The sequence below is a fragment of the Ovis aries genome, chromosome X (assembly GCF_016772045.2).
Source record: "Ovis aries strain OAR_USU_Benz2616 breed Rambouillet chromosome X, ARS-UI_Ramb_v3.0, whole genome shotgun sequence".
NCBI lineage: Eukaryota > Metazoa > Chordata > Mammalia > Artiodactyla > Bovidae > Ovis > Ovis aries.
Window position 1 is genome coordinate 117,012,201 of NC_056080.1, and position 72,089 is coordinate 117,084,289.

The window sequence follows — 72,089 nt, forward strand, 5'->3', positions numbered from 1 at the left end:
GTTTTGATGGTAGCAGTTTTCTTTTCTTTTTTTTTGTAGTTGTTTCAGATAAGCATTTACTTATATAGATTAGACAATACAATAATTATTTGAGATATAACCATTACTGGATATAATTAGGGAATGAATTTCCCCTCTTCCTTGAGATCAGTATCTATTTATATTGATCAGACCCTATCAATACTTCTTCAAGGATTAAATATCATTGAGATTCATTTTGATGGTGACTGAGAGCCTTTGATTTCCCCTGAGCTCTCTCTTGTCAGTTTCTTGCTGAATCCCAACCTTCAGCCTTGCCCTTTTTCTAGTCTCTGTCCCTTCTTCCCCTTTATGCCTCCATTTTCCCATCCCCCTTCCCACAAGACTAGGTTCCTTTTTATTTGGTGTCCATAAATCGCATAACTATCTGGTTTAGGGAATGTCTGAGTCTTGAAAACTATCCTCTGTGGGCTGGACATACGGAGTTCATATTTTTAAAATATGGAAAAGGAGAAAGGAGAGGCAGAAAGGGAACACGATAACACAATGGAGTTGGTCTCAAAATGTGGCTTAAAAATTAGAACGAGCTGAAAGTGTCTCAGCTTTGAAAGAAGAGAGAAAGAAAATTAACATATAAAAGCAGTTGGCCCACCATATATTTAGAACCTTGAGGCTCATGATCATACATGATAATCAGTCTCTTTCCTTCCAGCGACAGCCTCTGCTAGGCTCTGCCTTCTGTGAAATGGCTCTTTTCCAAAAAGTTCTGTCCTCATTCTTCTGCCTTCAGAGAAGCACCTAAGGGTGCTTAGCTGAGTTCTCCTTTAACCAGTCACATTCTGACCCTGTCTTCTCTCTACCTACTCCATTTTGCTTCTTCCAGAATGTTCTGCCCCTGCTCTTGCAGAAATTTCCAGAGAGAGGAGTTCTACTCAGTTCTCCTTCAGTCATATTCTGAGCCCCTGGTATTTTCCTCAGACCACCCCATACAACCACTCCTGCTTGGACTTCTTCCACAGATCAAGTGATCTGGGTGCTCCTTCAAAGCCCTGAAGGAAGGGCATCCTCCCACATGCCCCTGAAGGAAGCCCACTTAGGGGCTACAGAAACACAGTGTACTCACAGTGTACATCAGACCTTCCACCATCTCTGCACTCAAGAGAGTGACAGAGATCATTCTGGCTCCAAAATGTTATAAGAGGCACAGAATTCTCTTTAAATTCAAGCACGTCCAACAGCTGGACATGCAGGACTTTGACTCTTAGGAAAAACACTGACTGAAACTGCCCACCATGGCCGGGCACCATAGTAACCATTTTGTGTGAGTTTACCAGGAGATCCTGATAAGAAACACAGAAATAACAAGCCACCACCAAGCAGAAGAATTCAGAAAAGGTCAAAAGAAGACATAAGACACCAGTCCATATGTCCTCCCAGAATCCTTCTCTCTGGCATCCATCTTGGCTGAGCAATGTACGCACCACTAGGAAGGGCCCAGAGGTAGAATGATTAGAATGATTGGCCAGAGACAACCTGGAAACTAATCCTATCACCATAAAACCTGAGACTGTGAGCCATGTGGCAGAGCAGTCCTCCTGGGTTCCTTTACCCTCCTGCTCTCTGCCCCAGGCACCCTTCCCAATAAAGTCTCTTGCTTTGTCAGCATGTGTGTCTCCTAGACAACTCATTTCCGAGTGTTAAACAAGAGCCCTCTTCCTGCAACATGATGACTCAACAGCATGAACACGAAGTAAACACCCTCAGAGTGATTGTTTATAAGGACGTAAGTTTGTTCGTGCACCACTGGCTGATGAGGGGTTGTTGTTGTTTAGTTGCTCAATTGTCTGACACTTTACCGACCCTATGGACTGTAACCTACCAGGCTTGTTTGTCCATGGGATTTTTCAGGCAAGAATACTGTACCTATTGCCAGAATTTTCAAACAATGCCTTTGCGCAGGCACTGTGATGAGGGAATTTAGCCATGAACTGGGCATTGGGAGATCTGGGCTGTAGTCCTGGCCCTGCTATTAACTTTCCCATTGTCTCCTATCCATGGAGTGAAGGGCTTGGATTGGAGAAATGAATTTCCAAAGTGAGTATTAAAATTTTTTCTTTCAATTAATTTTTTTTGACTGTGTATAACAAGTTTCCTAAAATAATACTCACCACTAATCATGAGTGACGGATTCTGATATTTTTCTGTCTTATAATTTTATGTTATTATTTTAATTGTTGTGATCTCAGAAACTGATTTTCTGACCCTGTAAGGAGAGATGACTGATGGTTTGAACACTGGGCTGGAGGGTCTTTAAGATCTTTTTTCTGCTTAATATTCTAAAAATCAAAATGGCTAAGTTGGAAACATGGAAAAATCAAATATGTAATCTGGCTGAATCACTCTCCTTGACCTTCCTCAGATTGTCAGCAACTATAAAAGTCAGATATTCTGTAGCTCCAGGAGACAAGGGCCCCTAGATCATGGCCCAGGCTTGATGGCCCTTCCCATGTACACAATAGGGGGTAACCCAGGCACTTAGGCTCTCTAAACCCAAGCATCCTCAGCTGTAAAGGGGGGATGATAATGTAGACCTTACAGGTTGTGATGAGAGTCAAATGAGGTCCTGGGTGTAAAGGTGCCCACAGGGGTCATGACCTGCAGGTCCCGTAGGTTGAACGTGACCTGAAGGTGTGATCTGTTTGTCATACACCAGGCATACCCTCCACTTTGCCACTGTCCCTACCACTTGTAGGGTCTGACACCCTCTGAAAGTGAAAAGTGAAAGTGAAAGTCGCTCAGTCGTGTCTGACTCTTTGCGACCCCAGGGACTGTAGCCCACCAGGCTCATCTGTTCATGGGATTCTCCAGGCAAGAATACTGGAGTGGGTTGTCATGCCCTTGTCCAGGGATCTTCCCAAGCCAGGGATCAAACTCAGGTCTCCTGCATTGTAGGCAGATTCTTTACCATCTGAGCCACCAAAGACACCCTCTATACCCATTAAATGACTTGCTGAACTTCTAAAGCCATTTGAGTTTACTGCTCTCGGCTTAGCAGAGGGCATGGGACAAATTTGGCATTTAATTCAGGTTCTTTATCTTCTCTGGTCCTGGCACTGTGGAAATCACAGTGCAACCTCATGCAGGTGGTTTAAACTCTTTAAGTCTCATGTTCTTCCCTAAAATGAAAATAGTATTGGCCCTGTTGACTTTTTGGAGGATCAATATTTTATTTAATTAAATTTAATTTCAGGACTGAGGTTGTGAATGGATATTACATATTTGGTTTTGCCATGTTTCCAACTTAACCCCTTTGATTTTTAAAACATTAAGCAGAAAAAGATTTTAAAGAATCCTCCAGTCCAGTGTTCTTCAAACCACCAGTCATCTCTCCTTACTGGGTCAGAAAATCAGTTTCTGAGGTCACAACAGACAATTAAAATAATAACAGAAAATCATGGCAGAAAAATATTGAGAGGATCAAACAAGATACAGTTCTCCATTGCTTCATTGATCACCATATGTCCAACAGCAGCCTTGCCCACTGCTTCTAAGAAGCCTCCAGTGTTGTCCCTTCCTGGGTCTGAAACTGGGCTCTTGTCTAACACTCAGAAATGAATTGTCCAAGGAGACACATGTGCTGACAAAGCAAGAGATTTTATTGGGAAGGGGCCCCCAGGGCAGAGAGCAGTAGGGTAAGGGAACCCAGGAGGACTGCTGCCACATGGCTTGCAGTCTCGAGTTTCATGGTCATGGGATTAGTTTCCAGGTCATCTTTAGCCAATCATTCTGAGTCAGAGTCCTTCCTGGTGGTGCAGGCCTTGTTCAGCCAAGATAGATGCCAGAGAGAAGGATTCTGGGAGGTGGTTGGTTATGTGGTATCTCCTTTTGACCTTTCCTGAACTCTTCTGGTTGGTGGTGGCTTATTAGTTCCCTGTTCCTTACCAGGACCTCCTGTCATAAAACAACTCACGCAAATGGTTATTATGGTGCCTGGCCAGGGTGGGCGGTTTCAGTCAGTGTGCTTCCCCTAACAGTGTCAGGAGGAAAACAGACCTGAAAAAAAGGTGCTGCACTAAAAATCGTGCCCAGAGCTGGAGACCCAGTAGAGGAAGAGCGAGTGGCTTGGAGTCAGGGGTAGGAAGTGACTGTCAGCAAGATGATTGAGCCTTGGAGTTATGCTGGGGTGGGGGCTGTATCTGAAGAGCATCATTTTTTTTTTTTGGCTGTGCTGTGCTGCTTATGGTATCTTAGTTCCCTGACAAGGGAACGAATCTGGGCCCTCTGTGAAAGGTTGTTGCTACTAGCCATGAACGACACTGGGATTCTTGGCCTTTGGAGAAGAGGAATTCAATCCGGGGCCAGTGACAAAGCTTGATCACTCAGAGCTTTTGTGTAATCAAGTTTTATTAAAGTATAAAAGAGATAGAGAAAGCTTCTGACATAGACTTCAGAAGGGGGCAGAAAGAGTGCCCCCCCCCCGGTTAATCTTTAGCAGATACCAAGTAGCAGGCTGCTAATTAGAGAAAGGAAATGTCTTAACCCTCAGAGAGTGGCACCAGGCTGCTCACCCACAACATGCGTCTTGAGATAACATTGGCACAAGGTGAGTCATCCTGGGCCATAAAACGACTGACATGAATCTTGAAGAAAGGCAGGTTTCCAAGCAAATACATAGCTTCATTAACATAGTTTAAGAAAAACATTTCCATAAAAAAAACAAAACACATTGGTTAGCTCAAGGTTTGAGAAAAGTTAAGTTCAGGTGGAACCAGGTATTGTTATGGCCACACAATTTTTTTTTTTTAAACTCCTTTTAATTTTGTATAGAAAAGGGGGGAAAAAATCTGACACTTGTGGTTTGTTTTCTCCTGCTGATTAAGAGAGAAAAGAAAAAAACATCTGATACTTGCAGCCTATTTCCTCCACTTGGGGACCCCTAGCCTTCCTGGCTGTTACCCTCTCACCTGCTTTGGGAACACAGAGTCTTAACCACTGGACTACCAGGGAAGTCCCCAGAAGAGCATAATTCTGATGCCAGAGATGATTAGTTGGTAGTGAATGTTACCAATGTGTGCTTTATGTGACTCTGTCACTGTAGCTTTTTATGGAGTCCAAAGCCTTTTCCTTTAGAGTCTGCCATTTTCCCTCCATCCTGTGCCCCAACTGCTGATATTTCAGAGACACTAGAAATTTGTCCAAGATCACTTTCCAGGCAGGTCTCTTCCCAGCTGCTTTCCATAGGCATGCATGTTCTGTTTTACGATGGGCACTGTATTTTATTAATATGATGGGAATATGATGTACCAAACAGTGGGGTGGCATATAGAGTGTTTATTGTCATTCATCATGCCCAACGTTCCCCAGCTTGAAGGTTCTGGTGCTTTGGGGTCTAACTGGCTTGAATGAACACTGCCTGGCCCTCTTAGAGTTATTACTTCCAGAGCTGTCCATGTAACACTCATATCGCTTCATGGCTTCTGACTGTACCCCTGTGTCCATGTGTTTAGCTTCACCACAGTACTCTGTCATAATTAAACTGGGCAAGATAACAACAAAGACTCATGATTAACAAATTAATCAGCCTCATGTTGTATGTACTGACAGTGTTTCTTATTACTCACGATGCATCACAAGGTAATTCTCCAAAGACACCTGAAGAGTAGTGAGTCTAATTTTGGCCAATGAATGATGACAAATTTGTCTTCATTTCATCTAGGGAATGGTCATAAATAAAAAGAACCCTGGTACTAACTGAGCAGTAAACATATGAGCCTGACCAGGATGCAAAAGAGGGCCCACTCCGTTAAGCTTTGAGATTTGGACTTCTCTCAAATTGTTAGGGGAAGTACACTGATTGAAACTGCCCACCCTGGCCAGGCGCCATAGTAGCCATTTGCATGAGTTTTATGACAGGAGGTCCTGGTAAGGAACACAGAACTAATAAGCCACCACCAACCAGAAGAGTTCAGGAAAGGTCAAAAAGTGACACCACATGTCCAACTATCTTGCAGAATCCTTCTCTCTGGCATCCATTTGGCTGAACAAGGCATGCACCACCAGGAAGGACTCTGACTCAGAATGATTGGCTAAAGACAACTGGGAAACTAATCCCATCACCATGAAACCCTGAGGCTGCAGCCAAATGGCAACAGTCCTCCTGGGTTCCCTTACCCTACTGCTCTCTGCCTGGGTGCCCCTTCCCAATAAAATCTCTTGGTATGTGAGCACATGTGTCTCCTTGGACAATTCATTTCTGAGTGTTAGACAAGAGCCCAGTTTCGGGTCCTGGAAGGGGTCCCCCTTCCTGCAACAAAATGACCTGAAATAGCTGAGAGACATTTAATAAAACAACTGATTGTGGACTTCCCTGATGGTCCAGTGGTTAAGACTCTGCACTTCCAATGCAGGGGGCGTGGGTTTGATCCTTGATTGGGGAACTAAGATCCCACAAGCTATGTGGCACAGCCAGAAAATAAAAACAAAAAAAACTTACAAAAAAAATACAGCTGACTAGTACTCATCCCAAGTGACAAGATGTTGAAAGACAGTGAAAGACTAAAGGTCTGTCACAGACTGGAAGGGACAAAAAAGGCACAATAGCGATTATAACCTAGGGCCTAGATGGGATCCTAGAACAGAAAAGGGACACCAGCGCAAGAAGCCTGGGGAAATTTCAAGAAGTTCAGTCTGTCGTTTAGTTAATAGCATTGTACTGATGTGATTTTTTTTGGTTTTGATAGTTTTACTAAGGTTATACAAGGTGCTAACATTAGGGGAAGCTGGGTAAAGGGTATGTAGGAACTCAGGACCATTTTTGCAACTTTTATGTAAATCAAAAATTATTTTAAAGGAAGTTAAAAAGTAACCTGAAATGTATAGGCATAATCTTTCTTTTTTTTTCCACACTGCAAGTTATACAAGATTGGTTCCCTGACCAGGATGGAACCCAGGCCCCACTGGACTTCCAGGAAAGTCTCTATAGGCATAATCTTACTAGACAACATGAAATGGATGAACTGGCCATCCAGGAGCTGAACCCATTACTTGCTTCAGGGCATTAGCCTGACCCATGTTTCTTCCTTGGCCTTATGAATTAGTCAGCTTTGTGTAGGCTTTAACACATACAGGTGGTGAGAAACTTAGTCCAGGCTGAAAGATGATTCTGAATAGATGAGTGTCATCATCAGACTGAGTGCTATGACCCTGGCATCTTTGTACCTCAGTTTTCTCATTTAGAAAAGGTGGGCTTGGACTCAATTTTTAAGAACCCTCGAAAGTGTTGCGACTCTATGGCGTTATGTGTAACACAACTGTTAGTGTTGAAGATAATGGACCTTGGAAGAAGCTGAAACAGGGATGTCGAAGAAAGGACGGCTTCTTTGGATGTAGGTAGCAGAACTTGGCAGACATTGTGGAGATACTGGTACCTGGTGAAAACCCTTTGCAAAAGAGCCACAGCTAGTCCTAAAGTATTACCACTCGATAGGAGTGGCATCTTGTTGGATGGTGGAGTCAGCTTACACTATTGGGAATGGTAATTGAGGATCTCTTCTCTGTATGGGTGTCATCTGCTCACAGAGTGCTTATGGACTTTTTTCACTCAAACCACCATTGTTGTCCAGGAAAGTTAAAAAAAAGTTTATTATAAGTTATAGTTTATTCTGCAATTATTTATCCATATATTGTTTTCAGTCTCAAGATGAGGAAATTACAGAGCAATATGTTCCTGTGGGGCTTCCCAGGTGGCATTCATGGTAAAGAACCCGCCCGTCAATGCAGGAGACATAAGAGATACGGGTTCTGTTCCTGGGTCAGGAAGATCTCCTGGAGGAGGGCACAGCAACCCACTCTAGCATTCTTGCCTGGAGAATCCCATGGACAGAGGAGGCTGGTGGGCTACAGTCCATAGGGTCACAAAGAGTCCGACATGACTGAAGCAACAGCAGGCATGTACACGCATGTTCCTGTGACTTTGCCAGAAACTGGAGAAATTCAGTGAAGTAGCTTCCTCCTCTGTTCCACGAGCTGAAAATAGTAGTCAACGTTTCAGTTACACATGATGAGTAAGTTCTGGGGATCTACTGTACAGCAATGTGATACCAGTGAACACTGTTGTATTGTATGCTTGAAATTTTGTGTTCTCACCACCAAGAAAGGAAGGAAATGACCACTCTGTGAGATAATGGATATGTTAAGCAGTTTAACTGTGATGATCATTTCCAGAGGTATATGTATATCAAAACATCAAATTGTACACTTTAAATATATGTATTTGTATTTGTCAATCATACCTCAATAAGGCTGGAGAAAAAAAAGCACATTCAAAACCATTGTTGTTTGGTTCCTTCTTGTCTACCCTGTATCCGTGAGGTGCATAAGGTAGATGAGACCACTGTACTGCATTTTACAAAGGAGGAAAATATGCTAGAAAACATTGATCCATGGAGCATACATGAACCTATATGCACAGGATCTCTATGAATTCTCCAAGGGAGAAAGCCTGGTGGCAATAGATATGTTTTGTATATTTCCCCTAATTGTTACTTTTGGCTGGGAGAAGGTTGTCTTTCAGGTCAGTTCAGTCGCCCAGTCGTGTCTGACTCTTGGTGACCCCATGAACTGAAGCATGCCAGGCTTCCCTTTCCTTCACTATCTTCCAGAGTTTGCTCAAACTCTTGTCCATTGAGTGAGTGATACCGTCCAGCCATCTTATCCTCTCTCAACTATTTGAATAGCGAATCGGTGGGAAAAGATCTTTACTTCTGAGTTTTGATTGCATTCCTGTGGCTAATTAGTCATCTTCAGGATGCGTGGAACTGCACGTATGCAAGTTAAAGTTTTGGTTGGAATTGCACTTTAGAAATGTTTCCTGATAAGGTAGCACCTCTTTTTTTGTAAAACACAAAGGAAGAAATGGCCTGGACCCAGTAGCTTTTTAAAAAAACATTTTTTTAAAACTGGAATATAATTGACATAGAAAATTGTGTAAGTTTAATGTGTACAATGTACTGATTTGATGCATTTACATACTGTAGTATGATTACCACCATAGTGTTAACTAACATCTCTGTCATGTCACATAATTATTTCTTTCCTGTGATGAGAATAATTAAGATCTAGTGTCTTAACAACTTTGAAGTTTATAATGCAGTATTACTGTCTATAATCACTATGCCAATAGCTCTTTAGAAAATTCAAGTGTCATAGCCATTATTAGAGAGTTACAGGAGATCACTGTGGTAGGCTGAATTCTAAGATGGCATCCCAAGATTTCCTCCTCCAATCCCTAGACTGTGGCTATCACAACATATCTGCAAACAAGATTTTGCAGGTTTCCTTATAAGTTGACCTTATGATAGGGACATCATCCAGATGGGACCATTCTAATCACAGGAGTCCTTTACAAGCAGAGTTTTCTCTGCTTGGTAGCCTAATAGGGATTTCACAGGGGTTTGAGGCATCAGAAAGATTTGATGCACTTTTGCTGGCTTTGATGATGGAGGGGAAGGAGAGGCCCATGCACAAGGAGCGGAATGCAGCCTCTAGAAACTGAGAGCAGCTCCGGCTGACAGCCAGCAAGCAAACAGGCAAGTGACTCTGAGAGTCACACAGAACTGGAATTTTGCCAACAACCTGATTAGGCCTGGAAGTCGAGTCTCCCCTAGAGCCTCCAGCTAGGAGCCTGATCTGGTGACAGTTTGATTTTGCCTTGAGAGGAGTGCTGGAGCATGGAACCCAGGTGAGCTTGTTGATGTCTGACCTCTAGAACCATGAGATAATACATGAATGCTGTTTAAGCCACCGTGTTTGGGGTAATTGTTAGGCAGCCATAGCAAACCAATGCACTATTCCTGGAAGTTGAAGGAATGAGGGCGATTTATTCTGGATAAAACAGTTGCTCAGCGATAAAAAATCCACTTGCAATGCAGGAGATGCAGGTTCGATCACAGGGCAGGAAGATTCCCCTGAAGGAGGAAATGGCAACCTACTCCAGGATTCTTCTCTGGGAAATCAGATGGACAGAGGAGCCTGGCAGGCTACAGTCCACGGGAGCACAAAAGAGTTGGACATGACCGAGCAAACAGTCTATAGTAAAGACCTACTGTATAACACAGGGAACTCTACTCAATATTCTGTAATGACCCATATGGGAAAAGAATCTAAAAAAGAGTGGATAGATGTATATGTGTAACTGGTTCACTTTATTGTACACCTGAAACTAACATAACATTGTTGATCAACAATTTCAATAACAATGGATTTAAAAAATGACTGAGGGGGAACATTTGGATAGCTTTTCATGTGGAAAAAGTACTAGACATTTTCTTTTGCTATAGAGCAGTACCATCCAATAAAAGTTTTCGATATGTTGAAAATCTTACATAACTTGATTGTTCAATACAGCAGCCACAAGCCACATTTGGCTATTGAGCACCTGGTATATGGCTGCTGCATCTGAGGCACTATTTAAATTTTTATTTAATACTATTGACTTTTGATTCAAATAGCCATATACAGTTACTGACTGGTGAATTGGACAGAACAGATTAAAAGGTTAAAGCAGGAACATGCACAGAAGCACCAGGACAGCAGATTTAATTCAACATAAAGGATGACCTTTCCCTAATTGGTTCTATTTACAAATAGAACAGCTGGCTTTTAAGCGGTAAGTTGCTAGTTACTGGAAATATTAAACAGAAGTTGGATGACCATGTATCAAGGAATATGATCTGGATGATGAAGTACAGGAAGGATTATTGCTTTGGGAAAGACGTTGCTTAGATGATCTCTATGGTCCTTTTAATTCTGAGATTCTGGGTTCTACAAAGTAGAAATCGCTTTATTGAACCCCTCCATGTGTTTGGAAATTGACTCCAAGTAGAACCTCTCCCTGCCCCGCCCCATATTTATTTTTTCAAAATGCATGGAAAAACTTTCATCTTTTTGAGGCAGAGGAAGTTTCTCATACATGAAAATGACATATTCACTTTCTTATTCCACTATGCAAGATAAGTTCTAGAGAACCAGTGTGCAGTGATATGAGTGTTCAGTTCAGTTCAGTTCAGTCGCTCAGTCATGTCCGACTCTTTGTGACCCCATGAATTGCAGCACACCAGGCCTCCCTGTCCATCACCATCTTCTGGAGTTCACTCAGATTCACGTCCATCGAGTCAGTGATGCCATCCAGCCATCTCATCCTCTGTCGTCCCCTTCTCCTCCTGCCCCCAATCCCTCCCAGCATCAGTGTCTTTTCCAATGAGTCAACTCTTCACATGAGGTGGCCAAAGTACTGGAGTTTAAGCTTTAGCATCATTTCTTCCAAAGAAATCCCAGGGTTGATCTCCTTCAGAATGGACTGGTTGAATTTCCTTGCAGTTGAAGGGACTCTCAAGAGTCTTCTCCAAAACCACAGTTCAAAAGCATCAATTTTCCGGTGCTCAGCCTTCTTCACAGTCCAACTCTCACATCCATACATGACCACTGGAAAAACCATAGCCTAGACTAGATGGACCTTAGTCGGCAAAGTAATGTCTCTGCTTTTGAATATGCTATCTAGGTTGATTATAACTTTCCTTCCAAGGAGTAAGCATCTTTTAATTTCATGGCTGCAGTCACCATGTGCAGTGATTTTGGAGCCCCCCAAAATAAAGTCTGACACTGTTTCCACTGTTTCCCCATTGTTGTTGGCAATATTGTAGTGTGTATTTGAAACTTGCTGAAAGGTTAGTTCTCTCCATAAAAATGTAAAATGGTAACTGTGTGGGGTGATTTGTGGTGAATATTTAACAATGTATACATATATTGGGTCACCAGGTTACATATGTTAAATTCAGTTGAAGCTTGAACAACTTGGGGGTTAGGGGCACTGGCTCTTCACAAAATCCCAGTATAACCTTAAAATTGGGCCCTCCACATCCAACCAACCGTGGATCATGTAGTGCTATAATACATACTTATCTAAAGAAAGCCATGTGTAGGTGGACATGCATGTAGAGTTCAAACATGTTCCAGGGTCAGCTATATATATGGATTGTTTTGGTCTTGCCATTAGTCATGTGGGATTGTAGTTCCCTGACCAGGGGTCAAATCTGAGCCCAGTGCAGTGAAAGCTCAGAGTCCTAACCTCTGAACCGCCAGGGAAGTCCCTGTATATATAGTTTTTGATTGTTCATTGTACCTCCATAAAGCTGGAAAAAATACTACCAAAAAATCCTTCTCAAATACAGGTGTTATTTTTACTGAGGTGAAATCCACATCACATGAAGTTAACCACTTAAAAGAGTATATAATGTCGTAGCATTTAGTACATGCACAATGTTGTGAATAGATATACCTACATGTCTATACATTTGAGGGTGGTAACCTGTTGAGAGGAGTATATTATTTGTAAGAACGATCAGAGAGGAGGTATTCTGGAGACAGTGTGAAGTTTCTTCTTAGCAATCTTTGTCTTCTGTCTTTGTCCCTAAGCTTGAGTTACTACTTCGCTTTAGATTATATAGAATTTGACCTCTAATACCAGGAATAAATATTAATAGCCAAAAATGTAGGTCCTGCAGACATATTAGCACTAATTCCTACTCATCACTCACTGGTTCTGTAACGTCAGGCAAGTTGCTTCATCTCTTTGAGCCTGTTTCTTTATTTGTAAAAGTAAGATGTCATGGTGGGGCTTCCTGGTGGCTCAGATGGTAAGGAATTTGCCTACAATGCAGGAGATGCAGGTTCTGTCCCTGGGTTGGGAAGATTCATTAGGAAAGAACTGGAGAAGGAAATGGCAACCTGCTCTAGCATTCTTGCCTGGAGAATCCCATAGACAGAGAAACCTGGCAGGCTATAGTCCATGGGATTGCAGAAGAGTCTGACATGACTTAGCAACTAAACAACAACAAAGATGTCATAGTATCTACCTCAGAGAGTGCTGTACACATTAAGTGAGCTCTTAGGAGCCCTTTGCACAGAGTAAAGTTCAATAAACATGATCTATTGTCATTGTGATCAGCAATATTATAACCTTCAGCATTAGCATCTGAAATAACATGTGATCTTTTTGCCTCTGAGGAGGAGAGCATTGTCTTTGGATGGGCATACAAGGCCTATCAACCGGGGAGGTGGAACAGGAAGGAAGCACTGTGTTGGCTACAGTCTTTTGTTTTTGTTTCTGTTTTTTTTTTTTTTGGTTTTACACAAAGAGGTGCTGCCTCAACAGGAAACAGTTCTAAAATTTAACTTAGTTAGGAGGTTGGAGAGTGTCAGTCTCTTGAACGATGGGCCTGGTCCTGGATCCCAGGGAAAGAAAATAAATCGTTTCTGTGAGAGTTTCTGTAAGTGTCATGCTGTAGAACATTCTCACACTCCACTGACCTCTTCACCTTGACCAAGCCTTTCAGATGCTGTCACTGGAACTTCCCCGGAGGTGAAATCTGGGCTTTATAGGACCATTTCCATTGAGCTTGTTATGCTGCGGGTTCCTTAGAGACCATTCGAGAAGCCTTGGTTCATTATTCCCCCCCAGCATGGTGTCATTAGGGAAAACCAGATCTGCCACTTAAGTGCTTCCAGGCCTTTGGAAGAAAGTGTCAAGTGAGATGACAAGTCTTGTCTGTCTGTACGGTGCTTCCGATTCTCCTCCACAGGAATCCTCACATTTGGCCCGCCTTTGGCCAGATCTGTGCTTTGTTGTTTCTGGGCATGCTAGAATTTTTCTGGCAATTGAACACATTTGTGGGGTTTAATGGTCTTTGGTTGACAAAGCCACTTGTTCCTTCCCTTTTTTTTTTTTCTTCAAATACGATTTTTTCTAAGGGTAAGAGGAGTTTTATTGTAGTCTGTTTAAATAGCCTCAGAGTAATGACTGTGTAATTGAATGCAGTCCAACTGTTGATAGCGTTTCAACTAACAACGTAAACTATTAGGAGAGACTGGAAATACGAGGCTTTCATATGTGCATGTGGCTACAACTGGATGAGGAAACATAGATCTCTTATTTAAGAAAAATACCCAGGGATGCTTTTGTAAGCAAAGACTCCTTTTTAATGCAATTAAATAGGTGGGACTCAGGCTCAGAAACAGGATGGAACAAAGAAGACTCCTTAAATATGAAGTCAGGGGTGCACAGGGGAAATTGGGGGCAGGTCAAGGGATCTGATTTTGTTTCTGGGTCCCTTCTAACTTCCTGTGTGGCTTTGCCTAGACACTTTACCTTTCTGGGCCTCAATTTCCTTATTTGTATGAAGATTGGACCAGAAAAACTCTAAGATCACTTTAGTTACAGACGTCTGTGCTTCAGTAATTCCAGATAGAAAAAAATAATTTTCTTCAATTTGGGTGAAAGTTAAGGATTATTGCTAAAGAGGAACTGAATCACCCATTGTTGTGATTTTGCAAAAATTATCCTATTTTTTTCCTTTTGACTGCATGGCATTGGGGATCTTAGTTCCCAGACCAGGGATTGAACCTGTGCCCCCTGCAGTAGAAGCATAGAGTCTTAACCACTGGACCACCAGGGAAGTTCCTGTAAAAATTATTCTAGAATGGCTATTTGTGTTGCCAAGAAGCGCTAAATGCATGATCCTGAGTTTTGAGTTGATATAAGTTCTCTGATCATATCTTACCCTGTGCCTTTGCGCTTTCTCATCTAGCTGGGGAAAAATAAAGACCCTAAATGTTTAAATAGTGTTCTGCAATTTCCAGTTTTTTTAAAATGTAACAACCCATGAGGTTGGGCATGAATTACTATCTTCATGTCTATAGATGAGGAATATGGGGTGCAGAGAAGTTGAGCAACTTACTCTTGGTCAAGTGTCTAGTAAGTGATGGAGCTGGAACTTCATCCCAGGACACATGTCTCTAGGATTAGTTCCCATACAACTCCATATCTTGAATTGTGATAATCATTTTATTGAGCAATTGTTTTACACCAGATATTGTAAAAACTTTTTTTTTTTTTTTTGCTTATTACCCTCCTTATTTTCCAGACATGGAAACTAAGGTACAGAGAAGTGATGAATCTTGGTTAAGGTCAAATCCCTCTTATAAGATAGAGCTGAGATCAGATTGCCTGTTTTGACTGTAGCTCTGTCCTCTTACTAGTATGATTTTAATAATTACTGTGTTAGCCTGCTTTTTTTTGCTAAACAAACCTTTTTCAAAGGTGATTTCAGTAAGTATGTGATTGCAAAAGCCTTGGGAGTAGGAGCTGAAAAGCCAGGTTAGGCTAAGATGAACTATTCTCATCTCCAAACTGCACAGCTGTAGTTTCAGCCCTTGTCCAACCATCATCCATGAGGTATTCCCTGAAGTTGTGCAGAATGGTTCTAGAAAACTGTTCTGTTCCAGCTGCCTGGATCATTCTTTCATCAGATGAGCTTGTTCTTTCCCTTCACTCAGCCTCTGTTCAACCACACCCTCTTCAGAGAGGCCTACCCTGAAGACTTTATCCAAAATGGCACCCTTGCCCTTCTAGCTGCTTGCTCTGTCTTCTTTTACTCTTTAGCACTTGTCGCCACCAGAGAGACTAAATATCTCTTTAGTCATTTGTTGTCTACCTCCTTCTACTATTGTTGTTGTTGTTGTGCAGTTGCTCAGTTGTGTCCGACTCTCTGCAAGCTTGTGCACTGCAGCATGCCAGGCTTCCCTGTCCTTCACCATCACCTGGAGTTTGCTCAAAGTCCTGTCCATTGAGTTGGTGATGCCATCCAACTGCTTTGATCTACTTGCTGTCCAAAGGACTCTCAAGAGTCTTCTCTTGGTTCAGCTGGTAAAGAATCTGCCTGCAATGCGGGAGTTGCTAGTTGCTAAGTCACTTCAGTTGTGTCCGACTCTGTGTGACCCCATAGACGGCAGCCCACCAGGCTCCCCCGTCCCTGGGACTATCCAGGCAAGAACACTGGCAATGCGGGAGACCTGGGTTCAATCCCTGGGTTGGGAAGATCCCTTGGAGAAAGGAAAGGCTACCCACTCCAGTATTCTGGCCTGGAGAATTCCATGGACTGTATAGAGTCGGACACGACTGAGCAACTTTCACTTTCTAGCACCACAGTTCAAAAGAATCAATTCTGCAATCTCCAGGATTTTTGAGGGCAGGATTTTTGTCTGGTTTGTTCATTGTTGTAGTTACAGCTCCTAGAACAGAACTAGGTGAAGAATATTTACTCTGTAAATATTTGTTGAATGAATGAAAAGAACAATGACAGTGAGGGTAGTGGTGGTTACTTATGTCTGAAGAGTAAGGATGTAGGTGTGAACATGGGCAAGGGTCACTAGAAATTCTGGCCAGCATCATGAAACTGAAGGTGGGATGTGTTGTCCAGTTGGGTAAATCAGAATGTGCTGAAACGAAACAGCTCAGTGAAATGAAAATATATCCTGCCATATCAGTAAACAAGAAATGTCTAGCCATCAGCGATTTTTGGCCTCCAAATGTGAATGAGGGCTCCCAAAACAGCGATCCAGCGGATGCTGCCACTCCCCATGGTGATTGCTGAGGAGCTGGGGGAATGCAGGAAGCAAGCTGAACAAGGAAATAAGATTGGCCCCAGATAGCTGAGGTGCAATGAAAGGAGTGAATTCAGTGAGCCCAGAGACTTGCATCTTCCCATACATGGAATGCTAAATTCCTTAACTTGATACCTGACCTTTGATGTTCAGATTATCTGATCCCTATGTTGCAAATTTGTATATAGCCTGACTGCCCCACTTGCCTCCTTGGAGCAGTTTTCTCAGAGCTCTCTCCTGGGTTCAGAGTCCTAAACATTCCCACCAAATAAAAAAAATTCTACTTTCATGTTGTGACTTTTTTTTGTAGTTGACAGCTCCAAATAAAAAATCAGGTAGCTTTAGGTTTTAAAGTAAATGGATCTTCCCAAATTTCAATTTAAACTATGGATTCTGGGATCTTTAGAGCTCATTCAGCCCACCTCCATAACAAGGAGAGTGAGACAGGGGAAGAAGTAATAATTTGCCCAAGATCAAGCCTGTCCCCTTAGCTGACAAGATCAAATGGAAGCCTGGGAAGCTGAGTGACCTTGCCCTGGGAGACATTTTCATGTAATACGATGATAGACTGGATAATTCCTAATGACGGAATGAGTTTCTTTTGACTTTTATGACTGTTTTGCTAGTGATCCATGTTTGAAGACCAAGGGGTCCAACTGAGATATTGTGGCTTATAAGAAATACAGATTTAATCAGTTAGCTGACCAAAAGATATTGGCTCACAGCTCCTAAAACCCTTGCAATTTCCGAAGCCTTAAAAGTGTCTTTTGCTATGTTAATAGAGTGACTTTTGGAAAACAATTAGGATGGGGGGGGGGCACTGGTTGCCAGGAGAAACAAATCACATGATTAGAGGGTTGGAGCTTTCAGTCCCCCTTCTCCCTCCACCCTCTCCCCATCCTCAGCTCTACCCCCTGACCTTTGGGGAGGGGAGAAGCCTTTGGAGGTTGAATTTCTTTTCTTTTTTTTTAAAAAATAAATTTATTTATTTTAGTTGGAGGCTAATTACTTTACAATATTGTATTGGTTTTGCCATACATCAACACGAATCTGCCATGGGTGTACATGTGTTCCCCATCCTGAACCCCCCTCCCACCTCCCTCCCCATACCATCCCTCTGGGTCATCCCAGTGCACCACCCCCGAGCATCCTGTATCATGCATTGAGCCTGGACTGGCGATTCATTTCATATATGATACTATACATGTTTCAATGCCATTCTCCCAAATCATCCCACCCTCACCCTCTCCCACAGAGTCCAAAAGACTGTTCTATACTGGAGGTTGAATTTCAAAAATAGTCAGTGGTTAATCGAGCATGCCTAAATAATGCTGCTGCTGCTGCTGCTGCTGCTGCTAAGTCTTAGCGTCAGTCGTGTCCTACTCTGTGTGACGCCATAGACGGCAGCCCACCAGGCTCCCCCATCCTTGGGATTCTCCAGGCAAGAACACTGGAGTGGGTTGCCATTTCCTTCTCCAATGCATGAAAGTGAAAAGTGAAAGTGAAGTCACTCAGTCGTGTCCGACTCCTAGCGAACCCATGGACTGCAGCCCACCAGGCTCCTCTGTCCATGGGATTCACCAGGCAAGAGCACTGGAGTGGGTTGCTATTGCCTTCTCTGCCTAAATAATGAGGCCCCCATAAAAGCCCAAAAGAATGGGGTTTGGAGAACTTCCGGGTCAGCGAACACAGGGATATTTGGGCAGAGGTGTGTATCTGCTGAGAGCATGTACCTTCCGTGTACCCCTTCCACTGGATGTTTGTCTGAATCCTTTATCATAACCTGTAATAAACTGCTAGAGGTAAGTGTTTCCCTGAGTGTTCTTGTGGGTCAAGAACCCAAGGAGGAGGGCTGTGGGGACTTCTGATCTATAGTCAGCTAATCAGAAGCACAGGTAATAACTTGGACTTGGAACCAGTGCCTGAAGTGTGTGTTGGTGTGTGTGTTGGGGGGATGTTTCGTCTTATGGGACTGAGCCCTTAAAGTGTGGAATCTGACACTACCACCTGGTAGGTAGTATCAGATTTGAGGTAAATTGTAGAACATCCAACTGGGGTTGCAGAGAATTGCTTGATGTGGGGAAAAACCGCCACACATTTGGTGAAGTGTTTTGTGTGAGTAGCCAAGAAGACTCATGAGTGGGAAACTGAATTTTTCAAATGCAGCAGCCTATAAGTAACCAAAATATACCAAAAATATTTTTAGGAATACAATTTCATTAAGATTTCAGGAATTGTTTTGCTCTATGGAAACACCTGGGAAGTCTTTACCAAATTACTGATGCCTGGGTAGAATGTCGAGAGATACAAATTTGATTGTGATTCTAATGTGCTGGGGCTTCCCTGGTGGCTCAGCCGGTAAAGAATCTGCCTGCAACGTGGGAGGTCTGGGTTCCATCCCAGGGTTGGGAAGATCCCCTGGAGGAGAGCATGGCAACCCACTCCAGTATTCTTGCCTGGAGAATCCCAATGGACAGAGGGGCCTGGTGGGCTACAGTCCATGGGGTCGCAAAGAGTCAGACACAACTGACGGACTAAGCACACACTAATGTGCTGACTAGTTTAAGACTCATAGACTTGGAGGTCAGGAGTGTGAATCTGGGAAGCAGACAGAGTAACATTTATTAATTAACTGATTTACAAAAAAAGTATTTATTTGGCTGTACTGGGTCTCAGGTGTGGCATGTGGGATCTTTAATTATGGCATGTGAGCTCTAGTTCCCCAACCAGGGATCAAACCTGGGTTCCTGCATTGGAAGCCCTGAGTCTTTAGCCATTAGACCACCAGAAAAGTCCTCAAAGTAAGGTTTAAATCACCTCTCTGTCTTACCAGCTGCTATGATTTTTGAGTAACTTAATCGCTCTGAGCCTTAGCTTCTCTATTTGTCAAATGAAAGCAACCGATCTCACAGGAATTTTGTAGGGATTTCATGAGATAAGGTCCATAAAGCGTGCAGTATGTTGTCTGAACCACGTAAGCAGTTGATAAACAATAGCTGCTATTACCACTGTTATTATTATCATGCCAAATAATAGTAATTATTATACTGAATAATCAGTTCCCCCCCTCCCTGTATTCAGAAGGTGACTACTTTAAGGGTTTGTTATGATCCACATAGTCAAAGGCTTTAACGTAGTCAGTGAAACAGAGGTAGATGTTTTTCTGGAATCCCCTTGCTTTCTCTATGATCTAGTGAATGTTGGCAATATTATATCTGGTTCCTCTGCCTTTTCTAAACCCAGCTTAAACATTTGGAAGTTCTCTGTTCATGTGATGCTGAAGCCTAGCTTGGAGGATTTTGAGCATAACCTTACTAGCATGGGAGACAAGTGCAATTGTCCACTGATTTGAGCATTCTTTAGTACTGCCCTTCTTGGGAACTGGGATGAGGATTGACCTTTTCCAGTCCTGTGGCCACTGCTGGGTTTTCCAAATTTGCTGACATATTAAGTGCAGCATTTTAACAGCATCATTTTCTAGGATTTTAAATAGCTCAGCTGGAATTCCATCACCTTCACTAGCTTTATCAGCAGCAGTGCTTTAGGGAAGCCTGGCATGCTGTAGTCCATGGGGTCATGGAGAGTAAAACACTACTTGGCAATTGAACAGCAACAACAGCACTTTAAGGGTGTATGAGGATTAGTGTCTCTTGGACTGCAAGGAGATCCAACCAGTCCATCCTAAAGGAGATCAGTCCTGAGTGTTCATTGGAAGGACTGATGCTAAAACTGAAACTCCAATACTTTGGCCACCTCATGTGAAGAGATGACTCATTGGAAAAGACTCTGATGCTGGGAGGGATTGGGGACAGGAGGAGAAGGGGACAACAGAGGATGAGATGGCTGGATGGCATCACTGACTCAATGCATATGAGTTTGAGTGGATCTTTGTGCATGGTGTTAGGAAGTGTTTAACTTCATTCTTTTACATGTAGCTGTCCAGTTTTCCAAGCACCATTTATTGAGGAGGCTGTCTTTGCCCCATTGTATATTCTTGCCTCCTTTGTCAAAAATAAGATACGCATAGGAGCATGGGTTCATTTCTGGGCTTTCTATCTTGTTCCACTGGTCTATATTTCTGTTTTTGTGCCAGTACCATACTGTCTTGATGACTGTAAGAGCTCTGTGACTTTAAATGAAGTCAGATTTTACATTTGTGCATTTTGGCTGGCAAGATTGGCAACAGTCCTGTGAGTTGAAGCAATACCATACTTCTGTGTTTGGTAAGGAACACATTCACCAAAATATCAGAAAGTTGGAGTCAGCTAAGAGAGAATGGGAAGCAGTACAGAATGTTTGCAAATACCTTTATTTGGGCCATTCTTCAAAAACAGATCCATTCTATGCATCTCATATTTTCAAAATACATTTCAATTAACTTCTGGTTGTGTTTTTAAGAGTAAAATGGAGTAGATTCTGAATGAAAAAGTGTATGATCCTAGTTTAGAGAATAATTTCTGTTAAAATGACTTGAAATTCATTTTGCAAATCATGCTTATTTTGATATTAGACCTTGCCTACAGACATAATGGAAGAGTATTCCCTCCTAATCTAATGGAACCAATTTTCATAACAGCATCTCTCATAATTTTCCATAATTATTAGTCAAAACGTACAAACGTCCACACATTGCTGGCAATAAGTCTCAAATAGGATGGAAATGAGCTTACACTTCTTCCATGTGGGTGATCACACATTTTTTGAATGTCTTAATGGAACTGACACAGAAAACTTTGTGGGCCTGTTTTCCCAGAGATAAGGAGGAAAGCTAATTAAGACCTTAGTCACTTCTATGGGGGGTATTGTAAGGTACAAGAAGCTTTTAATTGAGTTTTGCTTCCCTTTTAAAAAATGATCATTTCCGCCTCCATGTTCAGGCGATATTTCTTCTGTTTCCTTCAAAATAATGCTTGTTTGATCTTAGTTATAAATGACACGTGGCAAATAGGCTTTATGTGCCAAATAAAATAACGAAGTTGGGAGAAATTCACCCTTTTTTTAAAGTAAACTCTTTTAATTTTGCATTCTTGGTTTATATTAAACACAGATACCAATGGCTGTATTGTCAATTGTTACCAACATCCTGTGAGACCTTGAGCCTGTGTGTGGATTTGAACATTTTCAGTTGTAAATTGCTTAATGCCCCCAGCCCTCTTCTTCCCCCTGCCCTGACTTCAGCTGCAGGATAAATGAGTTCAGCTCAGTTGTGTCCGACTCTTTGCGACCCCATGGACTGTGGCATGCCAGGCTTCCCCGTTCATAACCATCTCCTGGAGCTTGCTCAAACTTGTGACCATTGAGTTGGTGATGCCATCTAACTATCTCATCCTTTGTTGTCCCCTTCTCCTCCTGTCTTCAGGATAAATATCCTGCAGGATAAATATCTTCCCTTTTATGGTGCTGTTAGATCTTGGCAAGTTTGAGTTAATTTCAGAACATTCGATACTGTAGCTCACTCCTGTCATTTTCCAACACCCAGAAGCGTACCTTGCGTAGGCACCATCTCTCTGCAGCCCACTCAGTAACATGAGTAATGATCTGTAAGTGAACCATATCAAGAGTGGAAGGGCTTTGGATAATTTAGATAAGAAAATTTGAACAAGTGTACGTTTCTCTAAAAGTTGTCACTCTGATTTTCTGCTTAGTGGGACTACCCGATCTGTTGATGCAAAACACCTCTCAGAGGTCTAGAAACTATTTTTTTCACCCAGCCAGGGAGAGCGCCGGCCTGTGTGCTTATGGGGTGTGTGTTTTGCCTGTGTGTGTACCTTCGCATGTCTCCAGAAATTAGAATGGTAGATCCATAGTTCCTTTCAGAGTCATGAATAATAAATACTGGACAGAGGAGCATAGATGATGTTTTTCTCCTGTTAGCACCCCAGCAGATTCCTGGATGACTGTTCTGAGCCCCACCAGCATATGACGCTCTGCCAACTTGTAATTAAAACTCTTTAGAGAGAAGGCTATGTGTCCTCTGACATTGATTGACCCCCTGCTCAGTGCCTCTGTGACAAAGGGCAGGAAACCCGGTTTGGGCTTTTCTTCCCTTTTACAGTGAGTCATTCTAGAAGAGGGAATCTCAATCCCCAAAGAGAAAATCTAGTAACAGGTAGAAGACCTGGATTCGAGGGGTGAGAGAACCTTAGTTAGATTTTTTTTCTTTTGATGTGGATCATTTTTAAAGTCTGTATTGAATTTGTTACAATATTGCTTCTGTTTATGTTTTGGTTTTTGGGCTCCATGGCATGTGGAGTCTTAGCTGCCCAACCAGGCAATGAACACATAGCCTCTGTGTTGGAAGGCGAAGTCTTAACCACTGGACCGCCAGGGAGGCCCCAGATACTTTCTAATTGCGTTTACTCTTAACACATTTAAATTTTTCTAGCCAGAGCCTAGGAAGAATAGACCACAGTATTGGGTGGCATTCTAGGGAAGGAAGCCAATGTAGGTTTGGGGAGGCTGTTCCAGGAACCCTATTATATAAATGAGCAGGAGAAATTGCTAGAAACCAGCCCTGTTTGGTGCTGAGAACTCTTACCATTTCCTACATTTACTCACCTGTTTGTCCTTCCTAACAACTTTAGGAAATGAGCTGGGCAATGGCAGTTATCCCCATTTTATAGATGACAAAACTGAGGCCCAGGGAATTTATTCAAGGTCACACAGTCAGCGGCCATATCAGAGCTGCTTTTCTTTTCAGCTCTTCTGCAGCTTACATCTGTAATGCAAAATAATTGTGTATGCCTCTGGGTTTTGTTGTTGCTGTTGTTAGTTTTTGACTGAAAAGGATGAAGAATTTATTTCACCTCCATCACCTCATCCTTCCCACTCTGACTTCTTTATCAATGTGTAGTAAGCAATGACCAGGACCATGAGGAAGTCACTTTCCTGTGCTGAGCTCTAGTTTTCTCGTCTGTAAAGTGAGAGTTGGATCAGATTCTCTTGAAGTTTCCTTTCAGTCTTGACCTTTTGTGATGCATTGAGAGTCAGTGAGCAGTCTCTGAATCATTTATGCAGTTTCTGGTTCTGCTTGCTACACAGTTACTGTAGAAGAAATGTTACCCCAGTCTGTGTATGAATCAGTGAGGAGTGAAGAGTTAATGCTTAAATTTGGACCTTATGGTTGCAACCATGACTTATGTTGAGAAAGAATGTTAAGGTTTCTTTGTCCACTGACCTGTATCAACACAAGTGAACCAGAAAACTGCTGCTCATGCTACATCCTCACCAGACTGCCCCATCACCAGTGATGCTAAATGATCTTGATAATCCCTGAAGGAAAAGTGGAAGTCCATTTGTCCTTTCGATTCCATAACTGGCCTGACATTGAGTCCCAGAGACCATGCCCATCAAGCCTCTCTCTCCACTGGTAAGAAATGCTGTAGGTCATCTTATCAGGCCATGATTAGGCTGATGTGCCTTTTTTTGCTCTGGACTATTTTAGTTATCTTCATTTTCAGCCGTCAGTTTTAAGGGATGATTCAGACAGCTTGCATTATGCCAGGACTGAGTTCATAAAGATTTGTTGTCCTTTTCAGAAGCTGGGTAGGACAAAAAACACTTGTATGCTTGATGGAAAACAAGCAGCCATCTGGCTAATAGCCACATCACAGATGGGCAGTGTGATAGGGTGAGAAAAGCATGGGTTTGGAGTCAGTCTCTCCTGAATTGAAATCTCAGCTCAGCCACTTACAGGGTGTGTGACCTTGGGCAAGCTTCTCAACCTCACAGAGCTAGAGTTATCTCACATGTGTAATGAATATGATAATGCCAATTTTTTAGGAATGTTATAATTTATGAAGAGTTCCTAGCACAGTGCTCAATAAGGGGGGGGGGCTGTTTTATTAAGGAAGAGCAAATGTCATCATGATACTGTTTCTATTTATACATGTGTTTCAAAGGCTGTATTTGGAAAGAAGCCCAGGGCTCGTTTTACTCCACTGTTTCTGCCTCATTGCCTAGTACAGTATCTGGGATATAGTCAGCATCCAAGAATTACTAGTTAAATGAATGACTGACCAAATGAAATGAGCCACAGTAATATGAACTAGATGGCAGCAAAGTCAACTCCAAGGGCTTATGACTTACTCAACTAATAAGTAAGTGGGCAAAGCCAAGACTCACACTTGCATCTTCTGATTCCAAGGCAACTGCTTGTGTGCAGTACTTACCTTATTGATCTTTGTTTTGTCCACTCCCGCTCCCTGGTTTAGGTGCTTTTGTGAGTTTCTAAATATTTGGCAATCAATTCTTTGCTCTCTAAGTTTCTTTTTCTAAGTTGGATAGATAGGACAATCTCATTTGTTCATTCATTCATTCAATAGTTTTGCGTGTGAAAGCAGAGAGTTTGAAGAAAAACCTAAATTGGAGACCTCTGTGGGGCCATAGCCTTTGCGCACAGCATTTACTCCATATCTGTTATAGGAATCTATAGATAAGTCCACAATAGTCTGCTGTACAAGCTTGGGGCAGGTTTATTAGGTCAGAATTTATGAGACTGTAAAAGGACAAATGATACTTCTTGATTGGAGGCTAAGAAAGGACCTTGATTCCTAGATCTGGAAAGAACATTTCAAGATATCTTGGGAATAGAAATCAGTGTGTCCTGGTGTCCCCAGTTAAAGCAAAGGAATGAAAAAAGTACTTTTCAGATGAACCAAGATACCACCATATTTTTGTGTGTAGTGGTGAGAAATTTCTAATGCAGGAGCTACATTAAGACAAGGATAAAAAAGTATCATTGTATCTTCTAGTGAATGATCATTTGCTCTGGAGGTGGATGTTGGGATGAGCAGTCATAGGGATCAACATGAGAATTGTAAAGAATGTGTATCTTGGAGTCAGAGAAATTTGGGTTTGTGGAGCACAGGAATCAGCTGTGTGATTTGGGGCAGCCCCAGTATTATAATCTATTAACAATAGCAATCACTGTATATTACTGATATGAGATGTCAACATACATGTATAAAACACCCCAGCACGGCACCTGTCACACAATAATAGCTCTATAAATGGTATCTGCTGTTAAAATCTGGACTCCAGACACCATGTTCATTATATTAGCTTGGCCAAAAGTTCATTCAGGTTTTTCCATTACCGCTTACAGAAAAACTTTGGCCAACCCAGTACTACACTGGGCTTCCCTGATGGCTCAGATGGTAAAGAGTATACCTGCAATGCAGGAGACCTGGGTTCGATCCCTGGGTCAGGAAGATCCCCTGGAGAAGGAAATGGCATCCCACTTTAGATTCTTGCTTGGAGAATCCCATGGACAGAGGAGCCTGGCAGGCTACAGTCCATGGGGTCACGGAGAGTAGGACATGACTGAGTGAACTAACAACATATGCCACTGCTTAGTAAATGTTCATTAAATGGGGTAATGTATAGGATTAGCAAAGCTTAGATCTAGCTTTGAAATGAAATGATTATCTGAATGTTCAAGGACGGTCTTCTATGTTCTGCCAGTTGGTAGTAGCCAAGAAAGCCAAAACCTTGTGGAATCTCTAGATTGAGTCTGGCATGGTGGTACAACACTTCTTACCAAGGTTCCTAGATATAGGCCCAGGTGAATAGTAGGTTTAAAAGGCTTTTGCAATTGTTACCAGTTTAGCTTCTCCATGTTTTATTCAGAGAACTGAAGAGAACTACTAATTAGAAAAATAGCTTGAATTTATAGACCTGAGCCCGTATGTTGTCCTTGTGATTGTGAGACCTCTACTTTCTTACTTTATTGTAACGAGACTGGTTTATTTTGAAATGTGCCTTGCTGGATTGACTCCAGCTGGATAAAAGCAAGAAAACCTTTCTGGATTTTGTATTCAAAGAAGGTGGAACTGTCAGGATTAAAGTACATTGCACTGGTGTTAGTTCCTAAAGGGACCCTGGCTTTGGAAGATGTTGAATTTCTGACCTTTGCGATGGTGCGATGGTGTGTGTGTTGAAGAGAAGTGCCTTTATCAGTGTGTGAGTGGCAGGGTCAAGGAGTTGCCTTGGTTGTTGGGGGCTTTAGTCTCCGTGCTACCACAAGCTACTTTAAGTAAAAATCCAATCAATGCAAACCCAGCATGTGATCTCAGCTTCAAATCAATATCCCTCTCCTACCTCCATCCAACTAGAATGTTACCCTGAACCTCTCCTTTAGAGAATTTCTGGAGTGGCCGCTGGTTGTGACTCTGGGCCAGGCATAGTGTGGCATGTGCTTTATATATACATGATATCTATGTTTCTCCTAAAACCCTATACTATAGCTTTATTATTTTAATTTTATAGATGAGAAACATTGAGTCTCAAAGAGGTTGAATGACTGGATTAGATCACATGGGTAAAAAGGGACAGAATTGAAATTTGGAGCTGGATTTATCTGATTTTTGAGTTCATGCTTTTTCCACTGTTACTACTCTGGTGAGGGCTGTCAAAGATGCTGAGAAGGGACAGTCGGGGATTGGTGCGGCAGAACTCCTTAGAAGGCTTTAGAAAGATCATTTACTTTTTTTCTGTCCTTGAAATGGTCATTCTTAATTAGGGAGCACTGTTTAGAAATCATCACCACTTGGGGTCATTTTTTTTTTGGCATGTCACTTTGGGGATCTTAGTCCTTAGACCAGGGATCGAACCCCTGCACCTTCAGTGGAAGCATGGTGTCCTAGCTAGTGGATCGCCAGGGAATTCCCCATGTGGTTACTTTTAATTGATTTATGTAACTGAAAAATAAAGCAGTTTGTGTAATGGGCCTATCTTAGCATCCTGGACCATGAATTGACAGATGCGCAAACCCTCCTGAATGTATTATTAGTCTATGGATTATAATTAGCTATAATGATGTCATGCTTCCCTTGTAGCTCAGTTAGTAAAGAATCTACCTGCAATGTAGGAGACCTGGGTTCACTCCCTTGGTTGGCAGATCCCCTGGAGAAGGAAATGGCAACCCACTCCAGTATTATTGCCTGGAGAATCCCATGGACAGAGAAGCCTGGCAGGCTATAGTCCATGGGGTCGCAAGAATTGGACACGATTTAGCAACTAAACCACCACCATAATGATGTCAGAGATAGAACATTCTAGAACTTCAAGGTTGCCATGACCACTCTTTGGTTTGCAAGATGAAGTGTCCATTATAACTTAGGAATCAAAAGCCTTGTAGAGCCCCAGTTTTCAGTGAGTTAAACTTTCTGTCACCAAGCTGGATCATTTAATTAAAGTGTGAGATGTGTATATACAATATTTTGGTTGTTTTGGACTTGAGTAATTTGTTCAAAATGACCATCATTGGGAGTAAATTCAATAGTCAAAAATCCAGAGACCGGTGTGGAGACTTCACAGTTGGTAAACAAGTTCAACTGGAAAGAGAGGGTATTTCAAAGTGTGGCAGAAATTATTGTCATCTCTCTCAGTTGTCTCATGGATCCCTCCAGAAAAACCAAAGGTGTGTCTTGACTATCACCTATCGAGGACACAGCATCATCCACTTTATGGGGCACAGTGCCAGAAACAAGAATCTGGGCTAGATCTTGTGGGTAGGTTGGCAATTATTTTCCTTGGTGAACTAAGAAGTGAAATGAAGAGCTATAGGAAGGTATATAGATGGTCATGAAAACCATTGTCTTATTTACTTACTTTTATTAAAAGCTCCATTGAGTTTTTTTTTTTTAATCTGTACTTTATCACTCAGATTTCAAAGGCAGAATACAGTTTTTGACTATGGTTCAGCAATCCTCTGAAATTTTAATTTCCCTTTATTATTTAAGTTTACAGAATTTCCTTTTTGCCTAGGACTTAATTGGTTTTTTTTCTGCCTCTTCTGTATTTTCCCCTTCTTTTTCTCTCTCACCTCTGTTATTATAGATAAAACTTGCGTGGGTTTGCTTTCAGTTCATGGCCATCTTGCTATACATGTCACATTTTACCAGTTGTTTTAGGTCTGTGAAAAATTTACTGGCACAAAGTAGTTTTTCACCTTTTGATGGAAAAGCAGACTGGTTTGTTCTACCGATGCTTCATATGAAGAAATGGTTAAGCTCTGCTATATAGCAGCATGGTGTGTTTCCAAATGATTTGTCTTTCCTTTTGAATACTGAGGCATCCCCTTCTTGATGAGCCTTGTGCCAGGGCCATGCTGAAGCAGAATTAGGGACCTGACAAAGGAGAAATGCCTGAGGTCATAAAGCCTGAAGTAGACCACCTCACAAGCTTCCCTTCCTGCTGAGTAAGGTAGATGTCATTTTTTCTTGTTGTTGAATGTTGGTTTACACTGAGAAGCTTTATCTAGAGTCTTCACTTTGCCGAGTGTGGTTTGCCTATTTGCAGCCATGGGAGCAAACCTGTGTTCCTTCTGAATTGTATCCCCTCCTCAGTGGCAAGCTTGTGGTATGTTTTTATTCTGCTCTCATCTTCCTTTTGAGCTTATGTAACAGCTGCTGAACACAGTTCAAACTCTCCATCAGCATGGTGACCATATTTTCCAATTGCAAGTCAGTACACATGGTCTGACAAATTCCAGTGGACTTAAACGGAGACAATGGAATGGAATGTTTGAAGTCCAAACTGTTACAGAATGTATAGACAACCATTAGAAAAATAAGCACGTTCACATTTTGTCAACAGAAGAACATTTGTTAGAGCTCTGATTTGTGACAGAGAATGCTGTGTGTTTCACAGAGCTATTAAGCTTTTTTTTTTTTTTTTTTTTTTGGTCCTTTTGAGATTCTGTAGTTGTCCTTTGCTGACCTCTCAGGTAGGATTACCACCAGTTTTAACTCCAGGAGAGTCCTGCTGAGTTCTGGATGCTCTTTGTTTCTGGTACTGAAGCTGTTTTGCAGCAGGAACCACATATTGTGGAAGTCATGTGTTCATGTGTAGATAATGCAAGGAAGGTGCCGGAGCCACCAGGGGAGGCCAATGACTCTTCCTAGCACCATAAAGGTTTTATGTGTGGTTTGTGTAATCAGTATCTTTACCTAGTGCTCGTTCATACATGAAATTTGAGGAGGCATGTTACTTTTAACAGTTGTATAAACTCCTCCTAGGCTGAGAGGGAATAAAGTGGCCAAAATTCATGGGCGTGTTGAGAGAGCTTTCTTATCTGCCAATGCAGGGAAAGATGCTTTATTAGGGAGAAGCCATTAACATTATGGAAAAAGGACTCTTTCAGCCTCAGAACTGAGGTCACTTAGACCATTAGGAGAGCCCTAAGTGCATAAGAGGTTTAAAAGCACTGTTGAGTGTCTATAAAAGCGAATGTGTCCTTGGAAAACACTGTGATTATATGAGAATTTAAATATACTCTGAACCCTGAAGGTAAGACGGTTTCTTTTTGCTCTTTGACAAAGTAAATTCTCTCTTCTCCTTTCAAAGAGCATTTGAATCTTTCTATTAAAACTGGAAATTGAAGGTCACTGGCTCCTTCAAGGTCAGTTTGGCAGGTAAGATGACATTAGGCCCCTGTTCCCCTTGCCCAACTCTGGGGATTAGAAATTGCTTTTACCCCCCACCCCCTAAGTTTGTGATTGTCACTGCACTGGTTCTGGATGAAAATTTTCTGTTTTCTTACACAAAGTGAGAGAGGTGAAACAGCTTGGAAGTGTCTTTACATTCATGGTTTAGCTATGGCTCTTGTAAACTCTGACTTTACCTCTTAAAATTAATCCTTTGGGACCAAGAAGGTTCTCCTGTTGTCCCCAAAGAGAAGTGCTAGTAGAATCCTGTAGCACCTCTGATGACCCTCCAGTTTGAGACTTAGCAAGCCAAGTGGATATGGTGTTTTTATCACGGAAACTTTGTTATTTTCCCCAATCCTTGTTCTTGGTTAAAGCCCAGATTGTGAAGTACGTGAAATGAAATTCAGTGCCTTCTACTTTTCCTGCTCTTTTTACTTTTCTCTAAGTCATTCTTTCCTTCATTCATTCAAGGCATATTTACTGAGCCTTTATTTTTTGTCAGGCATTGTACTAGGCATTGAGAATACAAGGGGTGAACAATGCAAGACCACAATTTTCACAGAGCAACTACATAGTGTAGCAGTTCAGAGCACACCTTGCAGTCAGACTGCCTGGGCATGAACCCTGGCACTGCTACTTTATAGCTGCTTTGATAGTAGGCAAGTCACTTCAACTCACTGTGCCCTAGTTTCCACATCTGTAAAATGAGACTAATTATAGTATATCCCTTACAGGGTTGTTATGCACATCAGATGAGTTCCTGGTCCATATTAAGTATTATATAAATTTTTATTAAGTAATATGAAGCTTATATTCTAGTGGAGAAGATGGATACTCATGGATTATGATAAGTAAAGGGAAAAAGTTGAGTCCAGTATCCTGATACTGTTCATTTCTTATAATATTTTTACTGAGAAAGGATCTTATGAAGTCATTTGTACTATCTTAAAATATTTATATTTCTACAGAGGGTGAAGCTCACACTAGATATAAACCAATTGTTAAACTGTTGCCCTGTGAAATTATCCTGGAGGCTGTACCACTAGAGTCCAAGCTGGCTGCTAGAGCTCTAGCGATCACGTTTATTTTCCAGGCAGCAGAATGAAGGACAGGGGAAAGGGTATGCCCTCTCTGTCTTAAGGAGACTTCCCAGAGGTTCCATGAACTATTTTAGATGCATGGCTTCACCTAGCTGTGGGGGATGCTAGGCAGGTAGTATTTTCTGTGCTGACTGTGCTCAGCTGAAAGTTGAGGTTCTCTTTATTAAAGAAGGGGAGAAAGGCTATTGGGAAATAACAGTCTTTGCCACAGTTCTCTAACTTCGTATCTGAATTTGTGGCTTTTCATTTTCTCACTTTGAGACTATCACTATGACTCCTCTTATTCTCACTAGGTGGAACTGGCTTGGATTTTTGGCTCAGATGAAATGAAAATCTAACATTTATCGAACACTTATTCTGTACCAAGCACTGCGCGATAATGCTATGGGCTGGACGCTATCATTGTCCCCATTTTCTGGATGAGGACATTGAGGAACAGAGGAGTTCAATAATGTGCTGTGTAGTAGCAGAGCCAGGATTCATTCACATGCAAGTTGTTTGATGCCAGAATCTGTTTATTATTAACCCAGTGCTGCTTGATTTCTTTAGGGTTGGGGAAAAGGAATCAGAAAAAGCAGAAAGGAGAGAGAGAGATACTGGAAAAGCAGCATTTCTTTTGCGTGAAATGTTTAAAAGTTCCATATTCATAACTTGTGTAACATGTGTATAGCCTAATATTTTGAACCTTGTATCTCATTTGATACAAGTACATTTTCGATTGAACCAATTTGTAGCCATTCAATGACCTTCACAATCTGGCCTGAACTTGTCACATCTGTCTCAGCTCACCATGGAGTGTGACATAATGAAAAGAAGTTCTAGAAATTGGCAAGTTTGGGCTTGTTCCCCACATCTGTCACTCTTAGCTGCGAGGGTTTGGGCAACTTAACATACCTCTTTTTATCTGAGATTTTTTTTTTTTTCCCTTGAAGCAAGACTTATATTACCTCCTTTTCAAAGGCAGTTGCAGAGAGTACATGAGACAATATAGGTGAGACTGCTAGTATTTAAATTAACGTTTTTTTCCCATCTTCTTGTTTTTCTTTCTCTCAAGCCTTTCTATACCTCCACCCACCTTCCCCCACTTTCCAGGGTGCTCTAGCTATGGCAGTGAAAGTGCCAAGTCCAAACCACTCGACCACCAGGGAATTCCTGCTCAGTTACTTTTCTTTAGGCATAGCCTACTCTTTTACAACCTCTGTGCCTTTGATTTCACTATTGCCTCTTCCTGAAATGCCCCATTCTCTTCTGCCTTTGTTGCAGACTGGCATCTATTGAAGTCTGCCAATGTCTGCCTGCCAGTATGTTTTGTTGGGTCCGCAAGGTGTTTGTTACTTGCTTTTATTTTTTATTTTATTATGATTTTACCAACTCTTTTTGAAGTGTAGTTGATTTACAATGTTGTATTAGTTTCAGGTATATGTACAGTTCTATATACATGCTGTGTGCTGTGCTCAGTTGCTTCAGTTGTGTCCAACTCTTGGCGACGCTATGGACTGTAGCCCACCAGGCTCTGTCCATGGGATTCTCCAGGCAAGAATACTGGAATGGCTTGCCATGCCCTCTTCCAGGGATCCTTCTGACCCAGGGATCGAACCTGGGACTCCTGCATTGCAGGCCGATTCTTTACCACTGAGCTACCAGGGAAGCCCTCTATATACATATATAAGTATATGTGTGTATGTATATATATATATATATATATATATATATATATATATATATATGATGCTTTTTCAGATTCTTTTCCATTATAAGTTATTACAAGATACTGAATGTAGTTCTCTGTGCTTTACAGTAGGTCTTTGTTATCTATTTTGTATATACTAGTGTGATCATGTCAATACCAAACTCCTAATTATCCCCTGCTTTCCTCTGGAAAAAAAATAATAAATTTGTTTCCTCTGTCTGTGAGTCTGGAGGAGCCTGGTGGGCTGCAGTCCATGGGGTCGCTAAGAGTTAGACACGACTGAACGACTTCACTTTCACTTTTCACTTTCGTGCATTGGAGAAGGAAATGGCAACCCACTCCAGTATTCTTGCCAGGAGAATCCCAGGGACAGGGGAGCCTGGCAGGCTGCCATCTATGGGGTCACACAGAATTGGACACGACTGAAGTGACTTAGCAGCAGCAGCAGCAGCAGGTTGCCTTTTACCATTTAAGCCACCAGGAATGGGATTGCAAAGAGTTGGACATGACTGGGAGACTGAACAACAGCAACAACAGGTTGTTGAGTGATAAAGAATCTACCCACCAAAGCAGGAGACACAGGAGACATGGGTTCAATCCCTGGGTGGGGAAGAGCCCCTGGAGGAGGGAGTGGCAACCCACTCCAGTATTCTTGCCTGGAGAATCCCATAGACAGAGGACCCGATGGGTAACAGTCCATGGGGTTGCAAAGAATTGGACACTAGCAAACAACTGAGCACACACACACAGCCCATTTATAGTCGGATATGAGTATAAATGGGGCTCCTGAAGGCATTTCAGTTTCGGGCATCCCGTACCCTAGTTTAAATCCTGCTCATTGTTGAAGGACCATCTCAAATGCCTTCTCTTATGAAAGTCTTCCTTGATTTGATTGTAACCTGAAGTTTTTTGCTCTTCTCTATTTCTCCTAAATTGCACAAAATGTACTTCTTCCTCAGTTTTGTGTTAATGATGTGTGCAAGTTTTATGCACATACTGAAATATACTGAAATCTATGCCCCCTGAGGACAGGGATCTTGTTTGATTCATCATGAGAACCTCCTCCATGCCCAGCAGCCATCTTTCTCACATTAGGCACTTAGATGCACATTGACCGGTCAGTGAGACCATGCTTATCCCAAAGGTGAACTGCAAGAAGTTCATCAAACCAAAAGTGTTTTGTAGCAGTGTATTTTAGAAATGGATAATAACACATTTTGGTAAGAATTCAAGAAATGTCCAACCAAATCATTCTCTGGAAAAGACAGAAAATTGATTTTTCTCAATCCCCCATGCTGGCACAGGAGCTGTGTTTCTTTAGTTTTGCTTCCAAATTGGTATTGACGTCAGTCACTGAGAAATCTTGGCCCGTGCTGAATTTCATATTCAACAGGATGGATTTTGAAAAGGAAATGGAGTGAAAAGCCATCAACTGGGAAACTCTAAAGTGAATGGGCCTGGTTAGTGTAATCAGTGACTAATTAAGGTGAGGTTTATGGCTGTTTTACTTTTTCACCCTGAAGAAATTTCCAGACCAGTTACACACTACTTCCTACTGACGAGTGGGAGGCCAGAGGTCAGAAAGTCAACGTCATTGAAAGGTCTAGTTGTGTCGTAGGTGGGTTGACAGATGGACTTCAGGCCTGGGGAATAGTTATTCTCAGCAGGTCATTTGGTTTCCTCTTGTGTTCCAGTGAGGCTGGGATGGGATTTTTTTTCTCAGCCCAACATCCTTCTTGGTTGTAAACAAGTATCCCTGCATTCTTATACAGAGGCAGGAGTTCTTGAATTTTGTACTGGCTGCTGTGATGGCTTAGACTGTCCTCAGGGGGTGCCATAGAAATGGGATGACAAACAGAAACTTTTGAGTGTCGTGGGAGAACCATGTCTGGATTTCTAAGCAGTATGCTTAAAAAAACAAAACTGACTAAGGCTTCCCTGTTCTTTGTGGCTTTGGTGTTGATGGTTATAATCTTAACTCCCACCCTCAATTAAGAGATAGGTTGAAAAGGTCTGTATTTCAGCAGTGTTTGCAAGAGCAAAAGAAGTAGAAACACTAAAGATCCATGAATAAGGGATTATATAATTTACTTAAGTTGCAACCAGAAGCTTAGCAGCTCTTTAAAGACAGATCTCTCTATGTATGTTCATAGACTTTGGTGGTATGTCATTTGATGATGAGAGCAAATTGTAGAATACAGTTTTGTGGGGGAAAAAAACCTTGCGTATATACACACTCATGTATATGTATATACTAGCAGAAGTCTGGAAGGATGCTGAGCAAAAGCCATTAAGTTATTTGTCTGGTGGCAGGTATGGGTGAGATTTGTAGGGGAAATTTTCTATTTTCTTTGTTTATGTTTTTATAGCAAGCATGCATTACCTTTGGGAATCAATGAAAACAGGAAGTAGATATTCTTCAAAAGCAAACAGAAGGAGTCCTTTTTTGATGTCCTCTATTCACACTGAGATGTGAATTACTGACTGAAGTTCTGAATATCACCCTTTGGAGGGAGGTGTGGGGAAGGATTTCTCCAGGTGTCAAAGCCTTAACCTGATGAGATCTGACTTTACTACTGGGATTTCAACTGGTTTTTGGTAAACTGAGAGTCGAGATTCTGTTTCCTGACTCTTACCTTGGGGGTTCTGTCTCCTGGGTCAAGTGGTTTTCAAACCACTTTCCCTGGGGCTGTGAGGGGCTGTGGAGACACAGCAGCTGTGCTCCCAGGCCCTCCATGGCTGCTTCCACCAGAGCAGCCCCACTTGTACCTGTTTTTCTTTTTCTTTTTTAATTTAAATTTATTTATTTTAATTGGAGGCTAATTACTTTATAATATTGTATTGGTTTTGCCATACATCAACATGAATCTGCCACGGGTATACCCGTGTTCCCCATCCTGAACCCCCCTCCCACCTCCCACCCCATACCATCCCTCTGGGTCATCCCAGTGCACCAGTCCTGAGCACCCTGTCTCATGCATCAAACCTAGACTGGCAATTTGTTTCACATATGATATTATACATGTTTCAATGCCATTTTCCCAAATCATCCCACCCTCGCCCTCTCCCACAGAGTCCAAAAGACTGTTCTCTACATCTGTGTCTCTTTGCTGTCTCGCATACAGGGTTATCGTTACCATCTTTCTAAATTCCATATATATGTGTTAGTATACTGTGTTGGTATTTTCTTTCTGGCTTACTTCACTCTGTATAATTGGCTCCAGTTTCATCCACCTCATTAGAACTGATTCAATGGCTTTTTAATGGCTGAGTAATACTCCACTGTGTATATGTACCACAACTTTCTTATCCATTTGTCTGCTGATGGACATCTGGTATCAAGGTTTCAACTAGTATCCTGTTTGGGGGGAAGAAAGATTCTACTGCTCAATGAAAGTTTGTAAACTGTTATACACCACAGTTAACTAGAAAATAGGTAGAAAAAAATCTCTCTTTTATGGATGAGGCACTGAGGGTCAGAGAGTTAAGTGAGTTGCTTTAGGATAGATATGGAGTGCTACTTGCAGTGCAGTCTTTACGATCTTTTTACCCTATCACATTGCTTCCCACAAGAGGAGCTCTTTCTAGTGAGCTCAGGGAGTACAATTGAATTAAGAATCATAGTGAAATGCCCAGGTCGTTTTGAAATGCACAATCTTATTACCTCATAGCCTAGATTTACCACTTCTTCAGGATTCTGGTCTGGAGGTGGGCAGGGCCCAGGACCCCAGCCTAGAACATTTGCATTGGGTGTGTGTCTATATTGGAATTACTAAGGGCTTCCCTGGTAGCTCAGAGGTTAAAGCGTCTGCCTGCAATGTGGGAGACCTGGATTCAATCCCTGGGTTGGGAAGATCCCCTGGAGAAGGAAATGGCAACCCACTCCAGTACTCTTGCCTGGAGAATCCCATGGACGGAGGAGGCTGGCGGGCTATAGTCCACGGGGTCGCAAAGAGTCGGACATGACTGAGCGACTTCACCTCACCTCACCTCAAGAAAAGCTAACAATGTTCTCATTGTGGGTTGATAGCCAGGTTGTTGTTGTTCAGTCGCTAGGTCGTGTCTGACTGTTTGTGACCCCATGGACTGCAGCACGCCAGGCTTGCCTGTTCTTCACTATCTCCCAGAGCTTGCTCAAACTCATGTCCATTGAATCGGTGATGCCATCCAACCATCTCACCCTCTGTCATCCCCTTCTCCTCCTGCCTTCAATGTTTCCCAGCATCAGGGTCTTTTCCAATGAGTCTGCTCTTTGCATCAGGTGGCCAAAGTGTTGGAGCTTCAACTTCAGCATTAATCCTTCCAATGAATATTCAGGACTGATTTCCTTTAGGATTGACTGCTTTATCTCCTTGCTGTCCAAGGGACTCTCAAGAGTCTTCTCCAGCACCACAGTTCAAAAGCATCAGTTCTTTGGCCCTCAGCCTTTGTGGTCCAACTGTCACATCTGTACATGACTACTGGTAAAAACCATAGCTTTGGCAGCCAAGACCGGATGTGATTCTCTGCCTCCTCCTCCATGTCACTGGACCACTCATGCATTGGGTGCATGAAACATAGCATGTCCCATGGCTGCACTTTATAGAAACAGTCCTTATTTCTGGGTGGTTGATGTTTTTAGTCCCAAATCTTTCAAGCAGCACCAAATATTCTATAAATCTCTCTCTTGGAACATTGCTGAGGCATAAAGATAAGGAAGAGTTATAAATGGCACAGATCTGAGTGACTCCTTTAAGACATCAGGAGGCCAAAAGCTTTCTACTCACAGGTGAAAAAGTGCTGAATTAGTGGCCTGATCCATCATCCATTTTGCTGTGGATGGAACCATGCAGTTTCTATTCTTGGATCCCTTCCCACAGTGTGGTCTTTGGAATATCCTTGAAGGTCTCTTGCTACATTGCTGAGAGTGGTTTTACTTGCTCTGTTCTTCACCGTGCTCCTGGTCCAGGGGCCATTCTGTCTTCTGTTTGGAGCTGATCTGAGATCCCTCTGTCTCCATTGACGTCTGTTTTCAGGGCCGGGCCAGGTTTGCTGATGAGTCATCCTGTTGTTTTTCATTTGGAAGAAAATTTAATAGCCCCAGATGGAATTTTTTTCCCTTAGGTTTTCACTTTATTTCTAGCAGAAATCCTCAGATCAATAGTTGAAAACAGAGGTACTGTTTATTCTGATATTAGTATGGGCTTCCCTTACCACATTGTCTGTGTGGATGTTAGGTTGTGGAAAGGCTGAGTGAGTGAATGATGGTAGTCTCTGGTGTATTTCATCTGGAGAGCAATAGGGCTCGGGGGAGATGAATGTGTTATGGGGAATGGATTACCTCGCTTGGAGCTCTTTTTAAGATAAGGAAACAAGCTAATGAAAGTCGGTTGGTCTGTCGTGAACAATTGATACTCAGCAAACGAGCAAATATTTTAAAAGGAAAAACAGAAAAAGATCATTTACCATAGCAGAGAGGAATTTCCTTTATGGCAGGAGGTTGCATAAAACCTGGAGTTGAAGTGTGGCTTTTGAGTGGAAAGAAGAGGGGGACTCTCCAGGCACCTGCCCTGATCCTGTGACTGAGTTTATTCAATATGACACCCTCCTCTCCTAAGTTGAAACACCTGGTTGCCTTTCCTTATCTAGAAAATGGGGAAAAATAAACCTGTCTTCAGAGAAGGCAATGGCACCCCACTCCAGAACTCTTGCCTGGAAAATCCCATGGATGGAGGAGCCTGGTAGGCTGCAGACCATGGGGTCGCTAAGAGTCGGATATGACTGAGCGAATTCCCTTTTACTTTTCACTTTCATGCACTGGAGAAGGAAATGGCAACCCACTCCTGTGTTCTTGCCTGGAGAATCCCAGGGATGGGAGAGCCTGGTGGGCTGATGTCTATGGGGTCACACAGAGTCAGACACGACTGAAGTGACTTAGCAGCAGCAGCAAACCTGTCTTACCTACTCCATGGGGTTGTGTTACAAGGATCAAGGAAATCATCAATCCTCCAGCTCGTTGGAAATTTTTAAATGCTGGCCACACATAGAGACACACGTCATGTCGCCAAGTCCTCCTTCGAGAAGAATTATGAAATTCTGCCCTGTTGCTATCCGTACTTTTTTTGCTACCGCCAGAGTTGATAACCTTTTTCCTGGGTTCCTTGCACATGCCTCCTAACCAATCTTTCTGTCTCTGGTCTCTCTCGTTTATGTTCTATTCTCCACTGGACCACAAGATTAACCTCTCTAAACCCACTTTTTCCTCCCTAAATCCAGTTTTAATCATGTTTTCTCCATGCTCTGAAATCTTTATTTGCTCCCTTAAATGTCCCTGTGTTAGTTACTCAGTCGTGTCCAACTCTTTGCAACCCTATGGACTGTAGCCTGCGAGGCTCCTCTTTCCTTGGAATTCTCCAGGCAAGAATACTGGAGTGGGTAGCCATTCCCTCCTCCAGGAAATCTTCCCGACTCAGTGATCAAACCCAGGTCTCCTGATTTAAAGACAAATTCTTTATCATTTGAGCCACCAGGGAATTCCCAGTTTTTCCCTAGTACCTATTAAATCAGTTCAGAATCCTGGGCATGGAAGCCAAAAATCTCTGATTTACACCTGTAACTTACACAGTACTGTATATCAAATATACTTCAATTAAAAAAAAACAACTCTTTGAATTCTACCAGGATTTCCGTTTTCATTCTTCATGCCTTCCTTGTGTTCATTTTTTGAAATTAAAAATATTATTTATTTTTGGCCGTGCCCAGGTGACATGTGGGATCTTAGTTCCCTGACCAGAGATTGAACCTGTGCTTCCTGTATTGGGAGCTCAGAGTCCTAACCATTGGACTGCTATGAAAGCTCCTCCCTCGTATTCTTTTTTAAAAAAATTAGAGTATACTTGCTTTACAATGTTGTATTAGTTTCTTTTGCACAACAATGTGAATCAGCTATATATACACAAATATCCCCTCCCTCTTGAGCCTCTTGCCACCCGCCCCCTTCCTACTCCTCTAGGTCATCACAGAGCACATGGTAGGGTATATGTGTCAGCGCTACTCTTGCAAATCATCCCACCCTCCCTTTTCCCCTCTATGTTCACAAGTCTATTCCTTGTATTCTTGAATACTCCATCCAGCCTGTAGCATTTATCCTTTGCAAAAGCCCTATAGTTTCCCAGAACTTTTAGAATTTTGTCATTTCCTTACACTTCCTTTTTTTCCCCAAGCATCAAGATTCAATGTTCTCAATATTCTATAATAACCTAAATGAGAAAAGAACTAGAAAAAGAATAGATATATGCATAACTGAATCATTTTGCTGTACGTATGAAACTAACACAACATTGTTAATCAACTATACTCCAGTCTAAAATAAAAATTAAAAAATAATCAATGTTCTAAAAATCTAATTGAAATGCCATTTTCCCCCTAAAGCTTCTTGCTGTCTCCCTTGGGGGCATCTGTTTGGTGAGGACATTATGAAGGGAACTCAAGCATTACATGGTAGTTGAGTGAGATGACGTCTTAGATCCCTTTCAATTCTACTCACGTTTCTAAGCAGTGCTTCTGGGATAAAAAGTGAGAAGTGAACACTCCCATTTTGATAGCTCACATCCTGTCACCCACATCCTGTTTTTCCTCCTTTCTCCCACCTGAGTTCTTGCTTTCTCTGTTCATCCTGGCAGAGTACCTTGTTTCCACGAAAGAGGCAGTCAAACTGGGGACTTTTTATTGGAGGAGACAGGATGTGTTTCAACATTGTTCTGAAATAAAATGGTTCCAGTCTGTTGGCCTGGCGCACTGTCACAAAACAAGGTTTAATCACTGGCATTGCCTTCTCCATATTCATCCAATATTTTATGTCACTCTTCAACCACTATCTTGCTCTCCTAAGTCCTTCATGTACACGTCTTCCTCTCTAGACTTGAAGCTCTTTGAAGGCAGAGACTTTTTCTTGTTAATTGTTTTGTCTACCATAATGCCAGTGGGTACTTGGTCAATGCCTGGTGACTCAAGTTGACAGTGGATGAAGAGGGAGATTTGAAAGGCTTTTTCCTTCAAAAAAGGCCAGAAGTACAAAGTAAAGAATTCCTTGACCCCTCCCCATCCTCTATGACATCAGCCTTTGTGACACTTGCCTCTGTGGCTGGGTGATAACAAGTCTCCTTCTATAGCTTTTGGATCTGGGCAGCAGTTCCACTGAGTCCCTAGGAGACAGAGCAGTTTCAGGAAGAATGAGTTGTTTGGTTGGTTTCCATTCCAAGCCGGGAAAACAAATAGCAGTATAGCCTTGCCCAGCCTTGACCCTTTCACTAGGAAGGAATCCTCCAGCCATATCCCACATCAACACAATCCTCTGAGCATGGACAGGGTGCAACCCATGAGCAATGATGTATCTGAGAGGACCATCACCTTGACGATCTGAAGAAGGGGAGCTGGTGGAGCCTGCTTCAGTAGCCGTGTCCTGCAGGGCAGTCTGGGAATACCTGGAAGGGTGGCCGTGGGAGGCATGGTGAGCAATGGCAGTCTCTATGAGGAAACCCTGGAAGCCAAGTTTATTAGCTGACATAGGTGTTTTTATTTCATCTGTAGGTCTGATCACAAGTGCCAGGTCTCTTTTTTCCTTTTTCTTTTATTTGGCTCCTCGGAGTGGCTCACAGGATCTTAGTTCCCCAGTCAGGAATTGATCTTGTGTCCCTTGCAGTGGAATGCAGAGTCTTAACCACTGGATCACCAGAGAAGTCCCTCTTTCTCCTTTTTTCTATCCCTCTCTGGATTCTGGAGGGTAAGAGATATGCTGAAGAGAATAAGGACACTTACATTTAGGTCAAAGAACTGTCTCTCATATATATATGTATATATATATATATATATATATATAAATATATATATAAAATACTCAGAGGCTAAACAAACACCAAGTTTGAAGTACTAGTTTTTTTTTTTTTTCTTAATTGCAGTATAGTTGATTTACAATATTGTGTTAGTTTTAGGGATATAACAAAGCGATTGATGTACTGAAGGTTTAAATTGCATCGAAAGCCATGCATGGAGGTAATTGTAAAGAACCCTCAGATTGTTAAGATACTGACTCATACCATCAGCATGTAATAGAGACAGAATATTGTGGGTCAGACTAGGAGTAGAGAGAAGAGACTTGGCTCTAATATAATCAGTGTTCAGTGAAGCAAAGAATAGGTCAGTGAGCAGAGAATAGTCAGCCTGGGAGCTGAGAGGGGCCAGGGCCAGAGGGACTCAGGCTTAGATTCTCAGACGTGTACACATTCCAGGCACTAGTGTTATTAACGAGGGATTATCACTGCTAGCCACTTGCAAAATCAATTACATACTCACAAATGTCGGTAGAAAAAGGAAAGGTGCCTTTAATCAGAATGTTGGCAATCTGGGGAGATGGTGGACTCCGTGTCCCCTCCAAAAACCCTAACAAAGATTCTGCTCGACTATGAAAGTTTTAAAGAGGACAGTCGTAATCTCAGTGCATCATTGAGTTAGAGCGTCAGAGTCATTGCCATCCACTACAGTGTGTGCAGGCTCATGGACTCCTCTCGATTTTCCTCCAGATGTTATCTTGTTCACACAGTTTATTCACCAGATTACTGAAGTGGAAGCTAGAGAAGGGATCTGGTCATCTGTTAATTACTTATTCTTCATTACTACCTCTTTGATCTATGAAAAGAATTGGCAAGGCAGGCAAGGTATTGTGTGATTAAAATATCTGAAAGCTGTGCTTGGATCGGAGATGAGTAGAGATTGGGGGAGACTGGTTTAAAAGTCAGTTACAATATAGCTTTACTAAAGTGACAGGAAAAGAAGTCTCTTGCTGAGGGTGGTTTCTTGCCAAGAACTGCTGACATGAGGGGTTTCTTTTTTTTCTCAGTTGGGAGGGAGTTGGCTTTTTTATGGCCCAGCTAAAATATCCTTGAGGCACAGCATCTTCTCTGAGCACTGAGCTCATGTACCTCCTCCTATTATCTGATGATGAAGTAGAGTCTGTGACATCTTAATATCAGGAAGAGGTTTGGACAGTACACACACAAACATACACACGCACCCCACTTCAGTCTCTGTAAAGAAATACCCCCAAATGGATACTCAGGTGTTCTGGTTTCCATAGCAGTCTCTTGTGAATTTCGTAGCATGAATCAGTCTTCGGGAGTCTGACCCACCTGGAGATACAAGATTGAGTGTCTGGACGTGCAAGGCTAAGAAAAAGGCTGTGACCTTTTTGGTGTTTGCTAACGGCTTCCTAAAGAGCCTTTGACTGGCTGGCTTATCCTCTTGCCCCTTTGACACTCCTCCACCTCATTGCCACCTGTCTTGAATCACAGCAGGGGGACTGATGGCAGATGACAGCATCCCCAATTCCAGCAAATGCCTCCTGGGTGCCCCCCTCCCCCATAGCCATTGCATTTGGGGGGTGTTCATCGTGTTTGCCCATTTCTTCTTTCATTTTGCAAATGCCTCAGTAGTGTTTGTATCTTTTCCTTCCTTCAGTTCAGAGCAATCTGTTCAATTTGAAGAGCCAGCAGCTTCCCCAATGTTCAGGGGAACAGGGGCTGAGTAACCAGAGACTTGATTTTTATTTTGCTGCCAGTTACCTGCGGGAGGTAGGTTGATCCGCTCATCTTAATCCAGTGTGTTTTGTTCTGCTAAACTGTCATTGTCTACCCTTGATCCCTCAAATCTATTGTTATACTAAGAAAAACACTACTTTGCGTTCACACTCTGTGTCTTTTTTTGGCTGGTTCTTACTACAGTAAAGCAATCAGTTTTTTTTTTTTTAATTATGCCCTTTGAAAATGTTTGCTGCATTATCTAATGTAATTTGTGTAATCTGTTGAGTTGACAGTGACACCTGAATGGAACCACTGAGAGTATTTTTGTGAAAATAAGTGGGGAAAGAAAGGTTTTCTATTGAGATACTTGACATTATGTGTTGAATTATATCCTCAGAATTCATAAGTTGAAGTCCTCATCACTCATTACCTTAGGATGGGACCTGATTTGAAAATAGGGTCATGGCCAATGTAACTTGTTAAGATGAGGTCATAGATGAGAAGAGTGCATGCTAAGTTGTTTCAGTCACATCTGACTCTTCGCAACCCTGTGGACTGTAGCCCGCCAGGTTCCTCAGTCTGTGGGATTCTCCAGGCAAGAATACTGGAGCGCGTTGACATTTCCTTTTCCAGGGGATCTTCCCGACCCAGGGATTGAACTTATGGCTCCTGCAAAGCAGGTGGATTCTTTACTGCTAAGCCACTGGGGAAGTCCCCATAGTCGAGAAGAGTGGGCCCCAATCCAGTATAGCTGGTGTCCTTATGAGAAGGGAAGTTCTGGAGATAGATGCATATAGGAAGACTATGTGAAGATGATCAGGGTTCCATTTTCTTCAAACCAAGAAACACCAAAGATAGCCAGCCAACCACCAGAAGCTAGGAGAGAGACATGAAACCAGTTTCTTACCCCAACTTGCAGAGGGAGCCAACCCTACTCTGACACCCTGCTTTCAGACTTCTAGCCCCTAAGACTGTGAGGCAAGAAATTTCTATTGTGGAAGCCACCCAGTTTGTGGTCTGTTCTTATGGCAGCTGTAACAAATGAATCGACTTGATTTACTGAACATTCTAGCTATGCATGTATTCTGGAGACTGGGAAACACATGGATTGTGAATTCAAAAAGTGTTATACCTTTTGGAAGTGTATGGAGAGTTTGAAGGTTATTGAAGAGCCGGCCCCAGCCAGCCACATCCATGGGCTGCCTGAGAAAGCAGAGATGGAGAGGAGGGGTTGGAGCTCCCTGAAACACTCAGATGATACTACACGCATTCCTTTGCATATTTGTAAAGTCACAGGTGCTCATGTCTCCCCACATTCTTAAAGGGGTGTTGAGGGGTGTGTGTTTGGCAGTGTCTGTTGGTAAATGAGCTGAAGTGTTGCCCTGCCCAGCTCTGTAGACTGAAAGTCATTCGACCTTCCAGTGTGGGGCCCAGAGCTTAACTGGCCAGGCACTCAGCTGTATCAAATGAGTCAGCTTGAGCAAGGCCCACCCAGATGAATTCAATTTGTGAATGTTTGGCCTCTGCCCTGGGAGGGCCCTGCCGGGTGCTTTAGGGTAAAAACAGCTGAGCAGAGCCCTGGAGAGGGGTTGGCAAGCCCTGCCCGGGGGTTAGCAGTTCTCCCGAGGATGTCCTCTCTGGCCCGCCTGTGAGGTAAGCCCTTGGCTCTCGCCTACCTCTGCTCTCTGAGCTCCTGCCCTGAGGTGACACCCAGATCCCAGGCGTCTGATATTCTGCCCGTTGCTGTCTAGCTGTGAGTATCTATGGTGGCAGTTGCCAAAAAGGAAACAAGACAGATTCTTAGGTCAGCCTGGTCTTTCCGGAGGCCAGCCAGGAAGGGCATGCCCTGTGTTCTCAGCCTGCTTGGCCTGTAGCCAGAAAATGAGTGCTGCTCCAGTTGGAAAGGCTTTCTAGAGACTTAGAAACTGTATCTGGCTTGTGTGCTTTTAAGCGGTTTATTTTTCCAAAGCCTATTCTTGGCTTCTTGGTCAAGATTCAGTGGGTGTGTATTAAGTGGGATGACCACATTTCCTAAACCAAAGCTTTTAGATGGACGAACCACGGGTTTTGGGGGGAGGAATTTATGTAGGGGAAAAAAAGCCTTTCAAAGATACAAAAATGAAGTCACTTGGCAGTTAACAAGCTTGACATCAACTTTATTGAAAAGAATGGCTCTGTGGGATGGTATGAAGTGAGAACAGGCCAGAAAATTTCACAACAAATGTTACTGAGTATCAATTATATACCAAACACTGTTTTTGCTCTTTAAAATATATCAGGGTACAAAATTATCACCAACATTCCTCCCATCGTGGAGCTGATGTTCTAGAATCAGGGTTTTCATCAAACTTTCAAAGGTCCTTTCCTGGGATGTTTCTAAAAGGTAAGATCTTTTCAGGTGTTGGCTTTGTAGTGACTAAACTTTGCTAATGTAAAATTGGCTATTAGGGCAGTGTTTGTTTATCCCACAGGGGAAAAGCTATCTGGCAGTTGGTTGTGGCTGGCACTGGGCTTGGGAATATAGAAATGAACTTTAGTTCTTGGGTGAGTTTATCTTATGCTCTGGAAATGCCTCTGTTGAGACTCAGTAATTAAACAAAAAAGCAGCCCGCTCTGGTGGTCTGACTGTACCAGTTATAGGATTTCATTACCTGAGTCCTCTGAGCTGATGTACAGGTTGCTTGTATGAATTTACGGCCTTTGAAGTGGTCCGTGCTTCTGCCATATGACAAAGTCTAGCCTCATGTGCTGTGCAACTTCCTGTATGTGGCTGCTGTTAGGTACCTTTTGTGGATCCTTAGTTCCTGGTTCTTAAATACTTGGGGAGTGAATGAATGAGCAAATGGGTGCCTGGATGACAGTTTGATTTGTTAGCCAGGGTGATGTTAGTTCTTACTGCATTTGTAGGATAAAGTGTCCTTTAAAATGTTTGGGCCTCAAGGGACAATGGGCCCCTGTCTTTGAGGTTATACTTTTCACATGGGGCAGTTGTGCTGACATTCAGCCAGAAGTGATGGCCCAACCCAAGACCTTGAGTCCGTCTCCAAGGCTCATAGGTTTCCATAGCTGGTTCTCTAATTTGATGCTTCTTAGATTTTGGTGCCTATGGAAAGCACCCAAAGGCCTTGTTGAACAGATCATTTGGCCCCACTCTCAGAGCTTGGATTCATTACATCTGAGGTGGGCCCCCAGAACTGGAATCGCTAAGATTTACAGTTAGTGCTAACAATGCTGTTGGCCTGCAGACCCCTTTTTGTGAACCTCTAATCGGAGAAGGCAATGGCACCCCACTCCAGTACTCTTGTCTGGAGTATCCCATGGATGGAGGAGCCTGGTGGGCTGTGATCCATGGGGTCGCTAAAAGTCAGACACTACTGAGCGACTTCACTTTCACCTTTCACTTTCATGCATTGGAGAAGGAAATGGTAACCCACTCCAGTGTTCTTGCCTGGAAAATCCCAGGGGTGGGGGAGCCTGGTGGGCTGACGTCTATGGGGGTTGCACAGAGTTGGACATGAGTGAAGTGACTTAGCAGCAATCTATAAGCAGTGCTGATGTAATTGACAGTGGAGTGGTTCAGCACGTGTGCTCTGACCAGTGGTGAAATCCCAGTTCTACCACTTACAATGTGGCAGTGGACCTGTTTGTTTACCTGTCAGTTGGAATAATAGTGGTACTTCTAGGATTGTGGTGTAGACCAGATAATGCATATAGAGAGCTTAGCATAGCACTTGGAATTGAATAAATAATAAGTACTAGGGTCATTGCTTTGTACCTCAATAGCTTGTTTCCTAGTAGGCACTCAATGGTGCTTATGCTTAGTCGCTCAGTCATGTCCAACTCTTTGTGATCCCATGACTCCTCTGTCCATGGGATTCTCCAGGCAAGAATACTAGAGTGGGTTGCCATGCCTTCCTCCAGGAGATCTTCCCAATTCAGGGATCCAATCTAGGTCCCCCACATTGCAGGTGGATTCTATACCATCTGAGCCACCAGGGAACTCAATTAAATGAAAATAAAGTGGGTTTTTAGTTGGATTCCTAGACAAGGAGAATTATTTTAGAGTTAAATCAAATTTTTGACTTTTTAAATATTCAACTTAACATGGAGCCAGATTTCCTGGATGTGGCTGCAGGTGAAATGTTGATGCTAGAATAGCACAAATCATTTGCAGTTATTTTTCTGGCCCCCAACTGTGTCTTGACCAGGCATTTAGTGGGTTAGAATCTGCAAGAGAATCAAAGGCTGAGGGTTGGTGGAGATGTTACAGTTGGTCCATGAGACCCTTAAAGCTGGCATCGTATGTCCTTAGTTTAGCATTGCATGTCATCCAGAGACCAGTGGGCAAGGAAAATCCAGTCTTTAGAGTACTTCTGTGATTCCATTTAAAATCCACATCCAGCAGAAAGACTCAGTGGGTTTGTCTGAAATAGGAAATTTCTTTTTTGTGTGTGCCAATGCTCAGTATTTTCCAAGGTATGGTCCATAAGAGTATTTGCATCCACTTAGGGTGCTCGGTGAAAATGGAGATTTCTGAGCTAGACTTAATGAATTAGAATCCCTAGGAGTGGGAGTACAAAGTCTTCATTTTAAAAAGCATCCCAGTATTCTGGGATTTACCAGAGTAGCTTGGGAAACATCGCTGCAAAAAATCGTCCATCATATACGACAGCAAGGATGGTTATATTGTCAATTGTAATTCATTGTTACAATTAATGTTATAGAGTTTATGATGCTGCCTCCAGGATCCCCAGTTAGCACCATAAAGTTCATTCCAAGGCCAGACATATTTTGGAATTTACTTTCTGCACCCTATCCCAACACTTGTCCTGTGTACATTAAAGACCAGCTGGAAATGAAATGCAGTCCAACATAATTTACTAATAATTGCCACTATAGTTGTATGTGCAGAGCTGGATGCTTTTTGAGTGTATAGAATTGGAGAACAGTGTGTCCTGATTTCAGGTGACTCTCATCGTGATGAACTGTTTCAACCAAGAGCCTCACTTTGATTTCAAAGTCCATAGCCAGTAATCTCAGATGTACTTCATTGATTGGAAGAAACGGAAATTAATAGTTAGAATTCAGATAAGTCAGGAGCAGTGCTTTCATGCCAGGGAGCAGTTAAGATTCTGTGTTGGGTGTTTTACATACACAAGGCTCTTTAGTGTTTGCCAGTTCTGTAGGGCTGAGAACTTCTCTTCATTCTATCTCTGGCTTGGCCTGGCCAAGTGACTCTGGTTTCTATTTCTGGCTTTCATTTGTCACCTTACCCTGCCATCTCCTGTTTCTGATCGTGACCTGGCAACCTATGCTTATCTAGAATCCTTTACTGCATCTGTCACCTTCTTGCCACTTCTGCTTATCCACAGCAGATAAGTGACTTCAGGGACTGTAATAAAAGAGCAAGCCAACATCATCTGTCTGTGCCTCATGAGTCTGTAAATTTGCACACCCATCGCACCGACTGGCACAGTGTGAAAACATTTTGTTGAAGTGCAAGCATTGGTTCCCTATGTGTTGAACCACTTAGTCCAACTTTTGAAGAATGAACACTGATATCTGTGTCATGGAGAAAATTCAGCAAATCCTTTAATGAGGATATAGATAATATCATCTATAATGTTATAGAGCAGAGGTCCACAACCTCCATCCATAGACTCTTGCCTTGATCTGTCAGATCAGTGGCATTTGATTATAAATAAAGTATGCAATAAATGTAATATGCTTGAATCAACCTGAAACCATCCTTCCTATTCCCCACCCCCTACCACTGTCATGAAAAAATTGTTTCACAAAAGGGTCCTTGGTGCCAGAAGTATTGGGGACCACTGTTACAGCATTGTTACAGAGGATAACAAGTTAAAATGTAGGGCTTGATTTGTGACGTCAGAACACTACAATTTTGCCTAAATCTTAGCCTCCCTTGTGAAGGAGAATAAAGAAAGCAGATATTTATTGAGCACCACAGTCTACAACGTATACAGATTTTAAGAGGCCTGAATGGGATTTGAACTGAAGTCTGGCTGATGTTTGGGGCTTCCCCAATGGCTCAGCATAAAGAATCTGTCTGCAGTGCAGGAGACACAAGAGATGCAGGTTCGATCCCTGGGTCAGGAAGATCCCCTGGAGGAGGAAATGGCAAGTCACTCCAGCATTCTTGCTTAAAAAATTGCATGGAAAGAGGAGCCTGGTGAGCTACAGTCCAAAAGGTCACTAGCTGATGTGCTAATTTTTGGAAATTTATTTATTTTCATTTTCTCAGAGCCACAAATGGCCTTTTCCAAGGAGAAACCTCCTGAACAAATTTATAGGGCAATACATGTGGAACCTCATTTGAGGTTCCTTGGCCTTGATTACGGATGTGAGTTTTGTTTCTTTAATTCTGATGATCTGTGTTTATATACTTTTGATTTTATTGCATAATTTTTGCCCACCAGTTTCTAAAACAAGCAAGCATTGGTTCTGATTAAAGAGAACAACAGCAAATCAATCTCATGTGATTTGTACTGTAAATGTTTGAATTCCATCTATTCCATGCCTTGATAGCTTTATGCCATCTGTTGTGAAGTTCAGTTGGCCCTGTGACAACATGCTGGTTTAGAAGGTATCGCCTTGGTGGGACGTACAGTCTGATTCTGCCTAATGGCAAAGGGTGTGCCTGTGAGTGCGACTCACTCTTTCGTGTCAGACTCTTTGCGTTCCCATGGACTGTAGCCCACCAGGCTCCTCTGTCGATGGGATTCTCCAGGCAAGAATACTGGAATGGGTTGCCATTTCCTTCTCCAGGGCATCTTCCCGACCCGGGGATTGAACATGCATCTTCTGCATTGGCAGGTGGATTCTTTACCGCTGAGACACCTGGGAAGCCCTGATGGGAAAGGGAGGTTCTGATAAAGGCTTTGCAGAGAGATGGCAGCTCTGATGAGGTTCAGTGCTTCTTTCAGAGTGAGCAGATCTCTGACCCGAATATGCGGATCTTAATTTTGAGACACTAACTTCTAAAAGGAGTCAGTTAAAATGGAGAATTAACTGAGGAAATCCTTTTTATGTGAGTGAGTGCACTTAATACTTCAGGAAGCTTTCTGTCTGGCACTGAGGGGCAGAACAGTTTGAGATGAGCTTGGGAAGAAAATACAGCAACTTCAAACAGCAAGAAAAGAAGGTTTCTGAGCTTTAAAGGCTGAATTTTAACTGAAAACGTTTCTCTGGTTTAGTTAAGCCAATAAAACCTTAACTAGGATAAAAAATAAATCAGGATCTGTGCAGACATACTTGCATTGGGGGTAGTGCTTCTCTTTTTTAAGTCCATTTATTCAGGGACCGTCTTCTCCCTCCATGACTCAGCATAAATACATATTCAAATGGTCACACTACAACTACCACCACCACCAGAGGATATTCTTATCCCCATTTTACAGATGGGGAAACTGAGACTCAGGAAGATGCAGTGACTCATTTAATACTATACAGATAACAAGTAGCAAGTTTGAATTCAGCTTGGCCTAACTCTTTTCATCTGTCTTAGTTGGCTCAGGCTGCCATAACCGAATACCACAAACTGGGTAGCTTAAACAACAAATTGTTTTTCTAAGTTCTGGAGGTTAGAAGCCCAAGATCAAGGGGTTGGCAGGGTTGGTTTCTTTTGAGACTTCTCATTGTGACATCACATGATCTTCTAAGGACACCAGTCAGACTGAAATAGAGCTTGGCCCTTATGATTTTTTAAAGACCCCATTTGCAATTAAAGTCACATTTCTGGGTTATGACCTTAAGCATATAAATTTGGGGAATGGGGGAACAAAATTCAGTCTATAACACCATCTACATCTACCCGCATCTCTGTTGGATACGGTCCCAGTGGGGAGCTGAGATGAGCATTGAAATAAAACAAGATAATGTGGTGGGGCCCACGCTGATTAGACAGCTGGGTATAACTGAAAGGACTACCTTTACCCTGGTGAGATTGTAACAATTCTTAAACATGTTGAAAGGAAAACCCAAGCAGCTCCGTATATAACTGACTTTATAAAACCTGTGGAAAGTCTGTCAAGAGGGTGACGGGGAAAGGAGGGGGCCAGTTAATTGACTGATAGTGCCTGGCAGGGCTGATGTTTGAAAAATTGATGTTGGTTATAAGTTAACGCAAAAATCATTAACAGATAAAAGATTTTCTGTCTTTAGATTTGGTCTGATGTGTACTTCTTCAGTTTCATTTACTAATTTCTTAGGTTTCTAGTTTGTGCTTATCAATAAATAGTTTAGCTTTTTACTTAGTTTCTGATTTAAAATCTCTTTTATACTGATTCCTTGGTTGACAGGCAGTTAGTACAATTACAGTGGACAAGTACTAGGTTCCTTTCAGCACCAGCAGTGAAAGCTCAGGGCTGAGGTAAAATTCCTGTGCAAGACCTTTAAAGCCTATTTAAGAATCATCTCAAATCCTGAACAACAGTAACAGAACTTGAATGACCATGCCATTTGTGGTAGGCTTTACATGACCATGCAGTTGCAGTCCCTGTGCTTGGGAGTCTGGCTCAGTTCTGGGGTGCCCACTACTGACAAACTGTTTCAGGACCTTATCTTCCTCACCCTGGGGACACAATGTAAAGACTCACCACCTGTATCCGTCCTAAGTCACTTCAGTTGTGTCCGACCCTTGTGAAAACATGGACTGTAGCCTGCCAGGCTCCTCTGTCCATGGGATTCTCCAGGCCAGAATACTGGAATGGGGTGCCATTTCCTTCTCCAGAGGATCTTTCTGACCCGGGGAACAGACTTCTGTCTCTTCTGTCCCTGCACTGGCAGGCGGGTTCTTTAGCACTAGCGCCACCTGGGAATACAGCACATTTATTACTTTCTCCAAACTGCTGGGTTTGTTACTGTGTCAGAACGGAAATTAGGTCTGTCTGACATTGTATTCTTCATTGTCAGGCTGGCAGATTGCCCTCTGTGTCCTAAAATCCTTGTCCATTGATTATTTTCCTTATTTGTTCCAGGGTTTTTCTAGGTATGAAAGATACTGAGTCTCTAATTTCTGACCATTGTTTCCCACATTTTAAAGGCTGCTTTCTGTTCACCCTCATTGATCAGGCTTCTCATGGTTTTCCATGAGCAGGATTCAAAGGCACCAAAACTAGAAGTCAGCCAAGCTGGTTTTGACCCTTCCCCACTTCCCATGCCTCTCTCCTAGAAGAACCCTTTCTTACTTTCACCAGGAATTTAGACTGTTTCCAACCCCATAATGGGCTTATATTCTTTAGCACACTAAAGTTGCTTCTTACCCACCTACAGGTTTAAGGTATTATCCTTCCATAGTTCTTACTATTTTAATAGGGACTTTTAAAATTCTTCAAAGACCAAGAGATGAAATCTCAATTGGTGGAATTTCACAGAAGAGTGTGCACCCAGGTAGGTTCAGAGCTTTTATTCTAAGTATCACTCCACTCAGAGGCAGCTTCATACTCCAGCAGTTTTCAATGGGGAAAAAACTGCCACTTGTAGTGATGGTAGCCTCAGTCACCAGACATTTAGAATCTTCTCTTGAGCCAGAAATCTGTTCTAGAACAAGTGAGTCACCTAGCTCCTGATTTAGTGAAAGGGCTGGGAAAACTGGTCAACCACTTGTAAAAGAATGAAACTAGAACACTTTCTAACACCATACACAAAAATAAACTCAAAATGGATTAAAGATCTAAACATAAGACCAGAAACTATAAAACTCCTAGAGGAGAACATAGGCAAAACGCTCTCCGACATACATCACAGCAGGATCCTCTATGACCCACCTCCCAGAATACTGGAAATAAGAGCAAAAATAAACAAATGGGACCAAATTAAACTTAAAAGCTTCTGCACAACAAAGGAAACTATAAGCAAGGTGAAAAGACAGCCTTCAGAATGCGAGAAAATAATAGCAAATGAAGCAACTGACAAACAACTAATCTCAAAAATATACAAGCAGCTCCTGCAGCTCAATTCTGGAAAAATAAACGACCCAATCAAAAAATGGGCCTAAGAACTAAATAGACATTTATCCAAAGAAGACATACAGATGGCTAACAAACACATGAAAAGATGCTCAACATCACTCATTATCAGAGAAATGCAAATCAAAACCACAATGAGGTACCATTTCACACCAGTCAGAATGGCTACAATCCAAAAGTCTACAAGAAATAAATGCTGGAGAGGGTGCGGAGAAAAGGGAACCGTCTTACACGGTTGGTGGGAATGCAAACTAGTACAGCCACTATGGAGAACAGTGTGGAGATTCCTTAAAAACTGGAAATAGAACTGCCTTACGACCCAGCAATCCCACTGCTGGGCATACACACCAAGGAAACCAGAATTGAAAGAGACATGTGTACCCCGATGCTCATCACAGCACTGTTTATAATAGCCAGGACATGGAAGCAACCTAGATGTCCGTCAGCAGATGACTAGATAAGAAAGCTGTGGTATATATACACAATGGAGTATTACTCAGCCATTAAAAATAATACATTTGAATCAGTTCTACTGAGGTGGGTGAAACTGGAGCCGATTATACAGAGTGAAGTAAGCCAGAAAGAAAAACACCAATACAGTATACTAACACATATATATGGAATTTAGAAAGACGGTAACAATAACCCTGTATGCAAGACAGCAAAAGAGACACAGATGTAGAGAACAGTCTTTTGGACACTGTGGGAGAGGACGAGGGTGGGATGATTTGGGAGAATGGCATTGAAACATGTATAATATCATATGTGAAATGAATCGCCAGTCCACGTTTGATGCAGGATACAGGATGCTTGGGGCTGGTGCACTGAGATGACCCAGAGGGATGGTACGGGGAGGGAGGAGGGAGTGGGGTTCAGGATGAGGAACATGTATACACCTGTGGTGGATTCATGTTGATGCATGGCAAAACCAATACAATATTGTAAAGTAATTAACCTTCCATTAAAATAAGTAAATTTATATTAAAGAAAAACATTTTTATTTGCACACAGGATAATCAAACTGTTGTGGCCTGTGAGATCTTTAGTTGTGGCATGTGGGATCTAGTTCCCCAACCAAGGATCAAACCCAGGCTCCCTGAATTGGGAGTGCAAAGTCTTAGCCACTGGACCACTGGGGAAGTCCCTGTTTTTTTTATTTTCACATAAGAATAAACTTGTCTAATAAGAACTCAAAAAAAAAAAAAAAAAGGAATATCATGGTAAAGGGCAGGGCTCTGAGGACCATGAAGTTAAGTACATATAAGGTTAATCTTGGCTCATAAAATGCTGGAATGTCAGACTTAGAAGGGACCTTGGAGGTTCTCTAGCTTACTTAATGGGAGACAATGTGGAATTATGAGGGGAAGAAAAGAAACACATGTTTTGAAGTCAGAAGGACCTGGGCTTGAATCTCACTCTTAGTTGGTGACCTCTGATTAAGGAAGACCTTTTGTGGGTCTTCGTTTTTCCACTTCTGGCCATTGTAGGTGTTAACAAATGATAGCTGCTGTTATTATAATTATTATTATGATGATCATTAGGTTACAGATGAGGAATCTGAAAAGTAGAGGCTAAATTACTTTACATAATTTAGCATTTTATTTAAGATCTGGGGCTGCCCTCTACAACTATTACGTCGACTGATATAAAAATGCACAACGTGAGAGCTGCAAAGAGCTGCGAGTTTCAGTTTTTGTTGGAGGACTTACTGAGGGGCATAGCTTGAGAGGGACTTCCCTGGTGGCTCAGATGGTAAACGATCTGCCTGCAGTGCAGGAACCCAGGTTCAATCTCTGGGTCAGGAAGATCCCCTGGAGAAGGAAATGGCGACACACTCCAGTATTCTTGCCTGGAGAATTCCATGGACAGAGGAGCCGGCTGACAGACATTGGACACGGCTGAGAGATTTTCATTTCACTTCATGGCTTGAGAGAGAGCCTCTCAGAGAGCTCTGAGGAACTACATTTAAGAGACCAGGGGGAGCAGTTAGCCTATATGTGATTTTGATGAAGGATGCATATAATCAAGCACATCTCAGTATAAGGTTGCTGCTAGTCACAAGCAACAGATGTCTTAGTTAATGGTCTTAGTGCTTTTCTAAGTATCAGGAGCTGCAGGAATTGTGAATGATAAAATTTTCTCCTGAAAATAACTATCTGAAGGCCTTGTTCTGCCAGTTTCCCTGAGTGCCTCATTCTTGATCTCCACCCTGAAGGTCAGTGAGTGCAGTGGCTAATAAATTAATCCCCATAGGACAGGGTGATGAGTGACATTTTGTTTTTTTTTAGTTGGCAGCCCCATGCAGTATATGCCCTTTATAAGAAAATGCTTAATTGGGGTAAGAATTAAAGACTCAATGTAGTGATCTGAATGCATCGATGAACTGTTATTCCTCTGTACTCTAAAATTGGTTTGCTTGGGAGAAGGCTGTCAGTCTAATAGAAGTCTCCTGGAAGTCACCTTCGAGAAAGAATGACAAATGCTGAGTGGTTGTGGGGCTTGTCCTAAGGAAAGAACCATGAAGGTTTTTATGTAGTGACACAATCACTGTTTTCAGTTGAATAATTTGGAGTTCTTTGTTTCTAAGTATCTTTGATATCTCCTATCTGTAAGTATTCATTTCACTTGATACAAAAAAGGAAATTGAGGTCTACAGAGGTGAGGGACTTTCCCAGTGTCACAAAGCTGGTAAGTGGCAGAATCATAGTAAGAACCAAAGTCTCTTGACTCTGGGCAGAGCACTTTCTGCTGCTGCTGCTGCTGCTAAGTCACGTCAGTCGTGTCTGACTCTGTGTGACCCCTTAGACGGCAGCCCACCAGGCTCCGCTGTCTGTGGGATTCTCCAGGCAAGAACACTGGAGTGGGTTTCCATTTCCTTCTCCAATGCATGAAAGTGAAAAGTGAAAGTGAAGTCGCTCAGTCATGTCCGACTCCTAGCAACCCCATGGACTGCAGCCCACCAGGCTCCTCCATCCATGGGATTTTCCATGCAAGAGTACTGGAGTGGGTTCCCATTGCCTTCTCCAGAGCACTTTCTAGCCAACAATAATTCTCCAGATTAAAAAACCCTTCTGTTTTCTTAGTGTTGTGCATTCTATGGTTTTTCGAAATGCACACATATAAAGTATATATATCCATCATTACAATGTCCCATAGACTATTTTCACTGCTCTAAAAATCCTCTGTGCTCTACTTATTCCTTCCCTTCCACCTTGCACCCTTAATGGCAACTGCTAATCTTTTTTTGTCTCCATAGTTTTGCCTTTTCCAGCTATATATAGCTGGAATCAAGTAGTCTTTTCAGATTGGCTTCTCTCACTTGGTAATATGCATTTAAGGTTCCTCTGGTTTTTCCAGTGGTCATGTATGGATGTGAGAGTTGGACTGTGAAGAAGGCTGAGCGCTGAAGAATTGATGCTTTTGAACTGTGATGTTGGAGAAGACTCTTGAGAGTCCCTTGAACTGCAAGGAGATCCAACCAGTCCATTCTGAAGGAGATCAACCCTGGGATTTCTTTGGAAGGAATGATGCTAAAGCTGAAACTCCAGTACTTTGGCCACCTCATGCGAAAAGTTGACTCATTGGAAAAGACCCTGATGCTGGGAGGGATTGGGGGCAGGAGGAGAAGGGGACGACAGAGGATGAGATGGCTGGATGGCATCACTGAGTCAATGGACGTGAGTCTGAGTGAACTCCGGGAGATGGTGATGGACAGGGAGGCCTGGCGTGCTGCAATTCATGGGGTCGTAAAGAGTCGGACACGACTGAGCGACTGAACTGAACTGTGTCTTTTCATGGCTTGGTTGCTCATTCCTTTTTAGTGCTGAATAATATTCCATTGTCGCTGATGTGCTGTAGTTTATTTGTCCATACACCTCTTTTTTTAAAATTATTTTTCATTGAAGGATAATTGCTTTACAGAATTTTGCGGTTTCCTGTCAAACCTCAGCATGAATCAGCCATAGGTATACATATACCCCCTTCCTTTTGAACCTCCCTTCCACCTCCCTCCCCATTCCACCCCTCTAGGTTGATAAAGAGCTCCGTTTGAGTTTCCTGAGCCATACAGCAAATTCCTGTTGGCTATCTATTTTACATATGGTAATGTAAGCTTCCATGGTACTCTTTCCATACACCTCACCCTCTCCTCCCCTCTCCCCATGTCCATAATTCTATTCTCTATTATGTCTATTTCTCCATTGCTTCCCTGTAGATAAATTATCCAGTACCATTTTTCTAGATTCCGTATACACACATTAGAATGCAATATTTATCTTTCTCTTTCTGACTTACTTCACTCTGTATAATAGGTTCTAGGTTCATCCACCTCATTAGAACTGACTCAAATGCATTCCTCTTTATGGCTGAGTAATATTCCATTGTGTCTTGATGGACACTTGATGGACACTTGCTTCCAAGTTTGAATGATTATAAATAATGTTGCTATAAACATCCATGTGCTGGTTTCTGTATTGATGTGTTTTCAGCTCTTTTGTGTAAATACCAAGGAACATGATTCCTGGATCATACAGTAACAGTATGTTTAGTTTTTTAAGAAACTGCCAAATGGTCATCCAAACTGGCTGAACCATTTTGCATTCCCACCAGCAATGAATGAGAGTTCCTGTTGCTTCACATCCTTGTCAGCATTTATAGTTGTCATTGTTCTGGATTCTTGCCTTTCTAATAGATGACCTCCTCCCCCGCTTTTTCCCTTGCTCTTTCAGATATCAAAGTTTTAATTAATAGCTGATTAGGGATCTGATGGCCCCTTAGGATTGTTGGAGACAATGTTATCCAGGTAGCTTTATTGCTAGCAAGTGATACCATCAACTTTATTTTTTTTAGAGAAAACAATTCTTTAGGTGTTTGAATATAGTTGGCTGTTGACCCAGCTTCCTGCCTTTGTATCCCACTCTGGTTCTCCTGAAGATTTAAGCCCTTATCTGGGTTTCCCTGGTCTGCCTCTTGGTCTAGCTGTAGACATGTTTTAGCCCACAAGAAAGTTTAGCCTTCACCTAACCCTTAAGAGCCTAGAATTCACCCCATCTGGCAGGACATTGAAACTCATTAAGGGCCTCTTCCCCATCTGTCTGGTTTTCCTTCATGCTCGGTTCCTGAGCAACCCTATGCCCATTCCTGTGACCTGGATCCTCTGCTTCCTACTTCTGGCATTGGGAAATTCCTTGTGATTTCTAGAACTTTCTTTTGTTAGGGTATGGTAACTAATTCTTTTCCATTGCTGATGTGAGTTTTAGAGCCTATCAGAAGAACTTGATTGTATCCCAGGGCCAGGCCTGACAATCGCAGACCTGTGCTGAGGGCTATAAGAGAAAATATATGTTTATATGTTTTGGAGCAACCAAAGGGTTGCTGTAACCAAAAAATTAACTGGGAGAGGTGCTGCCACCATACAGCTTACAGACTCTTTCAGAATAGCTTTACAAACAACTTCATTCTTGCTCAGTGGCAGCCCAGTCAAAAATATCATGAATAGTATTTGCAGTGGTGAGCAAGTGCCAACGATATTTCATAATCTGACTCTTAGTAGTAGTAAATATTTCAGTTAAAATTATATATCATTAAGGTGACAAAAAGGGACATTGTTAAACCTCTTGTCTTGGTATCTTTTTTCCCCAGCTGGTGAGGGCTACTTGGGAGGGACTCTCTAACTGGCCTCAACTTGACTATGTGACCTTGGACTGGAAACAGTAGAGATGGGAGGGAAGAAAAGTAAAGAAGGGTCCCCTGGAATTTCTTAGTCCCATTTATATGCAAATCATTTAATATTATGCAAATTATTTCTCTGAGATTCAATTAGACTCCCAAGAGTAACCAATTACCACTCCCACCACTGTACTTTCTGCCTCCTGACCAAGTTTTCTTATTTGTCTAAGGAAGACATACATTGTCCTGTATGTCCTACTAGGGAACAGGAAGGGGACAAAGAGCAGATAGTCCCTCACTGAGGCAAGAGCAGCTCTGGTCAAACATGTTGGGAAACTTGAGAACAAAGCCTGACAGGAACTCCTGAGGCACACAGAAAAATCACACTGAGCCAGAGCCTCACAGGCACATATAACACTTGCCATATGGTTTTTTCCCCCTGGACTCCATTCTCTTTATGGTTTCATGGGACCTATATTTTGGGTGCTTCCCTGGTGGCTCAGTGGCAAAGAATCCACCTGCCAATGCAGATGATGTAAGAGATGTGGGTTCAATTCCTGGCTTGGGAAGATCCCCTGGAGGAGGGCATGGCAACCCATTCCAGTATTCTTGCCTGGAGAAGTCCATGGATAGAGGGGCCTGGTGGGCCCTAGAGTCCATAGAGTCACAAAGAGTTGGACACAACTTAGTGACTGAGCATGCATGCATGTCTTTCAGTTATGAGAACTGTTGACTAGAAAAACTTTCTGGAACAAAGGCTTACAGTTTTCCTCCCAAATACATACATATATACACACACTCGGAGAAAGCAATGGCACCCCACTCCAGTACTCTTGCCTGGAAAATCCCATGGACAGAGGAGCCTGGTAGGCTGCAGCCCATGGGGTCGCTAAGAGTTGGGCACGACTGAGCGACTTCACTTTCACTTTTTACTTTCATGCACTGGAGAAGGAAATGGAAACCCACTCCAGTATTCTTTCCTGGAGAATCCCAGGGACAGAGGAGCCTAGTGGGCTGCTGTCTATGGGATCGCACAGAGTCGGACAAGACTGAAGCGACTTAGCAGCAGTAGCATACACACACTCTCCCCCCTGTCTCCCTCTCCCCCACCTCTATATCTATATCCCCATGCACTTTATACATATTTATATACTGATAGTCAATAGTTGACTACAAACACTTTCTGGACGAAAGGCCCACACAGTCTTCTTTCTCACAAATACACATAAACACACAAATACATCATATATATATATATATTTAATACTCTCAGATCTTATTACTTGAAAGCTTTTATTCACTTGTACCTGTTCCTCTTATTTGGGGATGGATCCCAGAGAGCTGGAGCCATCATTCATTCATTTATCCATCCATTTACTCATTCACCGACTCATTCAACAAATATTTGAGTGCTTACAGTTTGACAGGCACTTTATTTGGCACTGAGTGAGGGTACAAAGATGTGGCAGGTGCTGAAAAGAAATTTAACATTTTTATGAGAATATAGGATACAGGGACCAAATGTGGGATGAGAGCACATGGCTGAGTTATAGAAGGCTTCCCTGGGACCTGTGTGAATAGGGGTGAGATGTGTTCCTATAGAGGAATGGCTTGGGTGAAGACTCAGAGGATAAAGGAGAGTAGCAGCTTTTTCATGAGTGGAAAGGAGAATGGGATAATGCTAGGTAGAGAGGTTGGTTGGGGCCAGATCACACACTACATCTTATGGAGCAGAGTAAGGATTTGATTTACTGACTCATTCTTCCCATTCTTCAGGCATGCCATCCTTATTGTCCAGGCTTTGAGGTTCTTTTACCTTTTTATATTAGTTCTCTAGCCCCCAACCATCAGTTAGAGGAGACTACTGGTATTCCAGGACCAAGGATGGCTGTGTAGATGGTGAGCACAGGATCTGCCCACTTCATAAAGGGGACACCATTTAGGGCTGTTATTTATTTATTTATTTTATAACAGGCAAACTACAGAACTCTTATGTACCATGGAAAGTAACTACAGACTATGTTACTTGCTGTGAAGAAATAGCATATGTAAGTTATTTCTGCGAAGTTGGCCTAAGTGTGCCAAGTCAATGAGGAAGTCATAAAAAATGAGGGAGCCATAAAATTCCTGGATTATTTCATAATGTGCTTTGTTTTGTCTTGTGTCCTCCTCACTGCTCTCTAGTACATATTAGCCACTTAATAAGTGCTTGTTGAATGAACACATGGATAATATTAATACCAACAATCTTATATTGGTAGAAGCCCATGAGGGCAGTTATCATAAATCACCAAACTGGTTCCTGGGCCTATTGTGAGAGAACTAGGCTGACTGGAGGGCTGTTGATAATGAACCTGTAATGTTTTTCTTAAAACAAACAGTGTGGGGATAAGGACCCATCTGAGACCTCTCAACACCAGATTTCATAGATTTAAGGCCTGCTGGAATATGATATCTTAGAGATTCGAGATTAAGGTACTTTATGTTATTCAGGTCATTTATGTCTGTTATGATCCTATTAGAACAATTACAGAATAATGTGTTTGTGTGTGTGTGTATGTGTGTGGAGTGAGTGAGGCAGGAACAGTATGCATGTTTGTGAAGGAAAATTTATTTGGGTGCTGCTAAGAAAAACTTCGTTGGAGAAGGCAAAGGCAACCCACTCCAGTACTCTTGCCTGGAAAATCCCATGGACAGAGGAGCCTGGTAGGCTGCAGTCCATGGGGTCGCTAAGAGTCGGACATAACTGAGCGACTTCACTTTCACTTTTCACTTTCATACATTGGAGAAGGAAATGGCAACCCACTCCAGTATTCTTGCCTGGAGAATCCCAGGGATGGGGAAGCCTAGTGGGCTGCTGTCTATGGGATTGCACAGTTGGATACGACTGAAGCGACTTAGCAGCAGCAGCAAGAAAAACTTCATTAGTCATGAAATCTTGCTTCTGGATGACTCAAAGAACCTTCATTTTAAAAGATAGAAGAAGAAAGTAGGGATCAGAAAAGGAAAATACTAAACAACCATCTTTCCACTTGGCAGTAGAGAGTTGTCAAGTCTCTCTTTACCTAACATTTCACTTGTTGCTAAGTGCTGCTGCTGCTGCTGCTGCTAAGTCGTTTCAGTCGTGTCCGACTCTGTGCGACCCCAGAGATGGCAGCCCACCAGGCTCTTCTGTCCCTGGGATTCTCCAGGCAAGAATACCGGAGTGGGTTGCCATTTCCTTCTCCAATGCATGAGAGTGAAAAGTGAAAGTGAAATTGCTCAGTCGTCTCCGACTTGGCGATCCCATGGACTGCAGCCCACCAGGCTCCTCCATCCATGGGATTCTCCAAGCAAGAATACTAATCTCCAGTAAACCATTCTAGTTAGTAGTTTAGTTGCTAAGTCATGTTGGACTCTTTTGACCTCACAGACTGTAGCATGCCAGGCTCCTTGGTCCATGGGATTCTCCAGGCAAGAATACTGGAGTGGGTTGCCATTTCCTTCTCCAAAACCATTCTGAGTCATACTATTCCAGAAGTCATTTGTCCAGAGACAGATGAGAGATTAGTCTAAACTTGTTTGGAGAGGACAGAAGAGTAAGATCCCCTGCTTCTGAACTTAGCTGGCAAAGAGTCTTCCAGAAGTTGGGCTTGTTTTTTCAGAAATTCTGCCCAAAGTTTCTTCTGGAACCTCTTGAAGTTACTGGACTTCTGGACAAAGGCAAGATCGTATGTTCAAGAAAGAGGAAATTTGGAGTGATGGACAGAGGATTAACCTTGGATAGACAGGATAGGGGCGTCTTTTGTTTTATGCTTTGAGGATTTCCCCTGAGAACAGGAATGTCTTTCATTAGCCTACAGCAGGGGCCTCCTATTCCAGGATTCAACCAAGTAACTGAAAGTCAAGTTGCTGAACATCAATTCACTGAAAACTATCTTGCTCAGCGATTAATTGACCAAGTTGCCACTTAACTGATTGTTTTTTTTGAAGTTTTATTATGTCTCACAGCAGTCATCTTGCAGCCAGTATGGGTTGAGGGAGAAATGTGTGCTGGGAGCAATGGGGAGATTCTGTCCCTTTAAGATAGTAACACGTTCTTCCTTCCTCTGAAATTGTATAATTATTGATTCCCAAAGACATGTTTCAATTAACTACTTAGTTTTTTTATTGACTGAAACAGAAAGATGTTATGGGGAGGGAGGTGGGAGGGGGGTTCATGTTTGGGAATGCATGTAAGAATTAAAGATTTTAAAATTTAAAAAATAAAAAAAAAATAAAAAAAAAGAAAGAAAAAAAAAAAAAAGAAAAAGACTAGGCTATACCGCAGAAACTGATGAACCTCAAAAGCTCAGTGTCCTAAAATAACAAAGGTTTATTTCCCAGGTATGATGGATACCAGTACAAGCTGGGATTGTTGAGAAGGCTCAGATACTTGGGAAACCAAGCTGATGGAAAATGGAAACCAATGAAGACTCTGGTATCTTGTAGTTGCTCTGTTTGGAACATAGGCCAGGGAAAGAGAAGGGACTGGAAAATCAGTAAGGATTTCTGATGGTTTCAGGTTGGAACTGATACATGTAATTTTCCTTCACATTTCATTAGCTGGAACGCATCACATCTTCCTAACTGCAGAATGGCTAGGTCTACTTTACGGAAAGGAGAATAGGAATTGGTGACCACTAAGAATATCTACAGACAGAGGGTGAGATGGTTGGATGGCATCAATGACTTGATGGACATGAGTTTGAGTAAGCTCTGGGAGTTGGCGAAAGACAGGGAAACCTGGCATGCTGCAGTCAATGGGATTGCAAAGAGTTGGACACTACTTAGCAACTGAACTGAAGAATATCCCCACAGGAAGGGCTTAATAATTTTGGTAGTTTTTTTTTTTTTTTCCAGAAGCTTTTTTCCCCCTGAAATTTCAGGTCTGCTGAGATTTGCAGAGGTGGTTTGGCTGCATCTGCAGTTGGGTGATGGGTGAGGGTTAATAGAGTCTGTGTCTTATGGCAGAGATTTAAGTGTCCTGTTCAAGACCTGCTAATAGTGACCTTAGCACCCCTCCTCCAACACAAAACACACATACACTCAAACATGTTCTGTTGGGCAGCCAGGAGGGCAGCCAGACAGAGGGGTAACTCTGAGTTCTAACTGGAACTAACAGGTTTTGATGGATTGATTATTTGGTGAAATGAATTTTAAAGAATTGGCTTTGAGTGATTTGATATACAGTAAATTAACTGAAAGCCTGAAATTGTTGACAAGCTCTTTTTGTGTTTCTTCATTTCCAATTAAAAAAAATTAAATTCTAGTTTATGGGACTTCATTGAGGTGTAATTGACAAATACTATTTAAAGTGTACAACATGATTTTGATACATATATATGCATGGTGAAAGGATTCCTATCACCAAGTTAATTATATGTTTAAATTTTAGCATGGATTTAGCAGGAGAAAGATGTATTATTTATATTAGCCAGGTGATAATAGGCTTTAGTTTGGAAAGGAAAGAGTGAGAGGGCATCTGGGAGCATTTTAGCTCTGCTTGTGGAAGGAGGCAGGAGGAAAAGGGGGAGTAACAGCGGAGAAAATGGTTGGATGGCATCACCGACCCAATGGACTCCAGTTTGAACAAACTCTGGGAGATGGTGAAGGACAGGGAAGCCTGGCATGCTGCAGTCCTTGGAGTCGCAGAGTCGGACATGACTGAGCAACTGAACAAGGAGGGAGGGAGGAATAGGGTTTGGGTAGTCTTCTGTAAGGAAGGTGCAGTTTTGTGGATGGCTCTTCCTTGATCCAAGGACTAGTCTCTGGGGCCTCATTTTGGAAGTCCAAGGAACTGAGCTTCTCTTTCAGTCATTTCTTTGTAGCTTCCAATATAAAGTAGCATTTCCAAAGACATATTTTTCTATATCATGTTGGTTTACAGTAAACTAATTATTCCATTTCATGTTAGCGGAAGTATTTTTTTAATAACAAGATTTCTATTATGACAATTTTATTTCCTTTTGAAAATTTTATATTACAATAGTGAGGATTGATTATACATTTATTTAAAACTTTTTCATTTTTAAAATCATTTTTTATATTTAAGGCATATAACATGATATATATTTACATAGTGAAATGATTACTATAATCAAGTTAATTACTATATCCTGTCACATAAGATACCACTTGTTTGTGTGTTTTTGTGGTGGTGCTCTTAGGAAACTTCTAATATTCAATACAGTATTATTAACTCTAGTCATTGTGCTGTATGTTAGATCTCTAACGGTGGTGGTTGTCGTGATAGTGGTTTAGTTGCTAACTGCTATTGCTAAGTCACTTCAGTCGTGTCTGGCTCTGTGCGACCCCATAGACGGCAGCCCACCAGGCTCCGCCGTCCCTGGGATTCTCCAAGCAAGAACACTGGAGTGGGTTGCCATTTCCTTTTCCAATGCATGAAAGTGAAAAGTGAAAGTGAAGTCGCTCAGTCATGTCTGACTCTTAGCGACCCCATGGACTGCAGCCTACCAGGCTCCTCTGTCCATGGGATTTTCCAGGCAAGAGTACTGGAGTGGAAGTCATGTCCAAATCTTGTGACCCCCATGGACTCCAGCACACCAGGCTCCTCTGACCTCCACTATCTGCTGGAGTTTGCTCAGATTTATGTCTGAGTTGGTGATGCTATCTAACCATCACATCCTTAGCTGCCCCTTTCTCCTCGCAGATCTTTCCCAGAATCAGAGTCTTTTCCAGTCAGCCAGCTCTTTGTATCAGATGGCCAAAGTATTGGAACTTCAGCATTAGTCCTTCCAATGAATATTCAGGGTTGATTTCCTTTAGGATTGACTGGTTTGATCTCCTTTCTGTCTAAAGGATTCTCAAGAGTTTTCTCTAGTACCACAGTTTGAAAGCATCCATTCTTTGGCACTCAGCCTTCTTTATGGTCCAACTCTCGTATCCATACATGACTACTTGAAAAACCATAGTTTTGGCTATATGGACCTTTGTCAGCAAAATAATGTCTCTGCTTTTTAATAGCTGTCTAAGTTTGTCATAGCTTTTTTTCCCAAGGAGCAAGCATCTTTTAATTTCATGGCTGCCGTCATGGTACGCAGTGATTTTGGAGCCCAAGAAAGTAAAATCTGTTTACACTTTCTCCCCTTTTATTTGCCATGAAGTGATGGGACCAGATGCCATGACCTTAGGTTTTTGACAGTTGAGTTTTTAAGCCAACTTTTTCACTTTCCTCTTTCTCCTTCATCAAGTATTCTTACTTGGAAAATCTCATGGACAGAGGAGCCTGGGAGGCTATGGTCCATAGGGTCACATAGAGTTGGACATGACTGAAGTGACTGAGCACACACGCACACACACACTCTGCATCTAAGTTAAATAAGCAAGGTAACAATGTGTAGCTTTGACATACTCCTTTCCCAGTTTTGAACCAGTCCATTGTTCCACATCCAGTTTTAACTGTTGCTTCTTGATCCGCATATAGATTTCTCAGGAGACAGGTAAGGTAGTCTAGTATTCCCATCTTGTTAAGGATTTTCCATGATTTATTGTGTTCCATATGGTCAAAGGCTTTACCATAGTCAAGGAAGTAGAACTAGATGTTTCTCTGGAACTCATTTGCTTTCTCCATGCTCCAACGAATGTTGGCAATTTGATCTCTGGTTCCTCTGCCTCTTCAAAACCTGTACATCTGGAGGTTCTCGATTCATTTACTACTGAAGCCTAGCATAACTATAACTTTGTACCCTTTGATCACGTCTCCCGATATCCCTCACCTCTGATAACCACTGTTCTACTCTCTGCTTCTATAATTAAACTTTTACCAGATTTTGCATATAATTGAGATCATGTAGTGGTTCTTTTTCTTTGTGTCTGGTTTATTTCACTTAGCATAAGGTCCTCCAGGTTTATCCATATTGTTGTAGTTGACAGGATCTCCTTTTTAAAGGCTGACTAACATTTATCTCATAATTGCTTTATCTACTCATCCATTAACAGATATTTGGGTTCTTTTTCATATCTTAGCTATTGAGAATAATGCTGCAATGAATATGGGTGTGTAGATCTTTCTTCAAGGTACTGGTTTCATTTTCTTTGGATATATACCCAGGAGATATATTGGCTATATATTGGATCATATGGTAATTCTAATTTTAATTTTTCAAGAAATCTCTTTGCTGTTTTCCATAATGGTTGTTCCACATTAAATTCCCATCAACCATGTACAAGAATTGCCTTTTTTTCTATCATGGCATTTGTCACAGCAATAAAAACAATAATTCTAAAATTTCTGTACTCATAAAAATTCTAAATAACCAAAGAAATCCTAAGAAGAACATAGCTGGAGGCATCACACTTCTCAATCTCAAAACTTTATCATGGACCTATAAGAAACAATATGGTACTGGCATAAAAATAGACACATGGACCAATGGAACAGAATTGAGAGCCCAGAAGTAAACCCACACGTATATGTTCAGCTAATTCTCTACAAGGGCACCAGGAATACACAATGGGGAAAGGATAGTCTGTTCAATTAACGATGTTGTGAAAACTGGATAACCACATGCAAAACAGTGAAAGTGGACACTTAAACCTCACAGCATAGACAGAAACCAACTCAAAGTGGCTTAATGACATGAATGTTACACCTGAGGCTGCAAACCTAGAAGAAAGCATAAGGGGATAGACTGTGACCTGGCCTTGAAAATGATTTTTTTAATATGACACAAAAGGGAAAGCAACAGAAGGAAAAATAAACAAGGACCATAAAAAAGCTCTGCACAGCAAAGGAAACCATTGACAAAGTGGTAAGGCTACCTATATGTTGAGAGAAAATATTTGCAACCCATATATCTGATAAGGGGTTAATATCCAAACAGTATAAGAAACTTGTACAACTCAAAAGTAAAAAAGTGAACAATCCAGGTAAAAATTGGGCAAAGAACTGGAACAGACATTTTTCCAAAGAAAATATACAAATGGGCAACACGTATATGAAAGTTGCTCAGCATCACTAATCATTAGGAAATGCAAATTAAAACCACAATGAGAGATCACCTTACATCTTTTAGGATGGCCATTAGCTGGAAATACTTTAATTCAGCAGTATATTTAGAAGAGACATTCTTTTAGAGTAACTTGTCTAATGTTTGAAAGACCTAAATGAGATTGTATATTTTAAGATTTATTGAAGTGTAGTTGATTTACAATGTTGTGTTAATTTCTACTGTACAGCAAAGTGTTTCAGCTATACATATATATGCATTGTTTTCAAGTGAAATTATATATTTGAATCTTTTTTGTTTTCAGTTTTATCTCAAAATCCATTTTCTAGGTAAAACTGTATGAAATTTCTGATTAACCATTTTTGAGAAAATGGTTTGAGCCCTTATTGTTCTCTTGCTGCTGGTTTATCCATAGCTTTGTATAATGGAAAGATCAATGGATGAGGAGTCAGGAGACCTTGTTCTAGTCTGAGATCTGGCAATATTAAGCTGTGTGTCTTTAGGCAAGTAAGTTAACTTCTCTGGCAAATGGAAAGGGGGAGTACTTTTCTGCCCTGTGACTGCTAGGAACTGTGCTAGGGACTGGGGATGTGGTGAGTAAGACCGGTGTGGCTCCTGCCCTCCTGAAACCTAGAGTCTTACAGTTGATCACTGTGGCATTTGCACTATCTTTTTCAGCCAGTGTTTCTAATAACTGACGTTTTTAGTGATGTAGGCTCATCTGGTCAGTGTTCTTTCTAGTGAACTCAGGTTAAGATGCACACACTGGGAGAGCAGCGACATCAGCCAATTGAAAGGATGAAGTCACATCCACACCCACTTTGTCTGAAAGCAACAGCTATTGTGCCATCTTCTCCAGCTTTACTGGAGTCTGCACTGTGTCTGTAATAATTGCACAGGGATCCGGACTTGGCAGTAGGCCCTTCTTTGAAATCTCCACCCACATACAAAGTGCCAGGGAGTCTCTTCCCACTAGCGTGCCATCAGAGTCACCCCAGGAAAAATGAACTTGACTGCAAAAGGGAGCCAAGCCACAGGCAGGATGCTTACTTTATTTAAAATTAAATTTTGCTGATTTTTATTATTTTTTTTACTTTTATTTTTATTTTTTTTAAATTTTAATATCTTTAATTCTTACATTCGTTCCCAAACATGAACCCCCCTCCCACCTCCCTCCCCATAACATCTCTCTGGGTCATCCCCATGCACCAGCCCCAAGCATGCTGCATCCTGCATCAGACATAGACTGGCGATTCAATTCTTACATGATAGTATACATGTTAGAATGTCATTCTCCCAAATCATCCCACCCTCTCCCTCTCCCTCTGAGTCCAAAGGTCCATTATACACATCTGTGTCTCTTTCCCTGTCTTGCATACAGGGTCGTCATTGCCATCTTCCTAAATTCCATATATATGTGTTAGTATACTGTATTGGTGTTTTTCTTTCTGGCTTACTTCACTCTGTATAATCGGCTCCAGTTTCATCCATCTCATCAGAACTGATTCAAATGAATTCTTTTTTACGGCTGAGTAATACTCCATTGTGTATATGTACCACAGCTTTCTTATCCAGTCATCTGCTGATGGACATCTAGGTTGTTTCCATGTCCTGGCTATTATAAACAGTGCTGCGATGAACATTGGAGTACATGTGTCTCTTTCAATTCTGGTTTCCTTGGTGTGTATGCCCAGCAGTGGGATTGCTGGGTCATAAGGTAGTTCTATTTGCAATTTTTTAAGGAATCTCCACACTGTTCTCCATAGTGGCTGTACTAGTTTGCATTCCCACCAACAGTGTAGGAGGGTTACACAAAAATAAACTCAAAATGGATTAAAGATCTAAATGTAAGATCAGAAACTATAAAACTCCTAGAGGAGAACATAGGCAAAACACTCTCAGACATAAATCACAGCAGGATCCTCTACGATCCACCTCCCAGAATTCTGGAAATAAAAGCAAAAATAAACAAATGGGATCTAATTAAAATTAAAAGCTTCTGCACAACAAAGGAAAATATAAGCAAGGTGAAAAGACAGCCTTCTGAATGGGAGAAAATAATAGCAAATGAAGCAACTGACAAACAACTAATCTCAAAAATATACAAGCAACTTATGCAGCTCAATTCCAGAAAAATAAACGACCCAATCAAAAAATGGGCCAAAGAACTAAATAGACATTTCTCCAAAGAAGACATACGGATGGCTAACAAACACATGAAAAGATGCTCAACATCACTCATTATTAGAGAAATGCAAATCAAAACCACAATGAGGTACCACTTCACACCAGTCAGAATGGCTGCGATCCAAAAATCTGCAAGCAATAAATGCTGGAGAGGGTGTGGAGAAAAAATTTTGCTGATTTTAAAAAGTGGTACCTACAACACAGATTTCAAAAAGTACAAACAGGTATGCAGTGAAAATTGATTCTCCTTCAAACTCACATTCCCTGGCCTTCTTGATTCTGTCCTTAGTGGCAACTACTATTGGCAGTATTTTTGAGTCTCTTTCCAGAGATGCTCCATGATGGTAGAAGGGGACTTATTTGAAATCAACTTTAATGTTTGTTCATACTTTTACAACTACTGAGCAGAAAACCCCAAGCAGTGGGTCCATCGGCCAGTTGACATTGGAGCCTTGTTTGCTCTCCTGCTTCTCCACATTTCCTGGATTGTTGCCCATTGTGAACATTTCCTGGATTCCTAGTGGGAAAACAGTGCTTCCTTAAGACCAAAGAGAACTGCAGTTTCTCATCAGGAAAAGATTATAGATTTCTAATATACAGTAAATATACAGCAATGTTATTCTCAACCTAGTCTGCTCTGTGGAGCATTTAAAGAAAAATTGCGATTGTTTCTAGGCTCCCTTAATTCCTGCCACTGGGGATAGATACTATAAGATTTCGGGAGGATTCTTTCAAACTGCCTGAGAAGGGTGCACAAGGAGAGGCTGGCTTACCTTGAGGGGAAGAAATATTGCTGTCAATGCTTGTCTGCTCCGAAGTTAGGAGAAAGCCAGAAATTGAGTGAAGATGTGGTCAGTTAGTTACTTCATAATTTATTCTTTGAAAGTGAAAGTGAAACTTTTAGTTGTTCAGTTCAGTCACTCAGTCGTGTCCGACTCTTTGTGACCCCATGAATTGCAGCACGCCAGGCCTCCCTGTCCATCACCAACTCCTGGAATTCACTCAAACTCATGTCCATCGAGTCGGTGATGCCATCCAGCCATCTCAGTCGTGTCCAACTCTTTGCAACCCCATGGACTGTAGCCCACCAGGCTTTTCTGTCCATGAGATTCTCCAGGCAAGAATACTGGAGTGGGTTGCCATTTCCTTCTCCAGGGGATCTTCCCGATCCAGTGATCAAACTTGGGTCTTCTGCATTGCAGGCAGATTCTTCACCATCTGAGCCACCAGGGAAGCCCCAATTTATTCTTTGGGTGCCGTTAAAAGGGATCCGAATCATCTATGACAGTGTAGTATCATGTGAGCTCATTTTTCTGAGCAGCCTGGGGTCTTTGGTTTGCACCGATAACCCTGGAAAAGCTTTAATATCTGCTCAGATTTCCTAGGGACCACTTTGGACCCGTGTTCCTATGGTTGAGGACACAGCCATTTTCTAAAGAGTCAGCCCTACCCTAGGATTTGGGAATAATATATTTTTTAATGCATTTGAGCAAACTTAGATCAGCAGCATGGAGACTCTGTACCAACACCTGGTTGCGAACCATTGCCTGTCTTTGTGCCAGAAACTCTGTTTGTGAGTAAACCCTCCCTTAAACTTTAGTCTCTATTCTGGCTCATGTTTTCCCAGTTTCTCTAGGACTGTGATTCCTTGGCCTTCTGTCCCAGCTCTCCATTTCAGCCTTTTAAAGGATTCATTTATTCAAGAAGGCTTATTATTTTTTCCTACTGCATTTTGCATGGGTCAGGTACTGTGCCAAATGATGCTGACTCCTGATGGGAGCTTATCTTTCTAACAAGGGCAAGAGAAAAACTAATCATGTTAACATGTACAGATGTGAGAGTTAGACCAGAAGGAAGGTTGAGCACTGAAGAGTTGATGCTTTTGAACTGTGGTGCTGGAGAAGACTCTTGAAAGTCCTTTGGGCTGCAAGGAGATCCAATCAGTCAATTCTAAAGGAAATCAGTTCTAAATATTCATTGGAAGAACTGATGCTGATGCTGAAT